The sequence below is a fragment of the Sceloporus occidentalis genome, unplaced genomic scaffold, assembly GCF_023333645.1.
Source record: "Sceloporus occidentalis isolate IW3139 unplaced genomic scaffold, rSceOcc1.0.p SCAF_214, whole genome shotgun sequence".
Classification (NCBI taxonomy): domain Eukaryota; kingdom Metazoa; phylum Chordata; class Lepidosauria; order Squamata; family Phrynosomatidae; genus Sceloporus; species Sceloporus occidentalis.
This window is the reverse complement of record NW_028317194.1, coordinates 313,737-385,825: the sequence shown is the minus strand read 5'-3', so window position 1 is coordinate 385,825 and position 72,089 is coordinate 313,737. Positions and strand designations below refer to the sequence as shown.

The window sequence follows — 72,089 nt, the reverse complement described above, 5'->3', positions numbered from 1 at the left end:
GTCCCAGGATGAAGCTCAAGAGGTCTGGTGATTGATGATAACTCCTCAGGAGATCAAGTTCACCGGAACTCAGCGGCCCCAGGTGATCGTTACAGATGAGGATGGAGACCCCGGTTCTATCGGTCAGCGTTCACTCCGTAGCTCGGTTAGACCCATTAATAAGTATCGCAGGTCCCTAACATATCCCACCAGGCTGTATCTTGTCTAAGGATCCTTGACACTAGACGTAGAAGGGTAATGAGAGCCGTCGTACAAAGCGTCCCGGGGGGGGGGGCGTTCTTCTTCTTCTCATGTTCGCTCGGGGTGCATTTTTTTTTTAACAAGACACCGTCTCTTCCGTTCTAATGTTTCTTCGCTCATGGAAAATGCGCTCTCGCTTTCTTTCCGTGATCGAACGGCAGATTCTATCCTTCCGACAGCGCTGCGCTGACCCACTTTCCGATACCTGCGCCCTGTTTCTGCTGGCGGAAGGTTCCGGCTGGAAACTCTACGACAAAGCGTTCAGAACGCAGCAAGTTCTTCGACTTCGCGGAGAGTTCCGCAAATAACACAATGTAACATTTTATTGCCGATTTCGGTTTGGGTCACTTTTAGGACTAAATAAAGAATTTCAATCAACCTTATGGTTTTGTTTTTTTTTTTCTTAAAATATAATATTTTAAAGGGAAAATGTGCCAAGAAATGCATAGATTGTGTTTATTTATAGTATGTAATATCCTTTAAATTATTTTTAATAAATATTGCATTTTTTATTGGAAAAAAATATATAGTAGTTAGGCTGATACAAATGGGCGATGCGTGATTCGTATTTTTACATTGAAGTAAAAAGCAAATATTTCAAAATAATGGAAAACGAGGTTCATTTGCTGATTGAATGAAAATTAATTTAAGGTCCGTAATGCATAGACAGAATTTCACTCAATAAAAGTTCGAATTCGATACTTGAATGTGGAGAAATACATTCAGAATGTGGAGAAAAAAATGTTTCCAACATAATAATTATTTACTTGAATAATTGACACAATTTTTGATTTGTGGTGGAATTTTTATTTCATTTTTTATATTATTTATTTAGGTTTATTTGTTTTTAAAAAAAATCTATTTTGCAAGAATGAAAGTAATATTTCTTAAAATAATTTTTTTAAAAAGATTCATTTTTTATTGAAAAATAGATTTTTTTTTTTGTAATTTAGTTAATTATTGCAAAGTAGGCAATGCGATTTTTAGAACAACAACCGGCACTGTGTGTATTAAAACTTTTTTTTTTTTTTAAATAGCGACAGTTTTATTTTTTTTGGAAGGGTCACTTTAGATAAATAAATAAAAATATTTTATGAAATGTAACCATTTATCTATTTGAGTGAGAAAGGGACATTGGTGACATTTTGGATGGTAATGCGGAAAGGGTTAATAGGTTTGCATCATCCATAGGAGGGCATGTTTGGCACGTTCCGTCTTCTTTGTACCCCTTTAACGAGGCAGAGATCTCTGTGGTTCGCGGCGCCCGCGGCGGGAGAAGCGTCCGTTTTATTGTATTCTTCCCTAATGGGCGCGCGGATATCTGATCGATAACGTGCACTCGCTTTAATGAATTCGTTTGTGGTTTTACAATTTGTTTTAATAGTTTGGAAATGGAAGCGGTGACGCCTATCCCATGCCTGTTTAAATCCCCCCCTCACTGTATTACCCTCTACCACCTCTGCTGGGAGGCTGTTCCATTTATCTACTACCCTCTCGGCGAGCGTCCTGCCGGCCTCTTATCCGCCCTCCATCCGCCCCGCGTTCAGCCGCTTCTCTGAAACCAGATGATTTGCGAGGAATTAGACGTAATCACAGACGCAAATGCCCGATAGCAGCTGCAATAAGGACAGCGAAAGTATATTGCCCTTCCCTGGTAATTATATTTTCTGGTGTGTGATTATATATATTTTTTTTTTCTCCCCAGTGATCCAAAATCCAAACCGCTTTTGCTCTTGACTTCCAAACCTAAAATCCCTTTTTTTTACAGCCCTTTTCCTTCGCGCATGCTCGTCGGCTTTTAGCTTTTTAAGTTATTCTTAAGAATTAATCTCTGTTTGAATGAATCCAACCCTGTTCTTTCTACCGATCCCTGCAAATTATATATATGGAAATTATGATAGATATATAATAATCAGTAACAATAAATTGGTCAGGGGGAGTCAGGGGGAGTCAGGTGTCTGCTGGGAATTATTATCTAAGCACGATATTTTAAGAATCTTAACCCGTCTCTCGCGGCTTCGTGGGTAATGCATGGGTTAATCGGCAGCGCGTAACGCGGACGAGCCCTGGGAGGACGTGTATTGATATTACCCCAATCTGATGGATCTGTCAGTGGTTGTGCTGCTGAACATCATTTTAATTTCATTTTTTCCTCCCCTTGCATCCTTCGTTGGCCAGAGCTGCCACTTCTGGAGCTTGTCTTCTCTTATTCGTCCTAATTAACCCTTTTAACAAACAATGCCTAGCAAAAGCCCCCCCCCCCCCTATATTTTAAGCTTTTTTAGTAGTCATCATAGTCTCACAAAGAGACGAAGGCTTCAGTGTCCTGGTCCTGGTTATCACGCCTGGAATTTCCCGGCCATTACGAAGCCTTCATAGAATCCTCTCGAATTCTGACCTCCTCCCTGAGCGTATGGCGGAATTGAGCTTTGAATCAGGCGATGAGACGTTCTACCAGGGATGTCTTATCCAAAAAAAATCACTTACAACTTACCTTCTGTATTTAGTACAGGTTCGTAAAGGGGTGGTAAAGCCATCTCAGTATAGGAGGAGTATATAGAAGGGTATAGGAGAAGAACATAGGATAAAGGTAAAGGAGAAGGGTGTAGAAGAATGTAGGAGAACTGTGTAGAAGAATGTAGAAGAAGGGTGTAGGTGAAGAGTGTAGAAGAACACAGGATATTGGCGTAGATGAATGTAGGAGAATGGTGTAGATGAATGTAGGAGAATGGTGTAGATGAATGTAGGAGAATGGTGTAGATGAATGTAGGAGAATGGTGTAGATGAATGTAGGAGAATGGTGTAGATGAATGTAGGAGAATGGTGTAAGAGAAGAATGTAAAGAAAGGGCATAGGACAAGGGTATGGGAGAAAATAAGTTTCAGATACCTTAATGTAATACGATAAGATACAGCAGAGGGACCCTGTCCTCCTATCAATGGGATGCTGGGGCTTAACCCTTCTAAACCTCTCTAAACCAACATGAACGTTAAAATCCATTGCACTCGGGCTCACATCTTACCTTCAGACTCCTAAAGTCCAAGGTGGACCAAGGTTTGACCGATGAGTTGATGAGAAACACAGAGGAAGAATACTAAGCGTCGGTTCCTGCCGCGGGGTTTATAGAATTGCATTTCATTTTTTCCCAGGAAGGGTTAATGAACGTGTAAAATATATAGTTTTTTCTGCACTAACGGAGCCGTTTATTGCTTTAGAAAACTTAATTTCCTTGACTTGTGTTTTTTTTTTGCATGAATCGCCAAGCCTTCTTGATTTGGGTCGAAGCAGATCTTTGCTCGCAGAACCCCCCCTCCAATCTTTCTGGTCCGTTGGGATGAGAATTCCACGCGTGCACATGACACACGCACACACACGCGCACACACACACACGCACACACACACGCACACACACACGCGCACACACACACGCACACACGCACACGCACACACGCGCACACACACACGCGCACACAAACACGCACACACGCACACACACACACGCACAACGCGCACACACACACGCACACACACACACACACACACGCACACACACACACACGCACACACGCACACACACACACGCACACACGCACACACGCACACGCGCACACACACACGCACACACGCACACGCACACACGCGCGCACACACACACACCGCACACGCGCACACACACGCACACACGCGCACGCACACACGCGCACACACACACACGCACACACACACACGCACACGCGCACACGCACACGCGCACACACACACGCACACACACACGTGCACGCACACACACACGCGCACGCACACACACACACGCGCACACACACGCGCACACACACACACACACGCACACACGCACACACACACACGCGCACACACACACGCGCACACACGCACACACGCGCACACGCCTCTGCATCTGACCGATGCCTCGGATACAATACGCATCGCTACGCAGGGAAAGCTTAACAAAGAGTAAAGACCAATCAAACGCTAAGAACAGAAATTGGTCATTAATGGGGAAATATAATAGGATTTGGGAAATAAATGAGAAAAGTCGCCTCGTGTGATGGAGATATATATATATATATGGTTACGTTACTTTAGTTAATAAGGGAGCACGGCCTCTCTCTCTCTCTCTCGCTCTCTCTCTCTCTCTTGCTCTCTCTACCTCTCTCTCGCTCTCTCTCTCTCTCTCTCTTTCTCTTCTCTCTCCTCTCTCTTCTCTCTCTCTTCTCTCTCTTCTCTCTCTCTCTCTCTTTCTCTTCTCTCTCCTCTCTCTTCTCTCTCTCTTCTCTCTCTTCTCTCTCTCCCTCTCTCTCTCTCTCTCTCTCCCTCTCTCTCTCTCGCTCTCTCGCTCTCTCTCTAATTTAACTTCAATCTTATAAAATCGGAACATTCATCCAGTTTGGCAGACGGTCGCTATAGCAACCACAGAATTGTATACATTCGGACTGAGTATCGAGCACACGCTTAGACTTTGAAGAACGTCCCGCTCTCTGGTTTCTAGTTTTAAACCCCAAAATTTAAAAAATAAAGGGAAATGAATGTCTTCCTCCAAATAATTGTGAACTTTACTTTCTCTTTTTGACTTTAAAGCTTCTGTGCTACAAAGTGAATAAAGCGAGAGAGAGAGGAAAGAGAAAGTGAGCGAAGAGAAGGAAGGAGAGAGAGCGATAGAAGAAAGAGGGAGAGAAAGGAATAGCGGGAGAGAAGAAAGAGATGGATAAAAGAGAGCTGGAGGGAGAGAGAGGAAAGAGAAAGCGATTGAAAAGAATGGGAAGATTGGAAAGAGGGAGAGAATGGGGAATAGAGGGAGATGGGAGAGAGATGGAAAAGAGACATAGAGGGAGAGAGAGGAAAGTATTTTTGATGTCACCCCAAACACGCTGGTGGAAATTATTATTATTATCCACTGTTTTATATATAGCACCATCATATTCCGCAGCGCTGTACAATGGGCTTGTCTCTTAAGCTATTAAGTAGATGGTAGATAAGTGGAACAGCCTCCCAGCAGAAGTGGTAGAGTGTAATACATGCATGGGATAGACATACGGCTCCTGAAGACCGTTTTGCGGTCCCTTGCGCTGTCATCGTACGGATTTGAATCGATATCGTCCTTGGTTTTGGGTCTATGTATAAAATTGACTTTGTCTGCCATAAAAGTCTCCACGAGATTGTTTTTTTATGAATGGCGGGAGGCCGGGGTTTATTGATTGACAGAGATAAGAAGAGGCAGTCCTTGGAGGCCCGAGGGAGGCGGTAGCGCCGTTAATAGCCTGAAGCAGACATCCCGTGAAGGTTCTAACGTACGACTTTCTCCTCGTCCGTGATTTGAATTTGTGACGGAAATCCTCGCTTCGCTGCCAACGGAACGTGAAGTATCTTCAGAAAATGATCAGCAAAGATCTGACCCCCCGCAGGGGAGGTGGAAAGACACGACACAGACTAATTACCCAACGCACAATCAATATGATTTACTGCAGCGTCAGCGATTCCAGCCGAGAACCTTAAAGGTTTATTCTGAGCAGAGTCAGGAGATACGCATGGGATAAAGGCACTGTATACAGATATATCCCCCCCCGGCACTGTATACAGATATATCCCCCCCCCCGGCACTGTATACAGATATACCCCCCCCCGGCACTGTATACAGATATACCCCCCCCGGCACTGTATACAGATATACCCCCCCCGGCACTGTATACAGATATACCCCCCCCGGCACTGTATACAGATATACCCCCCCCCGGCACTGTATACAGATATATCCCCCCCCCCGGCAGTGTATACAGATATACCCCCCCCCGGCGCTGTATACAGATATATCCCCCCCCCCGGCACTGTATACAGATATACCCCCCCCCGGCACTGTATACAGATATAACCCCCCCCCCGGCACTGTATACAGATATACCCCCCCCGGCACTGTATACAGATATACCCCCCCCCGGCACTGTATACAGATATATCCCCCCCCGGCAGTATATACAGATATACCCCCCCGGCACTGTATACAGATATATCCCCCCCCCCGGCACTGTATACAGATATACCCCCCCCCGGCACTGTATACAGATATATCCCCCCCCCGGCACTGTATACAGATATACCCCCCCCGGCACTGTATACAGATATATCCCCCCCCCGGCAGTGTATACAGATATATCCCCCCCCCCGGCACTGTATACAGATATATCCCCCCCCCGGCAGTGTATACAGATATATCCCCCCCCCGGCACTGTATACAGATATATCCCCCCCCCGGCAGTGTATACAGATATATCCCCCCCCCGGCACTGTATACAGATATATCCCCCCCCCCGGCAGTGTATACAGATATATCCCCCCCCCGGCAGTGTATACAGATATATCCCCCCCCCGGCACTGTATACAGATATATCCCCCCCCCGGCACTGTATACAGATATATCCCCCCCCCGGCAGTGTATACAGATATATCCCCCCCCCGGCACTGTATACAGATATATCCCCCCCCCCCGGCACTGTATACAGATATATCCCCCCCCCGGCACTGTATACAGATATATCCCCCCCCCCGGCAGTGTATACAGATATATCCCCCCCCCCGGCACTGTATACAGATATATCCCCCCCCCGGCAGTGTATACAGATATATCCCCCCCCCCCGGCACTGTATACAGATATATTCCCCCCCCCGGCAGTGTATACAGATATATCCCCCCCCCCGGCACTGTATACAGATATACCCCCCCCGGCACTGTATACAGATATACCCCCCCCCGGCACTGTATACAGATATACCCCCCCCGGCACTGTATACAGATATACCCCCCCCCCGGCACTGTATACAGATATACCCCCCCCCGGCACTGTATACAGATATATCCCCCCCCCCGGCAGTGTATACAGATATACCCCCCCCCGGCGCTGTATACAGATATATCCCCCCCCCCGGCACTGTATACAGATATACCCCCCCCCCGGCACTGTATACAGATATACCCCCCCCCCCGGCACTGTATACAGATATACCCCCCCCCGGCACTGTATACAGATATACCCCCCCCCGGCACTGTATACAGATATATCCCCCCCCGGCAGTATATACAGATATACCCCCCCCGGCACTGTATACAGATATATCCCCCCCCCCCGGCACTGTATACAGATATACCCCCCCCGGCACTGTATACAGATATAATCCCCCCCCCGGCACTGTATACAGATATACCCCCCCCGGCACTGTATACAGATATACCACCCCCCCCGGCACTGTATACAGATATATCCCCCCCCGGCAGTATATACAGATATACCCCCCCGGCACTGTATACAGATATATCCCCCCCCCCGGCACTGTATACAGATATACCCCCCCCGGCACTGTATACAGATATATCCCCCCCCCGGCACTGTATACAGATATACCCCCCCGGCACTGTATACAGATATATCCCCCCCCCCGGCACTGTATACAGATATACCCCCCCGGCACTGTATACAGATATATCCCCCCCCCGGCACTGTATACAGATATACACCCCCCGGCGCTGTATACAGATATACCCACCCCCGACACTGTATACAGATATATCCCCCCCCGGCACTGTATACAGATACCCCCCCCCCGGCACTGTATAAAGATATATCTCCCCCCCGGCGCTGTATACAGATATACCACCCCCCCCCCAGCACTGTATACAGATATACCCCCCCCCGGCGCTGTATACAGATATACCCCCCCCCCGGCGCTGTATACAGATATACCCCCCCCCCGGCACTGTATACCGATTTATACCCCCCCCCCCGGGGCTGTATACAGTAATATAACCCCCCAGCGCTGTGTCAGACTGGGTGATTAAGACTGAGCCATTCTATTGTTCCCCACAGGCAGTATGATAAGGTGGGGGTTTTAGTAGATCGGGGGTCAGATAACAGAGCGAGAATCATACAAACGGCTGATATGCAGCTGCCTGAAAACGTTATATTACGGGGCAAAAACTACAATTGTTTTTTATTTTTTAAATCATATGTTTTTATGCATTTTTTCCGGGGCAGATCTCTCGGTGTATCAGTGGCCGTTTAGTTGTAATTCCTGTCTTTTTTAATTCTGTGTTTTGAAAACATCTTAACACATGAGAAGAAGGAGCGAAGGAGCCTGTGGGAAGTTACTGTTACATAACGACCGGGGAGAGCCATATGGAGCCGTGATAATAAGTTTACTCAGTAAGTGGGTCAGGATTTATGGCTTCCTCGTGCCTCTGAGCCGCCTTTTATGCCCCGAATCACATGCGGTTCCGACGATTCTATGGTACGGGAAAAAAAAGAAATCAAAGAATCCGGTTGGCATGAAATGGAAGCGTCCTGAGTCTGTGTTCTCATGATAGAAGCGCGAACGTAACGCAGCCAACTGGCACCAAGAAAAACACAAAAGGGACTTTTAAGTTTAATTGTACCGTTTGAATGCAATACCCATTATACAGCACTGCGTGACACGCTCATACGCATACTTATACACATTCTTCCTCTCACACATACACATTCATGCTCTCACACACACATAAACATTCATGCTCTCACACACATATACACATTCATGCTCACACACACTTACACATATACATTCATGCTCACACTCATAAACATTCATGCTAACACACACTTATACACATTCATGCTCTCTCACACACACATACACACTCATGCTCACACACACTTACACATATACATTCATGCACACACACACACACACACACACACACACATTCATGCTCTCACATACACTAAAATACATACTGTTCCTGCTTTTGAATCCTTGGAAAAAGTTGCTAATAGCATTGATCAGGGCCTGTGGTTGGCGATGTGTTTATAAAGAAATGCCACCATCGGGGGAAGTTATGCATGGAACTTTTAAAGGGACCTTATAGCGCAGGTACAGGACGTTCAGCCACACATGAAGAGACGATTAGACGTCTGTGTTCTGAACGCCTCAGCTTGTGGAAGGCGGGAGATGACTGTGAGTTTAACTCTCTTCCCATGTAATAAAGCTTTTAAACCGTTCCTAGTCCGGAGGGATGAATTAGGAATTCAGCGTGATCTCCAGCGAGCTGTTCTGACATGCGCCGCACACTATTAATCTCCAATGCAGAATCAGAGATGAACACAACGAAGGGCACTCACTGCCCGGGCGATAACGCTGATTACCCGGGACCCCCGCGGACCTGACAATGTTCCTGCGCGGTCGGGGGGCTCTATGTCGCACAGCATGAAATTACTTTACAAATTTGGTAATCTTCTAGTTTTCAAACCGGTGATCTGTCTTGGTTGAAAATTCAATTTCCGGAGAACTTACAAGGTCTGAGGTCTGCAAAGACCCAGAAAGATGGACAAAAAGGGTAAAATCATCATTTATTTATTTATTAGGCAGCACTTATTTTTCTGCAAACATTGCATTTTGTTTATGTAAAAAAAAATTGATACTAAAACACCATAACATTGTTCCTAGGATCCACCATGTCCCTGTGTGTGTTAAAAACATATATGTTCATATTTTTTTTCCCTTAAAGCATGGAAAAACAGCTCTCCTGCCCGAGCTGATGTTTATGGAATAAATGTACGAGTGATGATTTTATTCCCGCAATCCCAGGCTCCTTCTGTCCGAATTGAATGAAAAAAAAATTTCTAAATGATCGCTGTATGCGGTTTGGGTAAAATTCCAGAAATCTGACTTTTCTTTCTGCTTTCTCCTTTTTGGACACTAGAGGGCAGCAGCGATTGACTTCTTTATGTATTAAACCCCAGGTATAGAATTAAGAGAAAAAAATATTATTATTATTATTATTATTAATAATTTATATAGCGCCTTCATATCCTGTAGCGTTGTACAATGGTTGAACAGGACATCACAAGTAGTGTACATCATAACAATTTGGACTCATAGAAACAAGCCTTGCTCGAAGAGCTTACGATCTATTCGGATATATTACACAAGAGGTCATTTATTGCATCGTGAATGGAGCCATATTTTATTGCACAAGGATTTTGATAATTTATGAAAAAAAGGCAAAGTATCCACCAATTAATTTTTGATGATTATTGATGAGCGCACGAGCAGATGTATTTAATTAAGGGTACGTTTAAAATGCTGCAGCTACGATCCAAGATGGTTGGCTGCTGGGATCTGGGAGTAGAAGGGGTTACAATTCTGGCACTTTATTATGTAACGGATGAGAGTTACGGTATCGCTGGGGAGCGTTGGACCGCGCTAACAGCCATTACGGGTATCACATGGTGAGCCGCGCAGGCAGCCAGGTATCCCAGACGGGCGGCTGTCAGTTCGCATCCGTCCAAGCGGGGTGAGGTTATTGTAAACGGCCCCCGCTAACCTCCTATCGCCGTCTCGCTCCCGCCGCTCCCGTCTGACAGATTCAATCTATCACTGATTTACTAAATATCCAGCCCGGAGAGGAATGAGCGGATATGTAAATAAATAATAAATAATATTAAGTGACGTCCGCGCGGCTTCAACCAAGAAAGGGGCTGAGGAGACATGACAGAGACCCCGGCTGACCCCCCAAAACTGCCTTCAACCCTTTCCGTGAAACAGCAAACATGACTTTATCGCGCATCATAGAAACACAGACTCGCCCAGCAGATCGGCCCCATCCGGCCCCCGTCTAGTCGCCCGTTCCTTCTGCTGTAACGACTCAAACCTTAATCAGTCATTGGTCTCGTCTTAGATTCAGGAGCCGTATGTCTATCCCATGCATGTTTAATACCCTCACTGTATTACCCTCTACCACTTCTGCTGGGAGGCTGAGATGGGCCGAATGCGTCTTATCTGCCAGCAGATTCAATGTTTCTATCTGAGCCTAAAGAATATTAAGTGAGGTTTGCGCATTTAATAAAAATGTATATCGTTTTATTACCCCAAGAGAAAATTAAGTCTTCGGTTGCAGTTCACCACCTTTTTATTGGGCCAAAAAGTGTGACATCAGCTTTTAGAGCCTCAGCGGTCTCCTCTTTAGGTGGAATACTCGGTGCAGGAATGGTGGTGTTGGATAATCCACGCTCTGTGTGTTTAAATGGGCCAAACAGTTCTGCTGCCGGGAACTGCCTTTCCTCCAGCGAGCGCGTTCAGATATTCTGCCAAACCTTCTTTTATTTGTTTTAATTCTTAACAGAATTCCAATTACAGAACACGATGTGAACCAAACAAACCAAGCAATCAAACCAAACAAATCAAACAAACCAAACAAACCAAACAAACCAAACCAAACAAACAAACCAACCAAACAAACCAAACAAACCAAACCAAACAAACAAACCAACCAAACAAACCAAACAAACCAAACCAACCAAGCAAACCAAACAAACCAAACAAACCAAACAAACCAAACCAAACAAACCAACCAAACAAACCAAACCAACCAAACAAACAAACAAACAAACCAAACAAACAAACCAAACAAACCAAACCAAACAAACCAACCAAACAAACCAAACCAACCAAACAAACAAACAAACAAACAAACCAAACAAACCAAACCAAACAAACCAACCAAACAAACCAAACCAACCAAACAAACAAACAAACAAACAAACCAAACAAACAAACCAAACAAACCAAACCAAACAAACCAAACAAACCAAACAAATCAAACAAACCAAACAAACAAACAAAACAAACCAAACAAACCAACCAAAAAAACAAACCAAACAAACCAAACAAACAAACAAACCAAACAACCCAACCAAACCAAACAAACCAAACAAACAAACCAAAACAAACAAACAAAACAAACAAGTCTGGACCACTGGTATTCCGCAGGACGTATATCTTAAAAAAATGATTTTGAGCCATAAAAATTAATAAAAATATATATTTCAGGCAAAAAAAAATTGATTTCGATGCTTTCCAGGGGATATGGTTTTTTTAATGATATGAAGAGTGATTCAGGAGACGCTTTGGGGCCCCCGGGATTCCGTTTTAAGCCAATAGAGGTTAAAGAGTTCACTGTGTTTAACACAGCGTGGTGGCCCTCGAAGGGTTAACCCCGCAGATTACGGCAAGTTTGGGGTTAAGTGGAGCCCCCCTCTCGTCCTGAGTGTAGTTCCCCTGAGGACACTCTGTGTGTTTCTCTGTCAGTTGAATTCCATGTGAGCTGAAATTCTTTGTCCAGCTGCGTTGGTCTCCTCCCAAACCTCAAGGTCTAGACAAGAATTCGGGATGAGTGCCACGACACCTATCTGAAGCAAACCTGCTACTCACGGCTTTCTTGTGTTTTTCGGCTGTGACGTGCGAAGAAGAGACCTCTGAGGCCTTGTGTCGCCGCATAGCTTGGTCTACAACTGGCCCCTCTCACTTTATGGAGAGTCTAGCAGTGGCAGCTGGCAGGATAGTAATATTTTAGTTACGTTGTATCGCTGATTTGTAACAAGCCACGCCACATACTTGTATCAACATTTCAGGGCAAGAGGTCCACTAAGTTAGAGTGATGATTCAATCATAACAACCAACATGCTTGTGTTTAAAGGGAATGTTTCATGATTATGCTTTTGTACTTATAGTTTGCTGACATGACGTATCCCGCTGTCATTTTATGTGCAAATGCCTGTTTTTATGTTATATACGGCTCTGGAATGCTCATGTGTAGGCGGCCATTTTGTGCCTTTTAGTACCCGCCCACTGCCTCATCCTCTTCATGGGTCTTTTTATTGTATAATTTTATTGTTTATTTAATGGTCTTAAGAGACAAAAACGAGAGCTTTGCCAAAAAGCTTAAATTTCACAAAATTCACTTAAATTGAAGGTCACAGTTGGACCCCCTTTCGAAATCAAAGGCGGGACTGCCCTGGGCCACAGAGTGCATTATCAAACCATATCGTGCCTTTATAGGAAAGATGAATGGCTTAGGGGATCCTACCCCGTCCGTGCCCCGCCCGGCCCCCCCCGGTGGTATCTGAATGTCGTGTTGCCATTGACTTGCCCTGACCAATAGCCACGTATCTTGAAACGGGGGAGCTCAACGACGGAAGAGATTAGAATCGCAAACAGCGGATATAACAAAGACGTCAAACTCCATATCGCTATATAAATCTATGTTTTTAAGTAAACTCCCTGTTTTTTCCGTAGCTCATCGAGCCGAAAGACCAGGATTTTCGCTTTCCTGGTGAATACGACGGGGCATTTATAATTTAGTCTTCTGTATGACTTCAGCTGCCTTCTCAGCTTAGTTTAATGGCTTGTTGGTGTTCATCCATGAAACCACATTTGATATACAACATGATCAGGAACTGTTCGTCTCTGGAAAACCCTTGTTTGGTCTTTAAAGTTCTTTAAACTCCCCGAGGATGTAATGTCGCTGCTTTGGGGGGGGGGCATCAAATATCTGACGGGGAGTTGCGTCCCGTGTTTAATATCATGTCGGGTATGGACGGAATTTTATCGACATAGAGAGAAGTCTTGATCGGAGTTTTGTACTGAAAAGAATAAGAACCTATAACAAAATGAGTAAATTTCTTAAAATCTTAAGACTTTTCTAACAAACCCCTCCCCCATTTTATGCGCTCCATCAAATATACAATAAATATTAAAGATTTTAAAACTGTAAGTAGGGTAACATTTAACGATGTATCATTATGAAGGAAGGCGCTCGAAGAAGCTTAGTTTTGCTGGACTTGGCTTTGGAAGAGGTTCTTCCGGCCAGAAACGAGGCCTGGATTGGATCGTTGTGTCCCTCGGGTTCTAGAACACAATGGACCTTATGGAACTCCAGGAGCTTCATAACAAACGATCCCGCAGAGCGGTCCTCGGGGTTTTTCTCTGGCTGTTAATGAGATGTGCTGAAGGCTTGTGTCTTGACGAGGCGTCTTCTCGCTGACCTTCGCTTTGTCTTTCAGGCAGTTAATGGAGAGAGGGTCGAATGACAGCCGGGACTGTTGTTATCACCGGTGGAATACTAGCGACTGTTATCCTCCTCTGTATCATCGCTGTTCTCTGCTACTGTAGACTACAGGTAAGAGAATACGGATCGTTGCAATACCCGGGGTGGGGTGGGGTGGGGCGCACAATTTGGGTCAACATTGGGTGCAGAAGGTTGTACGCTGGAAAACCAACTAAGGTTCACTGAAGTCCACCCCATTAATTTTTTTAGGGCTCAGAAAAGATCTGAAGGGTCAATATCTGGAATCCTTTAAAATTTAGATTTTTGTTTAACATTTGATTTTTAAAGGACGTTCCATGACTTTTACTTACATATTATTATTATTATTAGATTACCAATCGTATTACGTTAATTCTATTTAAGGTTGAGCTTTCAAAAATTAGAACATGACGTTCTCCAGCCAGCGTGACCTTCTCGGGTGATACATTTTTGTGCTTAGATTGTCCGTAACATTGTATCTCGCACGCATTTTATGTTTTATTACTTGGTTTGCGGTAACAATGTCTCGTTCTTTATCGCCTCAGTATTACTGCTGTAAGAAGGAGGATTCCGAAGAGGATGAGGAGGAACCTGACTTTGCCGTGCATTCGCGCTTCCCCCCGGTGCACTGTAATAGGAATGTAGTCTTGGCCAATGGGCCGTCCATCTACTCCTCTCCTTACAACAAGAAGCACCAGCACTGCCGTAGCGTCTACCAAGGCTGCTCGCACCATGACGCTCCAGCCTTCCTCCTGCACCCGCCCGACGAGGTCCGCAACGGCGGAGAACGCATCACCTACAAGACCATCAGCCAGGAGGAGATCGAGCTGCCCGTCAGCCTCGGCAACCTGCAGGTGCTCAATCCCAACCGGCTGTCCACCATGAGGGAGGCTTTCTCCCGGAGCCGAAGCATAAGCACAGATGTGTAAGGTGTCCACACTGGCCCGCCCCGCAGACCTGAGACATTCCAGCCGCTGCGTTCCTCGGCCCCAAGTACGAGACAGCGCAATATTCAGCACCGTGACTTTTTACGCCCCACCCCCCCATCACATTTTTCCTTTAAAAAAAACAACTTTTTGGGTGTTTTTAGGACAAAAACACTATATCCCTTTCTCCGAAAATGATTTCCTATAATCCTATAATGTCAGAATTGTGCAGTTAAGCAAAAAAACAAAAAACATAAAGAATGCACAGTACTGCTACGTTTGAGTATATATATATATATATTTTCTTCTGAAAGCTCGTGTCTTCTCACTGCTGTATCCGTTCTGAATTAATGGAAAGTGTTTTGAATCTATGAATGTATTTGTATTATATATGGGATATAAGTGTATATCTATACATATATATAAAAAAATAAATCACTATTTAAAAATGTTAGGCGAAAAATAAAAAAAAAATAAAAGGGAAATAAGGATAAAAAGAGAATGGGGGGGGCGGGGTCGACTTTTTGCTCCACAACCGCTGGGTTTTGGATGCCGTGGAGGATTTTTGTATGAATAATTACAAAAAATGTCTTACAGGCTGATAATTATGCTAAATGCGAACTTTAGACACTTAATTTGGGATGAATATTTATGCAAGGGGAACGGGATCATTAAAAATTGGATCAAACCGACCCTCAAAGGGATCCACGTACATTCTACTCACTCTTCCGTACATTCTACTCACCCTTCCGTACATTCTACTCACCCTTCCGTACATTCTACTCACCCTTACATACATTCTACTCACCCTTCCGTACATTCTACTCACCCTTCCGTACATTCTACTCACCCTTACATACATTCTACTCACCCTTCCGTACATTCTACTCAACCTTTAACCTTTATTTGCTGCTAAGACATTATAATTTTCTGTACCTTTCCACCAAATCATCCGAAATCAAACACAACCTTATACATTCCGTTAACACACAAATATTTTTGTAAAAAGGGAAAAAAGTGCTTTATGATCCACAATACGTAAAATAAAAATATAAGCTATAGGCGAATGGCAGAAAATCACCTTTTCCCTGAAATCCCTGAATTTTTCTTGGGGTTTCCTTTAGGTTTTTTGGAAAAATGCTGTAGAAATCCTGAAAATTCTCCATAAGTCAGCATTATAGACTTCCGAGCAAATGTCAAGATTTTAATGAATAATTTGCATACGGGGGGCATCTCAGATGGGCAGAAGCAACGCTGTTAAATTAGGTTAAATTAGGCAAGAAATGTTTAGGGCACAACCATCTCGTAAACAAGAGATCGGAGGAAAATGGCTGTTCCGGGATGACCGTGGGATACATCGTTATCACTCGGCTGGGATGAGTTTCAATATTCAACGAGCCAATGAAGAAAAAACTTTCACATTAAAAATGGTGTTTTACAGTCTTCTGCCCTATTCACTAAATAAAAGGCTGTAGGCTGTATCATCTCAATGCCTAGGTGGTCATCGAGGGGTTTTCATTTGGGTTGTGTCTATTTACCCCAAAACGCCCCAAATCTGGTAGGGCTTTAGGTTAAGCTGCCTGTGCTACTTGGGCTTCCTTCCGGATCCCGGCTCTTAATACCACCATTAACCCCCTAGAGCCACCAGTTATTAATTAAAAAAATCCATTCATTTATGGTCACCAAGAGTTTCGGCTCAGAATTTCGGGAGTTGTTCTAGATGACTTATTCCATTAAATTTTTTTTGTCCATAAAAATTCATATTCATATTTAAACCACAGGGTCGGTTTTACGAGATGTTTTATGTAATTAAAAAAAAAAAAAAAAGTCTATGCATTGGAAAATTGTTTTGCAAAAACCATATCAGCAAAAGATTCTTATTTACTAAAATTTTACGTTCTTTTTAATGGGAAAAAAAAATGAAAAAGAATAGAATTCATTAATTATAGAGCAATATTCAAAGTCACCACAAACAAAATAATTTGTTTCTGGAATTGTTTTTTAAGGTCTAGTCGGGAGACGTCTTCCTGCTACTGGTGTTAAAAAAAATCTGGAGTAATTCAACTTTGTTGTCAGAGAAGTTTAGTTCGTTGATTTCAAACTATGCCGTTTTAAGATACCAAGTGGAACGTGCAGTCGAAATACATTGACTATGTACGAGTGATTGCTCTTTTGTAACTTTCAAAGTAAATGTTGAAATATCTTACTGATTATCTGTTGACTGGGGGAAGTGATTTGCACGCGCACTCTCCACTTCCTGTTGAGTCTTCATCAAGCCCCTGTGCAGGAAGTGCAGCTTTGAGCAGGTGAAGACAATAGCTAAATAGCTAAATTGAACCACGTGCCAAATGTTTCCAGTCCCTTTTGGTGGAAAATGAATATTTAGGGAAAAAAGGAGACTTATTGGGTTTTCCTCAGTTGGGGCGATAATAGTAATATCAATGTAGCTCAGGAACTGAACCGTGACCGTCCTAATTCCCTCTCTGAAGATCCTACACAAAGACCTTGCGATGGTCGTCGGGCTATAATGTGACCGTTACGGCACGAAGAGTGAACTCAGGGTCCAGCTGAAGAAATGTAGAAAAACTTTAATAGAATGATGGTGATTTTTGTTAAAACGTACGATGTATCTGCTGCCGCCGCCTTCTCATTTCACAGAAGTTTCGGAAGAAGTTATGGAGTCCTCTTGAAAGCTGAAAGAACCTAAGTAGAGTTTTATTGTGCAACCTCATTGCCAAGCTTCTAAATGATGAACGTTGCGTAACATCCTCAACCACATAGGGACATAAAGTCAAAGCAACCTATGGATACTTTCTGGGGCATGAGGTTCGTACAAAAACCCCAAGAGCCTGTAGGCCTCGTGCCGTCTGATGGAGAACGAGGGTCATCCTGACAACTTTAACCGGCTCTATAGACAGGAGAGCATCACAGACGGGCTTGGAATGTGAAGACGCGACACAATGTTGCAAGATGTGTTTTTGTAACAATTATCCTTCCGCGTCAGCAACCCAAGGACGTCAGCTCATGCTGTCCACACAAGAACAATCCAGCGAGTGATTCTTTAGTGCCAACGCATCGTACCCCTCCACGACATTTTATGTGGGAATGCTTTCTTCTAAAATGGTCTATTTTGTGTAAAAAAAAATAAAAAAAAATCTGTATATTTCTGGTCAGTTCCAGAAAGACCAAGAACATTTTGCCCGGTCGTAAAGGTTCATCACATTAGAGATTCTGTGTTGCTTTTATTTTATATTTGTTATTATTTTGCTATTCAAATATGGAGCAGATTAGCAGAATCTAGAACCGGAATTGGAATTTGGACCAAGTTACCCCCATAACGCTCAGAGATTAGGGCTTAATGTTAGATAAAGCGACTATATAGCCATGACTGCAAAAAACCCCCCTAAAAACTGAGGTCTGGTGTACCTCTGATACATTTGGTGGGTCATCCAGATCACCTCAGCCCCCCGGTACTCTCGTGAGGAAGGTCTTAGCTCTTCGGGAGTAGACGGTCATTAGAATAGATCCTTCATTGGGAAGGACTCTTTACGGTCAGGAGACTGCGGATACACGTGTATCGGTTATGAAAAAGCCTCAGGAACCATCTAAGAAGCAATAAAAGGGTACCCCTTGTACCCAAATCCTCTATAAATTTACATGGAAACCCAAGAAATTCTTTGAAGTTATTCAAGAAAAAAAAACTGTTTTAAGGCGTACATCACATTTATAGAAATTTAGCATTTTGGTTTAAAAAAATAAAATAATAATAAAAAAATAAAATAAATAATAAAAAAAAAAACATCCCTAGCGGAGCTCCGTATATATTCGCGATGAAGACGATGTAACCCGTTGGCACCCTGAAACTTTGCATTTATCTGCTGCTTCGTATTTTAAATAACATTGAATTTGTACACAAATCTGTTTTGAATTTCACCGAAATATAAAGTATTTGCACTTTTCGTCTGAATGATTTATAGAAGTGAAGTTGTGACCATCGTGATCTGCTCGGGGAAGCCATACCGTTTCACTTTTATTTGTTCTGCACAAACTTTTGTTTTTGAATTTTTTTCTTGTATAAATTGGTTGCAAATTATTATTTTAAAAATGAGTCTATTTCTTTCGCTTCAATCATTAAAAAAATGACATTTGTTAATTTATTGTAAATTATTTCTGTGATCGCTGGGAAAATGATGAGAATTTCTTATAAATAAACAGCAATTTAGAAATCTTTTGGATTCAGGCAAACTTTCTATGTAAAATTTCTATTTAAAATATTGCAAAACTTCTGAAAAACACAACGGTTTTGTCCCAAATTCTGCCGAATATAATACTTTTATAACTAAATTCAATATTAAAACATTATTAATATGAAATAATTTTTTTTAATCATGTGCAATTTTGCATGGATCAGAATTTTACAGGGAATGCTTAATTGTCATGTGACACAGAAACAGGCACTGGTAGGTAATTGATAAAAAACTGAAAAAGCTACTTAAAAAATATTCCTGTTTTACCGGAAAGAATAAAATAAAACGTTATTTAACATGTAATTCATGTTTTTAGTAAACAGAATAATTAATAAAAAAAATAAGGTTACATTTTATTTTATTTCTTTGAAATTGCAAGATTTAGCTTTTTTCACTAATAATAAATGAGAAAAAAAACATAAAAGTCAGGCAGCAGGAAATCATAAATATAAATGTTTTATTACAATATACAAAGAGAATATATGTGTTTAAATGGAATTTTGTTCATTGACAAAAATAGCAAAGGAAATATTATTTTTGCTAAGACATAAATCGAAGGGAGTTTGGTCGATCTGTGACGAAAGTTATGAAAATTAACAAAATCTGTGTCAGAGGATTTCAAGTCTCTCAAAACGCGTCGGTCAGCCCCAAAATCAATCAATTAATGAATCAATTAACTAAAACATAAAATGTGTTTCTCAAAATAATGAGCGATTACATTTTAAGGAATAAAAAAATTAAATGAATTTTTTCAAGGTAAACTTTCATTGGTTTCAAAGTACCATTCATAATTCCATAATTAGATTAATTCACTTTAAAAGATATTTTAAGCAAAATATTTTTTTAACTTTTATAATTCTCTAATATAATTTCAAGAAAATGATGGAGAATTGCCATTTTTTCTAAGAAGTCTTGAAAAATAAATAGAATTTAAATGTTTTTTTTTAAAGGGAGCACCACATTTTCAGGGGAAAAAAGGGCTTCTACGAGACCCGATTTAAAGGAATAACTGAGACCCCCTGCAGTTATCGGGTCTATTGAGCGATTAATCTTATGTACAAAGTACATGCATATGGATTCCTTCTGAAAGTATACACCTTATTATAACAAGTTATACTTAAAAATCTGCAGTTCTACTTTCCGTGGGCGGAATGCGTTGGGTCTGTAATAATAGTACTTAGGATAACTTAAATAATAAAATATATAATGTGATAGTAAGCAGCATGGTTTATGGGTTTATCCTCCTTCGGGGCGTGCAGTTCAAATTTTAGCCCCCCCCCCCCCCCCGGTGCCTCTCACTAGATATTATGTAACCAAGCATCATTACTAAATAGTCCACGCATATAAATCCAATTATCCGCATTTTGTTACTACTCTTGCTGAACGATACAAGGATCTGGAAGGTTTTTGGGAGATTTAGAGGCTACCCTCGAAAAGGAAGAGGCAGTGATGAAAAATGATATACATATTTGTTTCTTGTGACAACCAAATTGGCGCAAAGAAACCCCAAAACTTTCATGGATGGATACAAGTATATATTTGGAGAGTATCGTGTCCTCTAGAAGCATCGGACAGAGCAGAACCCCAGGAAGATGCACAATAGGATTATTACAAATACGTTAAATAATATTGATCTGTGTAAGGGTTTGTGAAGGTTAAAATTCTCCAAAAATTGGAATTTATACATTTATATACATAAATATATAATATATTTATATATAAAATCTATATTCCACTATTCAAGGTGGAAATATAACCTAAATGCCCAAACTTTTGGAGTATCATTAATTTTACGGGGTTGGACGGCATAAACCGCGAACCCCGTCCCAGGAAGACCCTGCGAAGACGAGAAGATGTGACTTGTGTAATGGCCTATTGGTCCGTCCTTAAAGAGTTGGGGGCAGAAGGCCTCCTTCTACTTGGCTTCTACTTGGCTTCCTCGTTGATGTGGAAGCCATTATTCCCGGGTGAATGAAGTAACCGGTGGGGTGCGTTGGGAGCCGGCCATGTGTCGATCCATTCAGACGCTGGGAGGTCAGTAATAACCCCGCTGAGCATTCGTTAGGACGCGACTATATATACGAGTGAGCTTGCGGTTCTTTGGCCACTCTCGGCGTCGAAGTCTTGTGAAATGTGGTTGGTTTCAAGAATTTCCCTGCGAGGGACTGCGGTGTATAGACGGACCATGCATGGTTAGCTTGGTGCTTCTACAGGACGCCAGGGGCTGCTCCGTTGTCTGCCGATTCCATTCCGTAGTCCGATAAACCCCCCCCCCCCGCGCTAGGAATGAGCGCCGCGGCAGGACCGGCAGCACGCTTTACTGTAATACCAATGACTGCAGAGGTTAACCTTGATTGCCAGAGCGCAGTTTGTGCCGGCCTGGTCCTGGCAGCTGTCATCTGGGGAGGAAAAAAGAAAGAAATATTATTACCGAACGGGCTGGACAAAAGCGATTTAATACAATATTAGACGAGGCCAATGACATGAATCAGTAGTTGGTCTCGTCTATCCCATGCATGTTTAATCCCCTCACTGTATTACCCTCTACCACCTCTGCTGGGAGGCTATTCCAACTTATCTTCCACTTGTTCAAAGCGTCTGTTACCTCAGTGTGTAGACGATGGAGGTTCAACTCGGGATAGAAGCCTGTCCCGGCACGGTGTCTTTTGGGGCTTACCTGGGGGGTCTGTAGGGCAAGGCAGTAAGTCACAGGCCTGTTTCACCACCGGCTTCACTAAAGGATCACAACCTCGGACAACATCCGTCCCCTGATAGCACTTGACATCCCGCATCCGCACTCCCACTCCGCACGTCTTGCTGCACTGTATGAGCAAAAGGTCCCGTGTGACTATAAAAAAGCTGCCCATTTACCAAAATTTTGATTTTTAACTGATTTCATGATAACTCACATCACAAAATTAAAAAAAAATATATATATAAACGAACCACAAAAAAATACAAATAAAAAAATGTAACAAACCAAAAAAAAATTTGCATATATAATTTTTTTTACACCCATAAGAAGATTATAATTAGCAATCAGTTGACAGTCAACCCGCTAAGGAACCCATTGGCCTATGGGAGCAGCCAATCACAGAGGTGCATCATGGGACTTATCATGTTCCACGCAGAATTGATATTTTTAAATCTATTCTATTTTTAAATCTATTAGAATTATTTTAAATCTATTATCAAAATTGTATAATAGTTTTAAAACCTAACAACACAAACTACTATTTTTTTTCATCCTCGATTGAATATTTTATGTAATTGTTATTTTATGTAATAAGTCAACTTATTTATTTAATTTAAAGTTTTACTTTAAAATAAATCGTCGATATACAGCCTACGGAACGCTCTCATCTAGTAGCATTCTATGAGCGCCGCATTCCAATCGAACAGGAGGGAACACCATCGCAACCAAGAAGGGGTTAATTAGTCTTATTCCCAAGACAAGCAAGGCACTGTTTGGATTTTGGCACCCGTCGGCCCGCGGACAGCGCTCAAGGCAGGCTGCGGATATGCTGGGAAGCCGTGTCTGGCAGGGATATCCTAAACCTAATCATCTTTTGGCAGCCAACGAGCAGCCTGTCTGGGAGATCCACCGGGACCTTCGTGGAGACTGAACGCGTTCTCACCTAAGGTCAAGCAGCGAGAAGCACGCGCGTCCTCTTACCTCGGACCAAGGGGTGGTGTACCACTTGAAACACGGCCTCTCGAAGCAGGTACCGTCCTCGGCGGGCTTCTTGGCAGCGTCGCAGTCGGAGGCGGTGCGGGTTTTGACTTTCCCGTTGGCAACCTCCATGCACAGGACGACTCGCTGTTTCGTTCCACGGCCGCAGGTCGTGTTACACTGTAGCGAAACATGACGAGAAAACCATATTTCCTCCACGAACGAGGAGAATGTTCTATAAATCTATAAGGCGACCGGGTTCCAAGTCTCGCTAAACGAGAGAGCAAGGGAGACTGAACATTTAATAAATAAGTAGATACGGGGCTAGCTGCCCTACCTTGTTGACCATGAATGACCCAAAAATGTAGACTATCCCTTTTTTTTAATAATTTAAATATTTTCCTTCATTTTTTTTTGTAGGATAGAACTTTTCAAAATATCGAAGTGAGGATTTTCTAGCTCGTTCTGAAATTTTTTAGAATTTGAATTAAAATTGAATCAAATTTAATTATTCTTTGCAGATGCGATCAATGTAACGACCAATGGAATTTACCTGCCAGCTGGGCCATTCCATCGTTAGAATGTTGCGCCTCTTTATATAGATATATTAAAAAAATCCATGATCTCTTACCCTTTCCCAGTCTTGGCTAAGCCACTGTGGGGGGCAATTCTTTTCTCCGCAGGGGTGAATGGCCAGAGGTTTAGCGTCTAGATTGCACTGGGATTCCGGAACGACTCTTCCGTCGCTGGTCTTGCAGTAGACATGTCTGATCATCTTCCCTTGCCCGCAACCTCCGCTGCACTGCGACCACAAGGTGAAAGGTACGTTAAAAATGGCGGCCTGTCCTGTATCGGTATGATCTCAAATACTGCCCCCCCCCTCCCCATCACCAAATTATGACCCTCTCTCCAAACTGCGATTCGCTGCAAGGAACATTCTGTAGAACGATTTAGAAGCTGACTATGACAAGGTCTTTCCTTCCAACGCCCCATGCCAAAGGACTGTGGTCTAACCACCAGAGCGACACAAACACGCACCCCTTCCAAATCTGTTTTCTACCGCCATCGGCACTCATCAATTACCACTAAAAATAGGCAGTCTCCTTAGAAACTGTTGCTAAGCAATGCCCATGAGATACCCGCAGAAGAGGTTTAGATGTTCCTCTTGGAGATAATTGGATTACTTTGCAGATGGTGAAATCCTTTTGTTTTTAAATGGGTTGAAATAATTTTAGCAGAAGTTAAATCCTCCGAAGGGAACGGATGTTGTCTGCCAACTGCCGACGCTCTAAACGCGATTTGGTTAAATGGCAAGCGGGTCTCTCGGGCCCTTGGACTATAAAACGGCATTGTTTGTTAACATCTTAGGTTTAAATTCAACCTTCTAGTCATAGAATCTTCACTGACGTATCCAGACGTATTATTTTGTACTTGTAAAGCTAAACGCACCTTACCGTTCCATGTTATTTTATCATTAAAATGCATAACATTGCATTTATTTACGTGAAACCTCATATCTCAACAGCCATATCTTTCTACCTTATTCTTTTTTAACTCTATCCTCCCTAATGATCTAAGAAGATCGATTTTATGTTTAGAGAACATAAAATGTATCTGACACCAATGATACATTATCAGACCCGATATAAGTCCTTACGGGTCCCCAGTCTGAGGCCGTCCATTGTCGATCACACGCCGGTCCCGTACAGTTCTTTTCTGATGGCGGCTTGGTGTTTGGGTCACACAGCTTCTCGTCCTCCGAGCAGCGCACGTCCCTGGTGATGACGCTTCGCTCGCCGCACTTAGCTGTGCACTGAATGGGAAACAGATAAATCAACGATCCGTTAATATCAAGATACGGCAATTCTTGATAACATTTACGTTCAAAATGTCCTAAGCTGTGGTGGTAACCATACATTATGGTAAGTTATGATGTCATCGAATGGAAACACCATGCCCTTCACCCAATGACCTCACTGAAGAGGAACAATATCGAAACATAGAGTTTAATTGTAGGCAGCCGGCGCTCGGGGATTTATACTTCGATTCTTAGAAGAAACGGCGATTGTCTGGAACGGAGTTCTTCGCGAGGCTCATCTCGTACCTCCAGAAACGCTTTGCCTACCAACTCTACCTATAAGCACAGAACGTCCCCAGACATGAAGTACGGAGGAGAAGACAGCCGGCCGGGCCATGAGTGCCAGCTGCCAAGACATCTGGTTTAAGGTGTGAGTTCATTTTATTTATTCCCCCAACCGCGAGTCTACAAAACGTTCGAAAGGAGAAAAAAAAACGCAAGACAAACAATTTTTTTTTAACGTAAAAAAAAACAAAAAAAACCACCCAGAAGGCGTCGAAGAAAAAAAAAAAAAACGGTATAAAGGAGCTCGGGGCCGCCCCACGGAACTCTGGGAGGGACAATATTGTCTAAGAGACTGACGTCGGCCCTATGTGTGGTGGGATTTATTAGACTGCGGACGGGGCAGAGCCGGCGTTCCTGACTTCTCTTTTATATAATGAGGTCAACGGCTCGACGTAAAAGAAACGAGTGCTTAGAATCCGGTGACCTGAGAAACGTTATTAACCCTTTCATAACTCGCGCCCCCCCCCCCCCCAATATTCTGTTTCAGCAACTCGCTCAAGTGTTTGCCAATAAATAACGGTCCTTAGGAGAACCACGACTTGAGGGAAAAATATCCTGTATGAAGTCACCTGTGATCAAGCAGGGGATCCCGGCTGTGATGTAGCAGGAAGTAAAGCATCAATCAGATATCATTTAATCCGAGGGGAGGAGTCGGTTCCAGACTGAGAACCTGAGATTGGGGTAAAAACCCTTCACCCCGAGACCTTGCTGTTGGGGTAAAAACCCTGAGAATCTGCCCATTCACCCCAATGGTTCAAATTGTTACCTACCCAGAAAATAGCCCTTATTCACAGCAATCACAACATATCACACGACCGTTCACGCTCGCTGAAATCATCTCGAGCCTCGGACACCCCCTTTAATCTCCAGTTTCTGGCACCGTATCGTAAGGCGGCGGCGCGTGTCGGCCACAGACGGCCACGGCAGACAAGCGCGTGACCGGCGCGTTTCTCGAAGACTTCACCAGGATTTGATCGCTCCCGACGCGGCCGTTTCATGCACTGCCAGTTGGCTCTTGAACTTGGACTTGGATCCAAGTACGATTAGCTGCGTTGGCAGAAGTGCCCGGTGGCCGGGGAGAGGCTTCAAAGACCCGTCTCCCAGCGGGACCCCCGCAGCTGCACCATAAACGCGTCAAACGCGAGGGATCACCTGAAGCAAAGAACGCGGCGTCTCCCAACTGAATTCAGTATCGTTACAGCATTAAGAGCTGCTATGATTAGCGGCTTCGCAGATAATGCTTCTTTAGACCTTTCTGTCCAAAAAAATCTAACTCCGTCGGAGTCACCGGAACCCCTTCGTGTCCGATATGATTTCCGGTCACCCCAACGAGGTGTTAAAAAACTCCTATTATTGATTTATCCGCAACTAATATATTTACAGATCCTTAAATCCACCGAATTATTAATAATAGTAATATTTTAATAATAAAATTAATGAATTAATGGCACTTGGTGGTCATCCACAGGAACTGTAAGGGTCTGGCCCTGAGTGAGCTTTGGGGTCAATGAAAAGGTTTTTGGGCAAATTGGCAGATTTTTTTTTTAACCCAGTTTTGGGTGAAAGGGCAGATTCTCAGGGGTTAGGTTTTTTTACCCCTTGGGGTAAAGGGGCAGATTCTTGAATCACACAGTCTGACCCCGACTCCTTCATATTCTCCTCCCATTTAATGATATCTGAGCATCCCGATTGGTGCGTTTCTCCCTCCAACATCACAGCTGGAGTCCCTGCTTGAACACAGGTGATTTCACCCAGAATCTCTCTACCTTCTGACAGGTGACAGTTCCCATGCGGACTTCTTTTCGATTTGATTTGGCTCGCGCTGAGCGTTCCGTTACGTGACGAGTTAGAGTTGACGTAGCGTTACCGTCACCCGCGTACCTCGGACCACTCGGACATCTCCCACTGGGGGCCGCAGGCCGGGTTCCGGCAGATTTTCTTCTCCTCCGGTCGGGTGATATCGGCCGACTCGCACATGTCGCTGTACACGGAGCTGTCGAAGCCCGGGGATATCATCTTCCAGCATCTGACGATACGGAACTGGTAGCCCTCCCCGCAGGTCCGCGAGCACTCGCTCCAGCTGCTGGTCTCCCACCTGCCATTCCAACCATTAAAGGGTTAAAAAGAGCTCTTCGTACATTTGGATGCTGGGTGGAATAGACCCGTTATTGGGAAAAAAGTATAGAAAGTACAATTATTTATTCCTTGCTTTGCTAATTCGTCAACGGCAACGACTTCTAAAACCTACGGCGGTAACAAAGTCAGATCATCGCCACGCCGGTCCAGGCTCAGCAGTTGGTACCATTGGCTGTTGGAAGTCCCTTTTTTTTGTCATTATCTCCGAACGTGTGGGGGGGCACTACGTTTTGGGGTTAGAGTATGAGAATTTTGGGGCTTTTGTGCAACAATGTTTCAAGAAGAAGCAGAATGTTTTCTAAACCTCACAAACTCTTACAAGGACCTCTTATGACCGGGGAACGACCAGCGAACGTTCTAACCGGGAGGGTTCTAATCGCGGCGAGGGTTTATTCAGTCCGGTGGGAACGCGTTGGGAAGGCCGGTTCTAGAGCCGGCAGTGAGCGTTCCGCGCGTCGTACCTTGGCTGGCATTCTCGTCCCGCACAGAACTCGTGCACGGGCTCCGGACGGGTCAAGGCATCGCAGTAGGAATCATCCACTTCCACCCCGTCGTATCGCACGCACATGGCGTAAGTTGACATCACCCCTGGTGCGGAGGGACAAACAGAGGTCAGGGGCAGTGCAGACGAGGGGATGAGAATTCACCGCGCATGGATTTACCGCTTCTGAAGCTAACCTATCACCCAAGGAATTATTTTATTGATGTCACCCTGAGCAGTAGCGCTGTACATTGAAACAAGGACCATGCCTAGTATTAATTACATCAGGAAATGAGTAGGTCAGAAACTGCCGGCAGAGCGGCCCCCATTCGGCCCCCGGCTAGTCTGCCCGTTTCTCCTGCTGTAACGACTCAAACCTTAATCAGTCGTTGGTCTCGTCTTAGATTCAGGAGCCGTATGTCTATCCCATGCATGTTTACCCTCACTGTATTACCCTCTACCACCTCTGCTGGGAGGCTGTTACACTTATCCACCACCCTCTCATTTGGTTAGCTTTGCCCGTATACTGACCCGTGGTACACGTGGCACTGCATGGCTCGTGGGAAGATAGCTTCCACCGGTACATATCAGCTGCGCTCATCCCCTGGACCTTCCTCAGTAATTTCAACCTATTTCTACCGAGAAACACAACAAAAGAGAGAGAGATTAATCCGCGGACATCTCGGCCAAAGAAGCTGCTTAAAACAGGGGTCAGGTGGGCATCTCGCTTTCTTACTTTTTACAATGACTTATTATTACTCGTACGATGATAAATATATATATATATACGTGGACACATATGGAAGTATCAGTTTATGGTGTGGAATTTTAAAGTTTTAGGTTTTTTGGGGGGAGGGGGGGACGTAGGGTTACTTTGTATTTTAAAAACCTACCTGTCCTGATCCCCTGGTAGAATGCCCAGCCTGGTTAGAAGCAGAGCTTCAACTGTCTAGAAATAGAGAGAATGGGATAAAAATACCCAAAGTAGAAACAGTTCAGAATATAACAAAATGGCTTTTTTTCCCCCCAATTTTTTTTTCTCTCAAGGACTCAATCAAACAGGCTATAAAGTGTCTCCTGATAATTTAGCGGGTGGATTCCACGCGCCGTAGACAGATGATCATGAATGATGTAGAAGGACCTAAGTGGGTTGGTGGATTGGCGCGCTCACTTTGGCTACTTCTTACCAACTCAATCAAAAGCTTACAAGGACCTTTCTTTTTAATTCCCACGATGCAACCTTTTGTTTACAGAGTTGTCTTGTAAATATATATATACTGGGGCATACTGGCAAATGAACGGCCATTTTGAATTGAGGGGTGGAAAGAAAAAAGCGACTGGATCATACCGAGAACGTACACAATCGAAATGAGAAGCCCAACCAGCCATCTGGCTCCAAAGGGTTAGATAAAGACGGTTTATAATATCATCTTAAAAGCATGCAGAAGGTCAGGTTTGATATTTCTGCTTGAGCACAGGTGAGTGGGTCACTATGACTGAGCCAGGGGCATACCCCCCCCAAAATGGTATTACGTAACCCCCCAAAAAAGACAGACTCATACGGCCCTCTTCTCACCACCACAAAGACATACAGGTAACATTATTCCAGACTAAAAAACAATGGCCGGCTCCAAGCAAAGAGGTCTACCAGAGTGAAAAATGTCTACTTAATCACAATGACTGGCCATTTGGATCGTTCCCTCCGCGTTAAGATCCAACAGAGCCATGGATTGCTCCTCATTGTCTTCTTCTAATATATCACAAATTATGTCTCCCAGCTACTGTGACTTGGACATATGAGGGTCTTTCTATTGCTTCCAAACGTAATATCAATAAGAGAAGAACCCATGAGGACATTAGAAGCCTTGCCTTGAGCTCGTTGACATGATGAACAGCCTAATTGTGAAGAGAAGATTAGCGAGTGGGAGGTAAGGTCCACCTACACCTATCCGTATCTAATGGGAGTTGGATGGAATTCCAATGTCATAAGTCTGGACCTACGCTTGTTTTAGGAGAATTTGCCTCTCAACTATGGATTTTAGCTGCCAATTTAGGGTTAAGTGGTAAAAAAGGAGTGGCCTGCTATTCCCCATTTGAGCCATTAACTTGATTTGTGAGGAACAATGGCCAGGGGGGATGACGCTGACCTTTCTTGTTCGACATCAAGGAAACCAATCAATAGCCATTCACCAATGAGTCTTGAGTGATCAATTCATCTAGTCAAGGTCTATAGTAATAGAGCTAACCTCATTTCTAAGCAGCAGAAGCTCTCTTGTAACCTCTTTTGTTTCGACTTGACCTGTGAGATCGCTCACTTTAGGCTTCCTGGAAGGCTCGGTGGCAAGTGATGTGAAAGCGTTTCAGTGATAAATTTAATCATTTTGTTTCTTAACGAAGTACGCAACATTGGGTTCTGTGAACCACTAAGCTGCACGTTTGGTAACAAATCATGGGGTCTCGGTCTTACGCATATCGTTATTAAGAGAAGATGCCCAAAACATCCAACTGGCCCATCTTTAAAGACCAGGGGTGAGAGAAAGGAGTGCATTCTCATTGACACATTGTTGCATATAACGCCTCCTTGCAACTCGGTGAGTAAATGTTTCTAGTAAAACATTTTGGGGCCAGATACCATAAATTTGGTGCTATATCTGGGACCACTTTAGGTGACTCTACCGGTGCTGGAGGAAAGTTGAATGGACTGGTTTCCAAATGGGATCTTTGGACCTTCAACGACGGAACCTAGAGGAACAGTTTATGGACATTTTCATATTCATCATTTAATTCCATGCCGCGCCATAACCAATCAGTATGGATAGCCGTGAACGTACAGCCGTCGGTTATCTGACCTGCCCGGCAGATTTCCGTCATCTTAGACCTAAGGAGTACGGATCTCTCTCTGATTCAGATCAGAAAAGTAGCGATCGTTAGGGTTATTTCATTAATTGAATGAACTGTAAAGGGACTTAAAATCATTTAAAAATGATAATATCAATAATTATTTTCATATATGTCGAGTCCTAATTTTGTTCCATTAACCCTGTGTAACGTAGGGCTACCTACATTTGTTTCAGCAGAATTTTAAGGAAGAATATTTACTGTGTGTCAAGGGGGCTCATCATACATAATTAAGAGTGTTCCGAAAAAAAAATCAATAAATGCATTAAAATACATGTATTTTAGAAATATTGTCTTTTAATCTCTCCTATCGAAATGGTGTTTAATTTTTATTTTTTATGATTCGGGGTGGGTTTTGTGCTCTCTTGTATGTATTCCCAGTATTTTACAATAAAACCTATTCTTCCAGTTTTTGGGGCCGATCCTGCAGAGCATTTACTGGAGCTGTCAAAGCCAAAAAGGAGGAAAAAAAAAAGAGAGAAAAATCCTAAACAGTTTGGCAGGCGGCCGCGGCCGGGATTCAGCTGTTGTTTTGGCTGCCGGAGGCAAGAAGATATATATATTTTTTTTTTTTTAATTTTTTTTTTAAAGTAAAGTCTAATCCCGTGTGCTGCGGGGATTAGAAGCGAACTGCACCTGGGTTTAGTGAAGCGAGATTAGAACACGCAAATCGCTTCTCTCAATTAGTGCAGGGCTATTTCTAGGAATTTCAAGAAACTTTATTAATAATTATCTTAATTTAAAGAAAAAGAAAAAAATTACTTTTTAAATGAAAAAATATATATATTTTTTTCCTGCTGTCCCTTGTAACGGCTACTTATAAATATTTGCAGTACCCTTAAATAGTTAAAATTACACGAAGGCATCAAAATAAATCAGTTAAACTTTTTAAAGCTGCTGACGCGTTTCACAGACATGTCAAGTGGGCAAAAAAAAATGAAGTGGCTGGGGGAAGGGCATTACCCAGACTATTTAAATGACTTCGTGGCCTATTTCTATTGGTGTAACAGAGTGGGGAATTTAGAAGAAGAATAATGGGGGTTTATTTACCCCGTTTAATTTATAAAGCCGTTTCCTGCTGTTTCTATACACATTATCGGGGCTTTTAGGGCTGTAGAACCCTGTAATTTCTCCCATAGAATACAAAGAATTATATAAAACCTACTTTTTAGGTAATAGAATCTAGAGATATTATTTATTATTAATTATTCAGTCTATATGTCAATAAATAAATTTTTGTCTAGAAATGTCCATCTGCAAGGGCCCAACATTGATATCAGAATAACTATGATAGGGTATAACCAAAAAGAACCAAATTTCTCAATATATCTAACTTTGCAACATACATCGAGGGCGGCCAACCTTCTAGAGAAGTCGTTGGCCCTCAGGTTTGATAACCTAGAAAGCTACACGTGACACCAATGTTTCGCGCCATAATTATACCTCCCCATTGGGTCATCCATGGGACCTGGAAGTTAGGACTGGTAAAGATTTGTCACCAACCTGGCTTTCTGTGTCTTGTTCGAAGACGAATTTCCATTGGAAATGGTGGAGTTGTTCAGTTGAGTCTCCGCCGACGTGTTGATGCTCAGCTCCAGGTAGGTGATATTGAGGTCAAAAGGCGCGCTGTCCTCATTTTCTTCGTAATCGACGTAGAAATTGTCCAGGTTCGGCTCTACAGAGTTCACGGGTTCCACTTGGGAAAAGAGGATGCGTCTTGTTAGATTAAGAAGGGCCTCTCTGGAGTCTGAGCTCTTTCCAGCCAACTGGTTGAAGATGGCGTTCTCGGAGAAGAATTCTTTAGAGTTGAATTTGGGCACAGAGTCTTGCTCGCCCATGATGTAAGCCGTCCTGTTGGTGTTTAAATCTAAAATAAACCAGAAACCAACATACGCTTGAGTGCTGTGAAATTTGCAGAAATAAATTCAAAATGGCCGTAAAAAAAAGGACTATACTAAAGGAGAAGGATGAGTATCCCCTCACTTGTGATAGAATGTTCCTTCTTCATCTAAAGTCATGGTTGACCCATAGCTTCCCCACCTTTTTTTTTTAAGGTGTCCAATGTTTTCAGCAAAAAAAAGAAAGTCTGTCCAAATTCTGACACACTCTCTAAACAGGGGCCTGTCCAAAATTCTCCAAAAAGGGCCAGTCCTACTTGGAAGGAGTAACAATGGCAAACTCATTGAAAGGCTCAGAGCAAGGTAAAGAGGTAAGAGAGAACGGGAAGGAATAAAAGAGCGAGAGGGAAGGAGAGTTAGGCGGGGAGAGAGTAAGCCCGTATGTATGCATGAAAGTATCTATGTGTTAGCATGAGTGTGTATGTGTAAGTATGTGTTAGAGGGAGTATGTGTTAAGATGATTGAGTAAATGTATGTAATGTAAGAGAGTCAGTATGTGTTAGTGTGTGTTAGTGTAAGTATGACTGTGTTAAGTGTAAGTATGTGTGTGCACATGTGTAAGAGAGAGTGTGTGTGTAAATATGTATACCAGTGTGTATGTTAGTTATCGAGGAGGGACATAGGGCCAATAGGGCCACTTGGCTTTGGCTGCCTCCTCAGCTCAGAAGTTGCCAGCCCTTCCTTGCGTGACCCGTAATGGTCACGTTTTCCCTTCCATTATATCAAGTTAAGTAACAATATGGAGCACTTGGCCCTAAGGAACCAAATAGGTTTGAGCCGTTACTATCCAGCCCTGATCACAAGGGATTTATATCATAATCTTCAATACCACGTCGGACAGTACCTTTGCTTGGTTTGCCTTTGGCTTTCTTCTCACACTCCATAGAACAATGTCCATCATAAACTTCATTTGTCTCTTGGCCACCGACAGAGGGCAGTTTTTCTGTCGATCCCTGCCGTGTATTTCCTCCTCCTCCTCCTCTTCCTTTCGGATTGTTGCTGTAGTAGCTGACGTTCCGAGCCATGAAATCATCCTCAAATTCTTTACTTTCCTCGCTCTCAGAGTCCGGGAACGTGTAGTAAATCGGCTGAGTAAGCCTGGAGTGCGGCCTCTGAAGAAGGGTGTACTGGAAAGTGATGGAAGGATTCTTCCCATTCTGGTTCCAAACCTACACAAGGACAGCAAAGAAATATTGGCTCAAAATAACAGTTTTTGGATATTAATATATATAAGAATAATATATAAGAAACACAATAAGGCACGGATACTTTCCCCAAGTCCGTCTACAACCACAGACAATATGTCCCGATGCGCATGTAACTTTACCATGATGTTTAAGCCTTGGTTGGTTGGCCCCTGAGCCACTATATATTCGATGCCAGTCTCGTATACATCCATCGGCCGCCGGTATTTAAAAACGGTGCCTGCAATGTTGTAGTTTTTTGGGCTGTCGACCTTGAAATTTCCGTTGAAGTAGAAGTATCCGGCTTCGTCTGCAACAGCTTAACATAAACATGGCGCATGTCGGTTAGTCCACCGATAAAAAGTCTTACTCCTCAACAGATTCGTACCAATTTAAACTTGACAATTTTGTTAATTTGTATAAATGTCTGAAACCAAGGAGGGTCCCCAACTAAACAAAGCAGGGAGCTCAGGATTTTCATTTGAATTTAGTTTTTCTCACTCGCTTACTCTCTGCCACCCTCTGTCTCGTTCTCTCACTCTATGTCTCACCGCTCTCTTTTTCTTCTTGTTCTCCGTTAGTTGTCCTTCATATCCGTGTTCCCCGCTTCTTCATTTTTCTTTAATCTCCGGTGATCCGCTTCTTCCGGTGACCCGGACCTCCTGGACCACATCAGGTTGTCCCCGTGGTGCACGCCAAGGCTCGTCCCTGATGCAGGAGATCCAGGAGGCCAGGGCAGCACAGCTGATCACCGGGAGAAGCTGATCACCGGGAGAAGCTGATCACTGGAGAAGAATAAGGAATGAAGAAGCAGAGAACATGAAGAAGGAAGAGATGAAGCTGAGAACAAGAGCTGCGGAGACTCGGAAACAGTTAGCGGAGAAGGCAAGGAGACAATGAAAGAACGATAGACAGCACGGCAGAGCAGAAGTGACAATGAAATTTGAAGTAACCTTCCGAATTTCATCTGAAGCAAAAGTGCAAGGATACGGAAAATGTGTCCAAATCGTTTTTGGTCCTGGTGCCCAAATCTACTTTTGATGTAAAAGTAACAGGATATTGAATTAAGAAAAAATGATCTTTATGAAAAGGGGCATGAAAAAAATATTTGTGAATTTGTGTTTTTTTCATAATGTTCTTTTAAAACAAGGTATCTTAATGACAAGTAAAGCAGCTTTAAATGTGTTAAAATATAAAAAGAACCCACCTTCAACAATGAAAGTAACACCATTGAATAATAAACATTGTACGCATATTCATAATAACCACGCGCATGGTCGTACGGAACTCACCTAAGACGTCTGCGGATTTCTTGCGCTCCACTATTTGAATATCCCTTGCTCCAGCGGGGATGTGCGTCACTAACGAGTAGCCTAAAAGATACAATGTATCACTCAATGCGCGTTGGGAACAAGGATAAAGAGCCATGGTTGTTATAAATTAAGGCAAAGGTAGCCATCGGAACGATGGTCATTCATCCGTTCCCGAGTCCCAAAAGAGACAGCCCAACTAGAACAAATTCTAATTTCAATTTTCATTCCTTCGCTCGTTTCTCTGAGACGTTGCGTGTTATGGTAGGCACCCGAGAAAGCCAAGCCCGGCTTAATAAAATAAACATTTACTACGGCTGAATACTTGGCAGAGCTAGAATCCCATTGACGTTGAAGATCCCGAAGCTCAAATAGTTGAGAAGACGTTAATTTTACACCTCCGCTAATGATGAAATCTACAAGGTTCCAGAGCCTGGAAGAAAGAGTGGGATTGTGTCCCGGCTGGGTCTACAGGACAGAAGGATTGCAATTGATAACCTTGAGCCAGTTACCAAGATGGGAGGCTCCCTTTCTGTAATTCCCAGTGACGTGGATACAGCTGCTTCCGTCTCCCTGGCAGACGCCGCATTTATCCAGAGTATGGGTGGAAAACAAGACTCCGTCACATCCAATCGGCTGGGGAGAAAGAAACGGTAAAACGCAATGGACCAGCGGATATTGCGTCGGTTTTAAGCCTCTGAAAAGGGTCTGGCAAGAATTTTTGTTCTGTAACGTTTCAACAAACCTCACATTTTCCAGACACACAAACCCCTCGGTAGTCACTGTACTTGCAAGACGTCCCGTCGCGAGCTTGGACCATCAATTGTCTCTGACCGTCGGTGGTGGTGCACTGAAGATCGCAGGGTTTGCTGGAGATGTGCACGTAATCATCTAAGATGCGACATATTCCAGTTAGCCCGTTCAATGGCAGCACACGTATTTGTTTATGATGCTAAATGCTACAATGTATCCAACTCTGATCTAACCTATGTGCAAAGGTAGAGGAGACTTTGTGTTCTTGAGTTGCAATGGGCATGAGACTCGAAATTTGGGGCAAACTCATGGCTATTGAGTTAACGTCAAAACCGACCCAAGGTTTACCAACCAGAGGGATCGTCCAAACAACTTTGCATTGAATTTAGAAGAGTCAAGCCACCTTGAGAGCCATCCAAAGGGACTTACTGGAGACCCAAGTCTACCATCCCACCGATTAGTGAATAAACCCAAAGTTGAGTTGGTGGTAGTTGGTTCTTCTCGATTTGGGATACAAATACATCATTCCGAAAGAACCCATGGATTCTCTTTTTAGGTTTTATTTCCTATCTCTGATATTTCTTTACTGATTTAGAACCCACTGGTAGTAAGTATACTCACCGGGATACAAAGGCTTCCATTGATAGGTCTTTCCATTGTACACGTGGGAATTAAACGATGTGCACTGCTCCTCGCGGAAACTCCTTCCATTTGTCGGGCATTCCTAAAAAAAAAAAAATATTTAAGCATTTATCAAACAGCAGCTTCTAAAGGTCACACAGATCAAATCAATGTTTGCCAACCAGACGGAATTAGAATAATTTATGGAAATAAATCAGAGGAAATGCATAATTCGCAAGTTTTATGTATTATATACATTTGTATCATTGGAATTAACTTCATACAAATGTATCCTCTCAATGGCTCCTGTCCAACTGAACGTTAACCCTTGTCTTTCCATGCCATTCATGCTATTACCTGAACTTTGCAAAGCTGGTATCTTTTTGAGGTTCCGGTGCAGGTTTTATTTCCAAGAACGCTGAGCGATTTCCTCCTGGAAGCGTCAAATTCAGCAGTTTTCAGATAAAAAAAAGAAATCAATTTCCCCCAATTTTCATATATCTATATTTTTTTTTATAAAAAAAAGTCACTCACCTTTGTCTAAGGCAATGCCTCTCTTGAGACTTGACTCCACCACCACAGGTCCGAGTACAAGCTGTCCACTTTGTCCATTCTCCCCACCAGAATGTGGTGGCGCTGGCTCCTTCTTCTAGACTGTTCGACGTCTGAGCATTGTCCTGGGGATCCAGATGAAGAGAACAAACTGGTATACTTTATGGATCTTGCTTAAATTTTAAATGTCGGTAATAGATGATCAGCAAAGGCACCCCTGCAGTCTATAAACCTAAACAATGCCTTCAGAGATACCCCAACCTCACAGGGGTTTCAGAATGTATAGGCAGTTAATCAATTGGAACAATTGCGTTTAAGACAAAGTTCCATATTCCAACAAACAGACACATTGTATCAAAATCAACAATCAAAGAGAACCTCACGTTATGTTCTTTACCGTGACCAAGGCTGGATTTTCCATGGGATAAACTTTGCATTCCCTTCGTGGTCCTTTTTTTTTCAAAGGCAGGAGAATAAAAACACTAAAATATTCGTGGTAATAACGCCACCGTTGCAACTAACGTTATAGAAGCCAAGCGCCATAATTAAATTTTTCTCTAATTTTCTTTTTTTTTCTTTCTCATCATAAACTTTGTAGGGTTGTGGAAATTTCCAGCCCTGGAAATACCTTCTACTGGACGAATTTAACAATTCCTCTTGGGTGACGTATGGAGCTTTCCAAACCTCGTAAGTGTTTGTCTACTGTATTTAGCTTGGACATGTCTGTATTTATGAAAGAAACTAAGAATTGGCTTCTGCAGCCCAGCTGATTTTCTTTGAGCACCTGTCACACAGTAAGTATTCCGAATTACAATGAAAAAGCAAACCATTTCCATGTTTTTCAAAGCCCTTCTTTTTTTTCTATACAGGATCCTATTAATATTAATAAAAATCTCCGATGAGACATAGACTCACCTGGGCTAGGACACATGTGAGATTAAGCATTAAAATAAGAAATATCCATTGGGTTCTCGTGGCTTTTCTCATAAACAGGTGTGATTCTGGATCATCCATGGTAGTATTCATCTCCGAAAGGCTCTAGAAAAGAATGTTACAAGCAGATATTGAGAAACATTGTATCAAAAAACAGGAAAAACATGGCGGACACCACTACACTTGATTCTCAATATGCTAAAAAATCAAAAGAGAAGCGTGTATGTTACCATCAATGTCTAAAGGATCCTAAAAGACCCTAACAGGGTTGGTCCAACTCAACCTGACCAACGTTGACTTGAAGGCCATCCAGATAATGCCGCTTCTTTCTGCTCTTACTTTACATTGAGTGTAGGCATCTAGCAGTGATATAAGCAGTCAGGATCTCAAGAGACCTCAAGTTCTTAAGTAATGTTTGTTACTTTTGGTTATTTTTTAACATATTGAGGCTTGTATGATACGATCAATGTCTAAAATATGCTGTTGGTGTTGGCCCAACTCAACCTGACCAATGTTGACTTGAAGGCCATCCAAATTATGCCTCTTCTTTTTTTATTCTCCTACTTTATATTGAATGTAGGCATCTAGCAGTGATATAACCAGTCAGGATCTGAAGAGACCTCGAGTTCTTACGTAATGTTTGTTGCTTTTGTTTTTTTGTGTATTTCTGGGCTTCGGTTCACCATGACGGTAGGAGATCCTGTCTGGAACACCTTGTACATGTGGCAGACGTGTTAATAAAGCAAGCAAATTACTTGTGAACTTTTAAGAGCTCAATAACCCCACATGTGCAGAAATCTGTTTCTTTGGCATCGAAAACCCCCATTCTGGAGGTGAAAAATCCAAGGGTCACGAGAAACAAAACCTACACCCTTCTTGTTCTCTTAAAAATATTGAACGAACAGTCTCGGGAACCTAATTCTACTTATTTTGGCTCTGTTATCGCTTTCAAAATACAACCCACCACACACATTATATTAATTTCATCTGCAATAAAGGTTTTATGGTTTAGGGTTAAGAACTTAGATCACACAAGTATCTCCTTCCCTTCTTTTCCATTCAAATTTGGAACCATGCAAAGTTTAATGTGCTTTTTCCCCAGATCTTAAAAATAATGTTTCCTTGGATTTTATATGGAGATTGTTTAATTGATGCAATTCTAATGGCTACGTTGTATACCCTTGGGATACCCCATTGGAGCCAGTCATAGATGGAATAGAGTGACGTCATCTGAACGCTATAACCGTCTTGGAAACAGGAAACCCATTCGAGATTTCATAAAGATTTGAAAAGAAAAAAGTGTCCGAGAAACCAAATACAAACAAACATCGAAAAGAACTGCAGTCTTTTCTTTTCAGCCAGAAATCATCAAGACCCCATTGAGGTCCTCTCATGGTGACAGCTTCCATGATTCCCATGTTGGGTTGCAGACAGATATACTGTATCTCCACCAGGGCCACCATCAGAAATCTTGGAGCCCCGTACAAAACGACATGACCTCCCTTCCCAATCCCACCCAAAGCTCCTCTCACCACTATGTCCATTGCTCACAATGACCCCAAAGCATGCCATGGAACCACCCAACCTCAAAGTCCAGCCACTCGACCCCAATCCCTGGAAGGAGGCTTCTGAGCCCCGGTGGGAATAAGTCGCCCTCTGCTCTTGCAATCAAGCCAAGAATTTTTGCACAGAGTGTTATTTAATTAGCAAAAGTGGTGATTTTGGGGACATTTTGGTTATAACGGATCCCGGCCTCCGAGTAAGGTCTGCAAACATCTGGTGTCCACCGTTTTAGGCAGCGGCACCTCTGCTCCTCCCGGCACCGCTGGACGTTTAAAGGCTTCTAAGCGATTGTTTGAGAAGCACACTAATTCATTGATGAACTCCAGCCCGGAGCTCTTGGCCGGCTGCGCCGCGGACAGGTGTCTCAGTGTCTAACTACACTTGGTTTTCATTAAGTCTTCCAGACATATCTGGTGTCAGGCCAAGAAACACTGCTTACCGCAACATCTTACATGAACTTTTTAAAAGGCAGAGAACAGCGCAGGAACAGCCACGGTTTTAGGAGCTGGCAGGGGGGAAAAAAAGACCTTCTCGGTACTGAAGGAATCGCACACACGACCTTTAATCACATGAATCTAATAAAATAATACTTTTATACATTATTACTTCAGTTATCACTTTTTAAACTCCTTGTATTATGCCATGGGGACAAGAGTCAGCAGGGATTCAATTAATTTGTGATGAAGATCTACCTGGTAGCTGTCAGGATTTGCCCCTGAATCCCAGGGTTTTTACCCCCAAAAAAGGGTCATGGGTAGCTTCATGCAATAGTTTCAGGGTCTCTGGGTGAATGGGTAAATTCTAAGGGTTTTTACCCCAATCTCAGGGTCTGGTGGTGAATAATCAAGGTTTTACCCTAGTCCCATGGTGTTGGGGTAAATGGGCAGATTCTCAGATTTTTTTTTACCCCAGTCTCAGGGTCCTGGACGGAATGGGCAGATTCCCTGAACACTTACTTGTGATACAAAAACAATCACTAATAGCTTATTGCCATAGCAACAAAAATCCTTTTAAGCTTTTCTGCAGAATAAATAACTGATCTACTAAACTTTATTTTCTTAAAATTCTAGAGAATTTTTTATGTTTTAAGCACCTTTATAACGACCTTTCAGACCTCTCTCGGTGGTCCTTGTCATGACATACCCCATAAAAGCCCTAAACAACATAACGGAGCACCTTAAAGTGTTTTTTTTTAATGAAATCATCTATAGATCATCTTCACCTGCCCGAACTCCCGTCCATTGAGATAAGAATGTTCAACAAGGTCCTTTGATGGAACCCATATGTTATGTATGAAGACGTCCTGCTCGGTGAGACGTCTCGTACGTTGGAGATGTTTATCACGGAATGTTGTGTCTACGCAGGTATTTAAGTTTAAAGTATTCCGTATGAATTGCTCTCTGCCAATAAATCAATTAAGATCAGATGAAAACTTAGCGTCTTTGATCTCTGGATTGATAACCAGCAGAGGAAGTTCATGGTGGTTGACTTCCAAGCTGGTGAGGGTTACTAACTAGCGTCTATACGTTATCGGTCAGTGTTCCTCTTCAAGTATCTCTAAATGAATCCTCCATGGGCGTAAGGAAATACTTAGGTTGTGACTGATAAGTGCCATGAATCTACAAAAAATACCGTCGCGGGTTTGGGATGACTATATAGATATGGACAACGTCCCTCAGAGCTGGAGGCATCTACAGGGGTTCCACGGAAATACAAATATAAAACGTTCAACATCCATAAAGTTACGGTAAAAGTTCTGCTCAACGGACGGAACCGAAATGTACAACAATTATGCAAAATCTAGAAAGAAAGAAAAAACTCTGTGTCTGCCTAGAAAAAAATTTTACGTAGTAGGTAAGCGTTCATTGCAAATCTTGGAATAAAAACTTAAACCGGCACGGGAAAAAAAGCACATAAAATTTTGAGTTCTAACAAAAAAAATAAGACTGTCGGAGTTGTCTAATTATAAAAACGTACAAAAGAAGGTATTTATAATGATTTTTGATCCCCTGTTATAATTGTGTCTTTTTTTATTACATTTTCATGAAACGCAATCACACCCATTTCTAGATCTCTCCAGATTTACTCTCGATGACATCGTAACCGTAGCTGATTGTGTGGACATCTAACATTGCGGCTGATCCGGTTTCATTTAAAAAAAAGTTATTTTTCACTCGAGAAATGTCAGCATCGGAAGAAACGCATGACACGTCGAAATTTGCTAGCTGTGTAAAGATATTTAGCCTGGTCGCGTTGTCTAAGGTGGACAACTGGACCCACCGGAGTTCTCCAACACTGGATTCATTTATGGATGCTCTATTAAAGTCAAACTCATTAAAAAGTTATTACCAACCAAGACTAGTCTTACATTCTATGAAATATGTTGCTAACTTGTGTGTACTGACGATAGATTGACGTTCTGTTTCAAGTTCCTATAAGTTCTCCAGAATTGACCTTCGCTGATTGACCTCCAGAGCTATATCTCTTGGTGGCACCTGCACCTATAGGGTTAAATCGAGGAGGTATGATACTTCCTTCAAGAGTTTTGGTTTTACGGTGAAGTTGGAAAAGATTAAATGACATGATAGGTAATAACCTCAACTAAGGTAGACGTTTATTGATGGAATCCCATGTATCAGGTAAGACCATCAAGCCAAACATGAGCCCAGACTACGCTTCAACGGATATAAATTACCCCAACGATCCAAACATTCTGGATCTCATCTGGAAAGACTCATGAACCTGCTATCTTAAACGCCGTGCTCTCGTACAATGACCTCGGGGTCAAGGAGTTCCTTCCGCAAAACCATTTTACTGTTACTGTATCAAATAAACTTGGACAAGGAAAAAAAAAAAGATGGTTTCTGGACCAAATACCCACCGGCCATGATGTTCCTGGGCAGTTGCAGTAAAGGGTTAAGCTTAAAGAAGGTTTTTTTGAGAAGAGTGATTCTAGTGCAAAGTTCTAAAAGTGGTCTTATCACCATAGCAACTAGGAGAATGGTTCACTCAGTAGGAATGATTGCTATGGTGATAAGAGAACTTTTCAAACTCTGTACTAGAATAATTCTTTGAAGTAACCCTTCGGAGTCTCCTGTTGTTAGTGAGACTCATCAGGGGTGAGGAAAGGAAGGTTAATGTTACTGAGAAATATATACCGCATTTAAAAAGACATTGTATCTTAAAAGTAACGGTGGCTCCTTCGGAGGAAGATTTGGTTACATTTAAGGTTTTGTGGCTTTTTTTTTGGCATCCTGTGGAAGCCCAGCGTATAAACCCCTCGTGGCCAACCTAACAGAGACCGTAATGTCGAATGTATCAACCCCCTGTGTGCGGCCGAGGAACACTCATCATACATCATACATGACGTTCTGTTACATATTAGATACATTGAGAAATAGATACCCCATAGAGAAGCGGAGGCTCTTACCTGATGGGGAGGAGGCGCAGGTGACGCTTGCTGTTCCAGGTCAACGGTGGGGAGAGGGTGGCAACCAGGTGACTGCTTGGGTTAATGGCACTGGATGGGCAGGTGGCGGCCGTGCGTAGACACTGATACATATATAATATATATATATATCTATAGCTATGTGTAGAGGATGAGGCAAGGTGACATTAACACACACCCAGGGCTGCTTCTGGGGACTGCCACGCTAGAGGTGTGCTAGCCCGCACGCCGGCTCTATAAAGGGTTAATATTGCCATATAATGACAGTCCTTATTCCTTCTGTTTACCTGCCTGCCTGTCCTTGAGTCTGTCTGCCTGTCCTTGAGTCTGTCTGCCTGTCTCTGAGTCTGTCTGTCTGTTCCTGACCCTGTCTGACCCTGTGTCTGTTCTTGGCGCTGTCTGTCTCGTCCTATGTCTTCCTGATTGTGTTTCTCACCTTGACACCTTGTGTGTTCTATGGCTGTCTATCTTTGCCTGTCTGTCCCTTTAACTGTCTGTCCATGTATCTGCCTGTCCCTATCTGCCTGTCCCTGTGTCTGTCTGTCTCGGTGTCTGCCTGTCCCTGTGTCTGTCTGTCTCGGTGTCTGCCTGTCCCTGTGTCTGTCTGTCTCGGTGTCTGCCTGTCCCTGTGTCTGTCTGTCTCGGTGTCTGCCTGTCCCTGTGTCTGTCTGTCTCGGTGTCTGCCTGTCCCTGTGTCTGTCTGTCTCGGTGTCTGTCTGTCCCTGTGTCTGTCTGTCTCGGTGTCTGTCTGTCCCTGTGTCTGTCTGTCTCGGTGTCTGCCTGTCCCTGTGTCTGTCTGTCCCTGTGTCTGTCTGTCTCGGTGTCTGCCTGTCCCTGTGTCTGTCTGTCCCTGTGTCTGTCTGTCTCGGTGTCTGCCTGTCCCTGTGTCTGTCTGTCCCTGTGTCTGTCTGTCTCGGTGTCTGCCTGTCCCTGTGTCTGTCTCCTCTGACTCCCAGTCCCCGCTCCGCTGTAGGTTTTATAGCTGCTGTCAGACAGACTGTCAGGAATTCACACTTAGACCTCACTCTCCTGTCTTTTCCTCCTCCTCCTCCACTTCTTCACTCATTTTCTCTGGATTATATCGCCCTCCCTCCCTCTCTCTCCCCTGTTCTTCACTCTCCACCCACAGCCCCCTTTACCTCCTCACTACAAACCCCTGCCCCTTCTCACCGCTCCCAGTCCCTGCGCCGGTCCCTTTATTCCTTATTATCTCTCTGTTTAAGTCTGTCTTACTGTCTGGCTTCAAACCAAATCTAAACACGAGCTTTAACCACTTAGCCGACCGGTAGCTGGCGGCAATAGCGGCTCTTTGCTTTCCAGGACTCTCAGGAGAAGGTGACCGTGCGCTCACCGCGAGCTTAAAATCTTCCCGAAACACTTAAAGCAGGGGATTGGGGACGTTAACCCCGTAATGTCATCTCCTCTCCCAATCATTTTTAAAATAATGGCGCGTATTCAACAGGACGTACAGTTTCCAGGGTCGTTTCCCGGCATATATAATGTGTGTCGGCCAGGTACTCTGCACGTGATACAGGTGTGAGCTCGACTCCATGCCCCTCGTGACTCTGGGTCCCCATACACTCGAGGGGTTTGCTTATTGCCTCTTGTGGCTTTAACTGGGATTCTGGCAACAAAATATGAATTTGGACCTGTACTGTAAGCTCTTTGGCCTAGCAGCATCCCTATGGTCTCTGGTACCCTATGCAGAATATGTCTCTGGCGTCACCTTCTGGCATACACAGGTTGGCTGATATAACAAACAACTCCATGACGGTGCCGCCAAGTGGGACTCTTGTCTCTCGTTTGGTAGAACCAGTGGTTGGCTGGCACCTTCTTGCCTGGGGGGGGACAGGTAATGCCAAGTGGCCCCCTCGGCCCTTTGCACCCCCCAGTAACTCACGTACACACTCACATTTACACAAACTTACACTCATGTTAACACACTTACACATAATTACACACACTAACACACACACTCATGCTAACACATAGTCCTTTTCACACACTTACACATTCATGCTAACGCACACATACACATTCATGCTAATGCACACATACACATTCATGCTAACGCACACATACACATTCATGCTAACGCACACATACACATTCATGCTAACGCACACATACACATTCATGCTAACGCACACGTACTTACACATACACATTCATGCTAACGCACACATACACATTCATGCTAACGCACACGTACTTACACATACACATTCATGCTAACGCACACATACACATTCATGCTAACGCACACATACTTACACATACACACAATTATTGACATGCACTTAAAACAGGTTTGCTTTACCTTCATCAGTATTAAAGTTAAACTTGGATTTGTGTCTTTTCCGCTTTTTAACGTGACTTTGTAACTCAAATGACCTCAAATCACATCAAAAACTCAAGGAATTAGTAATGTTAATGCCCACAATAAGACATTTTAATTTGTCCAGTTAAAAGTAAATTAAAGTTGTTGTCCCACTTGCGCTGCTTAATTTAACTTTTTACGACTAAACGTACGCTTAGAAACATCCTCCCCTGAAATCATTGGTCAATCAAGTAAAATGTTGCCTCATTCATATTATTTTCCGGGAACGCTTAATTGTCACGTGACACGAATGCAGGGACTGATAGGATGTTGCCATAGGAACTGAAAAACATTGTTTTAAAGAGATTAAGAAGGTTCGCTCAATCCCAGCTTTACAGAAGATAAGACTCCAGCCTTCAGAATGCGACGTTCTGCGGGAATTTTTATTAAGTAATTTATTTTACACAGAATATAATAAAAATGTTTTGTTACCCAGATCGGCCCCCATCCGGCCCCCGTCTAGTCGCCCGTTTCTCCTGCTGTAAAGACTCAAACCTCAATCAGTCGTTGGTCCCGTCTTAGATTCAGGAGCCGAATGTCTATCTTCACGATGGGCTATTAAGGGGTTAATATCTCAACAGTCTCAGAAAAGTTCCCAGGTATGCCGAGGGGTAACAGAACCAACGCCATGTAAGACCGGAACCCCGTGGGGTATTTGCCGATTTCAGGGTAGAAGGTGGATATTTTATGCAGAGAAAAGTTACTGCAAAGGAAAAGAATAAAAGCGCAGGATCCGGCGTCCGCGCCAAAGCAGGTAGCAGAGCTTACTCGGCCCTGGACAGCAGGGGGCGCCAAAAGGACAAAAGGGAAAGCCGGGCACATAGAGTATGTTGGTACAAATCAACTCATTCAGAAACCCAGAACTTGCCGGCAGGTCGGCCCCCGGCGGCCCCCGTCTAGTCGCCCGTTTCTCCTGCTGTAAAGACTCGAACCTTAATCAGTCGTTGGTCTCGTCTTAGATTCAGGAGCCGTATGTCTATCCCATGCATGTTTAATACCCTCACTGTATTACCCTCTACCACCTCCGCTGGGAGGCTGTTCCACTTAAAAAATCAGGAGATAAAAGAACAAATGTTACAGTTCTTTTGACTGTTTTTTGGCTACAGTATAACCATGCAGGTCCGTCAACTCACCCTCATCCCAGAGCAGGTGGTTTTTGGACATGGAGGACCCAGGGCCCATATTAGAGCTTCCCATCAGGGCAGTCCCGCCAAACTGCACCCCCCCTCCGTGCTCCAATCCTTCCTAGCGGGAGCCAGGATATGACATCATTTTAAAGACACGCGGTACTAGGCGGAAGTAGACTATGGCCCTCTATAATCTTAAAGGACCAATGGGGGGGGGGGGGTCAGCGATCTCCCGATCTACAGGGGGCCCGATAACCCAAGAGGCTGATTGGCTCACTGTTATGCAGCAAAGGGGCTGCCGTCCGTCTGCCGTAGCCAAGGGCCGCATGTCTATAAGTTAATGAAAATAATGATGATCACTGAATCCCAGTTTATCTGGAGAATCAACCGGTATCCGCTCTGGAGAAAAAAATAAAAAACACAAAATATACAAAAAAAAATACTTATAAAGCCCTTATTGTTGCCAAAAACTCTGGGTTCCATCATCAAAAACAATGGTGAATCCCGCGCTATCTAACAGAAAATTAAAGGTTTGGGGTATTTTGCAGAAAAATTTGGAATACGCGTCGGCAGGATGCAGCTGCGAGCTCCTTGTGGATTTTAACGAAGCTTTTTTTTTTTTTTCCTTAAGAATAAAAAGCATATTATTCTCACTTTCAGTCACTCCTTGGGCGACGTCTTCAAAAGCAACACCAGACAAAATACAAGAAAAAAATAAAAAAATCGCAATGAAATCGAGTATTAATATTCGGGGGATTTTTTTTTCTCAGTAATTTCTCAAACGTTGAAAAGTTTGGGATATTTAACTAGAATATAAAAAATTTCAAATTAAGGCATTAAATTTGAAGGACCCAAAAAAATATATATATCACATTTATGTTAATAAATATTCTAATATTTCTATGATTTCTTATATATATTAATTTATAATAAATGTTATAATATATATATATGGTTTTTTTTTTAACTGGCCCAGTTGTTATTTTTAAAATTTAGCAGACCATACAGTAGCTTGAATAATAATAATAATAATTATTATAACAAAAATAAATATAATAATAATATAAATAATACTAACAATAAATATAATAATAATATAAATAATACTAACAATAAATATAATAATAATATAAATAATACTAACAATAAATATAATAATAATAATAATAATAATAGAAATAATAATAATATTCACATTTGTCAACTTTGCCATTCAAAATAGTGGAAAATCCGGCAAAAAAATGTAGAGAAAAAAATCTTATGAAATTCGGGATGCTAAAAGATGACCCTTTTGGTGCTTCCTCCATTTTTCTGATCTGGTGGGACAGCCAATGTTTTATTAGGTTATTTGAGATTGATGTTTTTTACAAAAAAAGCATTTTTCCCCCCTGAGAACATGAAAATCTGACAGTCGGCAGACAAAACATTTAGCGCATGCCTTTAGAGGGTGGTAGATAAGTGGAACAGCCTCCCAGCAGAAGTGGTAGAGGGTAATACAGTGAGGGGATTAAACATGCGTGGGATAGGCATACGGCTCCTGAATCTAAGACGAGACCAACGACTGATTAAGGTTTGAGTCGTTACCGCGGGGATCGTTTCGTTTTCACGAGAGAAACATCCACATTCCATCCGAGTCCCTGGAATCAGACGCCGCTTTACACGGGAGCCGCGCCAGCAGACGAGTGCGCAACCAGAACGCCAATCCAAGCGCGTCCGCGGAGAGCAGACACCGGCAGATACACGGACCGCTATCCTCGGCGGACGCTCAGCGGGCAGACGGGGAAACCAAATACCATGGACAGGTTTCAAGGTTATTGCGGTCAGAAAGAATTTAACCCCTTAGAGAGACGAACAACCTCTGGTGTCCCAGCTACTGTACAGGGGGGCCCACGAGACATTACCTGACATGACGAGACAGCGTTGCTGTCAGTCATGTGATATTTTGGGCGAGGTTTCCCGGCTCAAACACTGCACTGAGCTGATGCTTTATGGCAATGCTAACGAAGTCCGTTCCTCCATAGACTTCCATTAGTGAGAGAGTCCTGCTGGCTGATCAAGACTGAGTCATTCTATCGTCCCCCACAGGCAGTATGATAAGGAGTCGGGGTTTTTAGTAGATCGGGGATCAGATAACAGAGCGAGAACGGCTGATATGCAGCTGCCTGAAAACATTATATTATGGGGCAAAAAACTACAACTGGGGTAAAAAAGAAAACAGTGTGATATTTCTGAAAATGTATTTTTATCTGATATTTAAACATTTGGTGTGTGGGGGGGTCCCCTTGAGATGCTGGTTTAAAAGATGTTACTGTTATTCGTAGAAAGAACAAAATTGGGGAAGGGACAGACTTGAATGCCTGACCAGTGCAGGTGGTATTTGGTATTTACAGGGCACGTGTGTTATACCCGAGTATGGCTGCAGCTGCTGGAAGCCATGTTTGGATCCGTGAGTTCATGACTCCTTCATGACATCATACACCAGCTGCCGGTCCCTCCAGGTCACTTTCTTTCATGTCCTTTCTTCTTCACACTACGTTTGGCCAAGAAGCCCGTTGTCACCGTCTTGCTGTATATTCATACAAACACGCGTGTGGACATATATGTCATATGTTATGTTTTAAGGTCCTTGCGTCCATATAAAATATGACGTCAGCCATCGATGCGATAGAACCGCTTGGGTTTCTAATCACTAAGGTCAACCTAAGATTCTACGTCTTGCAGGAGCCGTATGTCTATCCCATGCATGTTTAATCCCCTCACTGTATTACCCTCTACCACCTCTGCTGGGAGGCTGCTCCACTTATCTACCACCCTCTCAGTAAAGTAAAACTTCCTTCCATTCCATTTGGTGGATTTGGTGGCTCGCCTAAGAAATCTCGCTGTTATTTTGGGGTGTATTCCTGCATATGATGGATCCGTCGTGTCATTAGGGGTCCACAGCTGGACGGCCCATATATAGGAGACAATGTATCGCAGCCCTTACTTTGAAGGTTCTAACCGTGTAATCGCGCGGGGGGGGGGGGCTTTCTGTGCCCTGCAGCCGTTCACTCGTCTCTCCCTCCTAATTATGGAGAGCTTCGGGGGGGGGGGGACTCCAAGGCTGTATTTTCACGTGTCAGAGGAGTCTGGACAGCTGTCCCCCGACACGGAGACCGTGGAGCCCTCGCTCAGCTGTTCAGTGACTTCTGTGGGATGGAGAAGAACAGAAAGGTGGAGCTCTGGAGCCCAGCTGCTCGCTGCAGAGAAAAGAGACTCGGATTGCGGATACTTATATATTTTTTTGAATGTGGAAACCTACAATGCGCCGGCAGATCGGCCCCATTCGGCCCCCATCTAGTCGCCCGTTTCTGCTGCTGTAAAGACTCAAACCGTAATCAGTCGTTGGTCTCGTCTTAGGTTCAGGAGCCGTATGTCTATCCCATGCGTGTTTAATACCCTCACTGTATTACCCTCTACCACTTCTGCTGGGACGCTGTTCCACGTGTCTACCACTTCTGCTGGAATTATAGAATTGTTTCATTGAGGAATAAACTAGAAATCATAAACCCGGACAGGACTATTGAGTGTAAAGAAGTGTTTAGGAAAAATATCCTGTGTTCTAAAGCATTGTATAGACTGTTTGGGGGGTCTTTTGCGGGACAATGAATTAGTTGATTTCAGATTTCAGACAGGTCAATAATTTGAATTCTGCTTTTCCTGGAACACAGGAGTGATGGGAGTGATAAAGGGCCATTGGAGCACAGGAGTGATGGGAGTGATAAAGGGCCATTGGAGCACAGGAGTGATGGGAGTGATAAAGGGACATTGGAGCACAGGAGTAATGGGAGTGATAAAGGGCCATTGGAGCACAGGAGTGATGGGAGTGATAAAGGGCCATTGGAGCACAGGAGTGATGGGAGTGATAAAGGTCCATTGGAGCACAGGAGTGATGGGAGTGATAAAGGGCCATTGGAGCACAGGAGTGATGGGAGTGATAAAGGGCCATTGGAGCACAGGAGTGATGGGAGTGATAAAGGGCCATTGGAACACAGGAGTGATGGGAGTGATAAAGGGCCATTGGAACACAGGAGTGATGGGAGTGATAAAGGGCCGTTGGAACACAGGAGTGATGGGAGTGATAAAGGGCCATTGGAACACAGGAGTGATGGGAGTGATAAAGGGCCATTGGAACACAGAAGTGATGGGAGTGATAAAGGTCCGTTGGAACACAGGAGTGATGGGGGTGATAGGAGTGATGGGAGTGATAAAGGAAGAGAGAGAAAGCTGTGATTACAGGGAGCGTGTGAATACATGCGGTATATTCTTGTACATGTTCGAGGTGGACCCCTTTTAAAAAAAAAACTCAAGAGAGAATCCCGGAGAGTTCTGTGCGAGGCTGTTGGTGGGAAACGCGTCATTTAAAGTGAAATCAGAATCCAAGAAGCAGAGATCAGGAGAATCTGCGAGTTTTAGATTATAACTCCGTCTGGAGAAACTGGCGTTCCGACCACTCCGAGACATCCCAACGGAGTCCATGTTTCTTCCTTTTACTTAACGATACTTTGGAGGGGGGGGCAGATGTGGCAAACGCTCTAAAAACAGACCGGGCAGCTGGCCGGGAGAAGAAACAACTGCCCCTCAAAGAAGCAGAGAGGCATCGCAATCATTTCCAATCAAGCTGGCGTTCCGGTGGCTTCTCAATTATGATAAGACGGCGAGCGCGTGCCTCTAAAATACCTCGGCGATAAGTCACGCTGCCGGCGGGCCGTTCCATAACCACAGGGCGGCTCAGAAATGTCTCCGTCACTCAATTCATTCGTTTAAGTGTCCAATTAAAGTTTGGGGGATAAATGCAAAGGAAACTCAGATTTTCCTGTTTTCTTTCTTCTCCTTGATCTGCCCTCATCAGTGACATATTTACCCCGGGACCCCCCGGCCCACCCCGTCCTCGACCATCATCTTCTCTGTGGAGCGCCAGGATATGATGTCATATTCTGCTGCTCCGTGACTTAGAGGCGCAAAGATCCATCAGCGGGACCGCCCACCGACATAAGCGGGACCACCCACCAGCCTTAGTGGGACCACTGACGTAACTGAGACCTCCTACCGATGTAAGCAGGACCACCCATCGTCGTCAGCGGCAACACCCACCAACGTCAGTGGGACCCGAGAATGAAGGGCTCTTGGTTGTTGGAGCCTGAAAGTCCCCTGGTATGGCGATCTCCACTCAACCGTTTAGTGGACCTGTCACCCTACGTGTGGGCGTAGCCCTTATAAAGGCTGCTGGAACCAATCAGAAACAATCAGCGACTTACATTGTAGAGATCGGACGTGGAAGGTTACGGTGCCGCTTTGAATGTTGTCCCCCTGAGTCAGGGAAAGATATTTGGGGATCGGTAAATGACTGCGCTGAAGTGAATTTCCTCACTAATCCCCGTGGGTTCCAAATATTTCGGGATTGTATAAATGATGCGGACGAGATGTTCCCAACTGACGGGACGCGTTTCAAATAGCCCAACTGGGACACTTTTGTTTTAGGGGAGTGTGGCCAGGGGGGCTTTCTTAGACTTGTTTCTATACACATTATCGGGGCTTTTAGGGCCGTAGAACCCTGCATCCCCTCATACCCAGCAAACATTCCGACCTCCTAGAAAAGAGGGGCATCAGGGGAGGAGAGAGGGGGGCATCAGGGGATCTTTTAAATGGGGTGTTATGGGTGTGTGAGCACCATTACAAAGCAGAGGGGGTTAGGTACTGCTGATCAGCGCTGATCAGCATCATTATCAATTTAACATAATAATAATAATAATATTAATAATAATAATAATAATAATAATAATAAAATAATAAATTAGAAAAAAGGGTATTAAAAGGGTTACAGTAACAGACCATGCCACGTAGAAAGGGTTAACAGCCATTTAACAAATGAATCAGCTGTCGTGTCAGCAGAAGACCCTTTAGCAGCACCTGTTGCCCCAGAACGTATGGCTCTGTTGGGCATTTAACTTTTTAAAGCTCCTCTCGGACCAGCTGCGTGTCAGTCGGATTGCGTTTGAAGCGGGACACACATCGCCAAGAGACCAGCCTCGCCGGATTCATTTTCTTTATTCGAGGACACGGCGGTCTCAAACCATGGGCTCCATAGTGGCGAAGCTGCTTCTACCAACCATCAGCAGCCTGGCTCTCCTGCCAACCATCAGCATAGCGGCCAAAAGGAAGTTTCACATGGAAGCCATGGTTTATTTTTTCACCATGTTCTTCATTGCGGTAAGCCGTTCCTTCCTAAAATCAACAAAAATTATCCATAAAATTGTGTTACTTTCGTAATGAGCTGGCCCTTTAAATTTTAACCCCTCAGTAGCCCATCAAAAAAAAGATTATTTTGCAAAGAGTCTTAATTTCTGTGTTTTACATACATTCATTAAAGAGGGTTCCCAAATTCCTGTGCACCGGGTAAAGGGTTAACCATTGCTAATAGTTTTTGTTAACGCCGTATCTTCAGATGCTACTAAAAAAATTATTTAAAAAAAACCCAGAATGATGATCTAAATTTACCCGCTTGTTATTATTGATTACAAAGGCAGCAGTCATTGGCAGGTCGCTACAATAGAATCTTTTTAACGAGTTATTAAAGGGTTAAAATTGCCAAATTGATCAACCAAGTCCCTGTTTTTCATTCTGCACCTAACAGGAAATAAATAAATAAATATAGCCAAGCATTTACACAATTTGAAGAATATTTGGTCAAATTTGTGTAATTTTTTTTTTTTTTAAATCACTTTATGGTACAGAATTTTTTTTTAAAATCTCAGTTGAAACAGTCATTTATTAGCAGGAATCGGGAAGTTTTATTGGATGATTTAAGTCACTATATCCAGACATCTTCTGAATAACAGATCTGGAATTGTCACCAAAACCTTCTCAAACTCCCAAAGGCTGAAGCAGAATGTGGCAAACGACTCCATATATTTCTAAAAAAGTTGACTTTGTTTGATAATTTATTACAAGGTGCATCCAAAATGTACCCATTACTTCTCGCAGGAGAATCTGGGTTTAATGGGGTTGCTTTCTGGTGAAAAAAAAGCAAAAAAAGAACTGAATGAAAAACTTGTAGGATTCATTCATAGACTCGTGTCATTCCGCGCGGTGGCAGAGCCCTTGGGACGCTGACGTGGAGGCAACAGTTGTTGGAGAATCTGTTTACAAAGTGTCTTCCGAGTGAAGCCGTGTCGCTGGCCTGTCAGCTGCAGGTCCCCGAACAAACCATGATGGATGTGTTCAAGGGATTCCTTAGAACTCACAACAAATGTTGCTACATTGTGACTGTTGGAAGTATGTTCGGTCTTCAGCGCCGACGCTCTAATTCCTTCTTCTGTTCCGTTAGATCTACCATGCCTGTGAAGGTCCGGGACTGTCCGTGTTATGTTTCATGAGATACGACCTTCTGGAATACTTCAGTATCTACGGGACTGCGCTCTCCATGTGGGTGTCGTTGTTAGGTAGGTCCCGAGTCTTGGCTGACGATGGCATCTCAACAAAGAATTATTATCTTCAGACAAAGAGTTTGTTTTGTTTCAGGGCAAATCATCAGGTAAATGGGCCGACGAGTCGAGTTTCGTGTAATTGAAACAATATTTGCTTCTCCAACAGCTCTGGGAGATTTTGATGAACCTAAGAGGTCCACTTTGGTCATGTTTGGCGTTCTCACCATCGCCGTGAGGATATATCAGGATCGTTGGGGTTACGGTGTATATTCGGGTCCTATTGGAACAGCCGTTCTAATGATTACTGTGAAATGGGTAGGTAGCTCAGAAGGCATGAGATGGAGAAAAAAAAACTTTTACGCATGAACACTAAGAACAAAAAACCTCATTTATTATCAATCCCAAATGAAAGATACAAAGTATCAGGAGGGCAGGTAGGTTTATGATGTTGGCTTCTAGACCATGGTTCTAGTCAATCAAAAACAAGCAGGTAATAGGTGCTTGGACCATATGAAGTCATCATTATCTTGGATCTATACAAAATGTATCATTGTTTGATGGTCAGGTTGGAAGCCAATTAGCTACAAGTCTAGTCTTTGATGTCTTCTTTCAGCTTACGAAGATGAAAGAGAAGAAAGGCCTCTACCCGGAAAAAAGTGTTTACACCCAACAGATCGGTCCAGGGTTCTGCTTCGGAGCTTTAGCCTTAATGTTACGCTTTTTCTTTGAGGTAAGTACGCACTTCGTGCATGTAAAGAGAAAGTGTGGAAGGAAATAGACCGAATCAGTGACCGGCGTAGGGTGAGAAACTATGCTTCTATCCAACTATTACAAAGGGTTCTTTTTTCTCCTTGTAGGAATGGGATTATACCTACGTGCACAGCTTCTACCATTGTTCGCTGGCCATGTCCTTTGTCCTACTGCTCCCCAAGGTCAACAAAAAGGCAGGGAATGGAGGGAACCCGGCCAAAATAGACTGGTCAACTCTTGGCTGCTGCGTGTAACGGGGGATTCCAGACAGTCAACGGCAAGCGGAACCTGGAACCTCCCATTCCATATCCCGATGATTCCAGAACACATGACCTAGAACTGGCTGTTTGCATCCTACAGATAAATCAGCTAGTTCCTTATGTTCCTTATGTGTTTCCTTACACTCTCTTTACCCCCGAGCCTGCGGGTTCTACAACTTTGGCTGCCTATTGCCACTTTATACATAGGTTTGCAGAAAAAGGACGCTAAATGGTTACATTAGGGAGAGGTTATTTAGCTTGGGAGCTGCCTTATGCCTGACCCAGAGAATTGCCCCCAAGCCCCCCCTCCATGATGGCTGTGCTCGCTGCGGAAAGCCATGATATGATGTCATATCCGGGCATTCCGTGAATTAAAGACGCACGGCTCGGCATGGCCTCCATAGTATTAATGGTTGGGGAGATCGGAGAGCTCCCTTGTAACTGGCACGTTGAGCAGCGGCACACCAGGCAGCCTGGTCCCCCAAGACTGCAATCTGCCCCCTAGTGTTAAGGCGGTGGGATTGCCGCCTCCTTGGACTTGCTTTATGATGTATTTATGATGTAATTTATTTGTTTCTATTTGCGTAGAAGACGTGCAGGAATTACCTAAGCCTCTCTGTTATGGCGATTATACGGTATACCTCTCTCATGCCGGAAACTATTCCTGGCGGACAGATTATGGCGTAAGGTCCTATATCTGTCTATGTAAGAATTATGTTATAAAAAAAATAATACGTTTTGTAGAGTTTAAATTTTATATGTTTTTGGATTTTTTTTTAGCTAAGCATTTAAAGAAAATGTACAGAGAGATCTGTGAGGGTTTGATTATTTGTGCACTGTTTAATAAATAAAATAAATAAATAAAATTCTACAAAATCTGGCATCTTCCTAAAAAAAAAATATTGTCATTCTGTGTTCAACCCAAGATATAATTCCCAAAAATAATTCTGCAGCCAGATCCTAAATAAGCGGAAATTTCAGTGGTGTTTAATAGACGCTGAATTTTAATTAATGAAATACAGTTAATTAATTAATTAATAATTATTTTTAGTGAAAAATCATGAAAAATTAAATCCAACGCTCCGGAGCTAAAGCACTCTTAGGCCAGGTGAAAAAGAAGGTAGCATCTTCATAAAGAACTATCGTGAGTTACAAATATTTTTTTTAGGAAGGATTTTTTTGTTATCCTGGGAAAGGAAGACTGATTTTCAGGGTTTTTACCCCAATCTCAGGGTCTCAAAGTGAATGGGCAGAGGGACACAGAGTCTGGAGCCGACTCTCTGCTCTGATTTAATGATATCTGAGCATCCAGATGCTTTTCTCCCTGCTATATCACAGCTGGAATCCCTGCTTGAATACAGGTGACTTCATTCAGAATATCCTGACAAGTCATGTTTTCCATGAGGACCATTATTAGAACCATTTAGTTGCCACCATTAGTGAAACCCTGCAAAGGAATATTTGTGTTGGGCCAATAAAGTCTACCCGGACGTCTACCTTGAAAAGCCAGACCTTCTCTCCCTGGAACTCTCCGGCGAGGGCAGCGGCCCCAAAACTCCCTCCGCGGGATCAGCTTAGTGAAGCTAATAAAGAAAGTGTGGGGGGAGAAAACAGGTGACAGAATCCGTCAGAGCTCGAAAAATGCTTCTAATGCCTTAAAAAGTGGCTTGACAGGGGCTGTCAGGAAGTGGAAGGGTTGGGTACGGCTGAGGCACACCATGCACCTGCCATCCTTCCACCGTGTTACTCAACAAATTTATTGGTCTATTGAATACTAATAAAAAAGAGTCATTACTGGCAGGGCTGTCTGAAGCCACGTCTACCTCAGGATCAGTGTGTTCGGAATTCAGTGCAGCCGGCAGCAAGCGGGAAACAGGGAACCAGGTGCGGAGAAGACCATCGAACGGAAGGAGAGCGAGCTTTTCTTTTAGCCAAAAGCAGATTAAAGAGACATTGAGAACTCCTTGGTTTTTAAAAGTGTTCTTATTTAGTTTGACCGGTCCAGCATTGTGCCCCAAATCCCTATGCCCCTCTTTCGTCCCCTGTGCCCCCCTTTCCTCTTGTGTGCCCCTCTTTCCTCTCGTGTGCCCCTTTTTTCTCCCACTTTCCTCTTCTACCCTGTGCCCCTCTCCCCTCTACCATGACCTTCTTTCCCCAAAATGCTCCAAACAGGACACAGTAAATAAATAATAATAAATAATAAATAAAGTCACATAAAAAGTCCTGTCCCCAGGCATGTCTCAAACTACACCACCTATGAATTAGCAGTCACTATAAATGAAGTTAAATTGCCCTTTCCTGGAGGGACATGCAGAAGAGGGCTTTTTGTGCTTATACACATTTTCTGAAACATACAATATTTACATTTCATTTCTGTTTCTAAATTTCGTATGGGTGTCGATCATGAGAAACCTTGACCGAGCAGTTATCACAACGACGAAACAGTTTTGTCAAGGGATGTAACTTAAAATTGGTTGTCCACATTGGCCTCCTATGCTTTTACATGCTTGTCGGAGGATCGATACCCAGACATTTCTTATTTGGGGTGATGGACAACAGACCACGAAGTCCAGGCAGTGGTGTATTCTCGCCTAGGTTGACTGGAACTAGGGTGGCAGTTCCAGCTGCACAACAGACGTCCGATTGTCCTACTGGGCGATCAAGCTCCCCGGACACTACTTCTCCTTGGGCCGGTTGAAGATATCAGAGATCTTCTTTGTAACCAGCCAATATACCACAGAGCACTGTGTCCAGGCAGCACAGCCTCCATAGTGACCTTACTCCATGCCCCCCATGCAGAGCACTGGGTTAGGACATCATAACCCAGCGCTCAGCCTGATAGACGGCACCGGCAGAGCCCAGCCAACATACGCCTCTGACTACAGGCATAAGGAGAAGGGTCTCAACTGATAGTGTGGGGGTCCCAGTACCACCATACCACTTGTCTCAGAGAAAGTTGACCTTGGTTAATAATTCTAGATGAGTCTGATTGAATACATAAGCAGGCTCCATATCCAGTGGTGCTACCCAACTGACCAATACCTATGGATGTACGAAAGGCCTCCTATAAATTTTCATCTGGCTCCTAATTCTACATAGATCTGTCCTGCCAGGAACCCCAACAGATGACATTAATATTACTATTTCCATCAAGACGGGTTCTTGGTTCCAATAAATGAATCCAAACTGGATGAAGGCGCCAACGTGGAATCAGGTTAGTGCACCTACTAAGTCCAGATGATCCAGCCTAACAGCCTGGCCGGTGAGCCGACGTGAATACGCAGATGATCCTGCTGTGTTTCTCAAGATTTATGACTTCGTACGACAAAGGAAATGTATTATTTACAGCCTAACCTGCAACTAGACCACCGCACCCTCAGAATTTGGCATGCAAGGCAAATGCCCAGACTGTTGTACAAATCGGGGGCCTGCCAAATGGAATGGAATTAAATCATATGCCATTCTGCGATCGCAGCCCGGCACATAAACCAGGAGTACGTCTGGATGCCTAAAGCCGTACTGGTAATACTGATGGCTGAGAGGACGTCTAGAACCCTGCAGAGATACAATGTAACTGTGTCTAACAATGCCACACAGTGATAGTCGCAGACTCCTATTACTCTCTTTACCGTGTATTCATTCTCACTCTCTCCATTCATTCTTTACTCATAGTTGAAGCCTGAAGGAGGAAGTCGATGAAGGGCTGAAGGAGGAAACAGATGAAGGAGGAGGTAGATTAAGGCCTAAATGAAGACTAAGATGAAGGCCTCATGAAGTAGTAGAAAAAGGCCTGAAGGAGAAGGTAGATGAATGTCTGAAGGAAGAGGTAGATGAACGCCTGAAGGAGGAGGTAGATGAATGCCTGAAGGAGTAGATGGGTGAAGGGCTGAAGGAGGAGGTAGATGAAGGCCTGAAGGAGTAGGTGGGTGAAGGGCTGAAGGAGGAGGTAGATGAAGGCCTTAAGGAAGATGACGGAGAGAGATGTTGGACCTATATAAAAGAAGAGTGAAAGGCAAATGACTGGGCATGCCGTGACAAAGTAATAGAGCTGGAATCATGGTGGAACAGGGGTTAAGCAAAAAAGTTATTTTCTCTGGATTTGGATCTGCTGCCCGTCCATGTGAGAAGATATTGTGGACCATTGCGGGGAAATTGCGGAAGGGCAGTTGGAAAATGGAACTTTGTTGTCAGACTATGATAAAACGTAGTGGGTGAATGGCTCTAACAACCCAGGAAAATAATTTCCAAGACTTATGAGAGAAGTCGGCGAGGGGGAAAGGAAGAAAACAGAAGAGACACAAAAAATGAAGAGGGGGCACAAGAATTCAGGAACTGAGTAGGAAGAAGAGACTCATCATGAATGGTAGACCAGAGACGAGTGGGTACGATACAGGATCAGAGGAGGTTCAAGGAAGACATGGGTTAAAACCATATGGAGAATTCTACTTTCTGCTAGTTTTAGGTATTCTGAGACATCCGTAACATAAATCATACGCACAGGAGAACAGGAAAGAGAGGCAGGGTGGGAGAGGAACGTTCAAATACTTCAGGAGACTCTGTATGGGAGGGAAACGTAGAGAGAATTAACCATGAATGGGAAAATATTTTAGAGAGATGTCGGGGGGGGGGGGGGTGGATGATTTTAGAAGGAAGCCAAGAATTAAACAAGGGTTTATTCACCAAGAGTTGAGTCGGAATAGACACCCTTAAAAACCAAACACGCTCTCTTGTTCAGAACTTGGCCCGAGTATTGGTCATTGCCAATATTCTTCGTTTAGATATTTTTGAATGGGGGGGCCAACAAAAATGGGGGCCAAGACAGGTGCCATAGATGATGATTAATTTGCTTGCAGTACACCAGTACTGTCATTTAGCCAATAGGGAGCCAGGAAGTAACTCTCGCAAAAAAGAAAAAAAAAAAAAAAAAAAAGTGGCCACAATCTAGCTGTTTGGTCGCTGTGAGATTACAAGTTTCATGGTTCACTGGCTCAAGAGGATCATTGGAAATAAAGTGCAACAAAGCAAGAACCTCCCACAGCATGACAGAAGAGAAGCAAATTTTGTTTTGTATTTTAGGGGAAAAAATTAAACTGAACATTTTAAAAAAAAAGTTTTTGTTGATTTTTTCCAGTAAATTTTTGTAATGTTTTTGTTGAATTCTTCCATGAAAAAAATTGGAATGTTTTTGTGGATTTTTTATGAACATTTTTGAATGTTCGTTTTGAGCTTTTCCATGAAATTTCTGGAATGTTTTTGTTGATTTTTCCGTGAAATTTTTAAATGTTTTTTTTTTTAAATTATTATTATTTTTTAAAATTCCATGAAATTTTTTAAGGTTTTTTTTTGTTGATTTCTTCCATGAAATTTCTTTAAATGTTTTTTTTTGTTAATTTCATTTATGAAAATGTTTGAATGTTTTGGTTTAGAAGAATATCTCCCCAAAAATAGTATTTAAAAATAAAACCTTAAATATTATATAAAATTTATATCATAACCTTGTATAAAACAGAATTCTCTACCCTATAAGGCAAAATATTAAAGGTGAGTAGACAGTCGCACCGCGTCCCCCTATAAGTCTAGATAATCCAGAAAAGGACGGTAAAAAGAATTATTAACATTTTTAGTAGAGCAGACAATACAGTCTGTTGTAACCCCCCCCCGTTCTCCCCCTTTTTTTTAACGCTGCTGAGTGCCGTGCCTGGAGGGACACTTTAAACATTGCCAGAAATCTTGATGTTTTCAATAAAGTAGGTGTTTTTGTCTACGTTAAAGTCTGGAGTGCTGACCTTTGTCAAGTCTGCTACTGAAATTTCCTGCCTCTCTGTTTTTCTCCACTTCTGTAAGATGATCTGAAACCCTAAACCTTTATTGCTTCTGTTAAATGGTCTATGCAGCTCCCCAGCCTGCCCTATACCAAGTCTTATGAGGTCCCTGGTATATCGCTTATCCCAGTCAAAATAAAAAAAAAAATGTAAAAAAAAATTTAAAAAAATAAAAATTTTAAAAAATTAACCGTTTTGGGACCAGAACCGGCCTTACGCACCCCGGGCTGCGCTCCCTCCGTCCTATCCAGAGAAGCTGGGTTGATGCGTTTTGCAAATGTTTTCTTAAGGTATGCTTGCGGTCTGCTAAATTTTCCTTATGTAAAGGCAACGAGGCATGGCGAAAGTTGGAATATACAATTGTGTGCCCTGTCTACTTTTTTTTTTTTTTTTTTTTGGAGCGCCAACGATTCTAGACTCGAATTGTATCGAAATCAGACGTAGAGCCGCTAACCTGAAAAACCCTTATTCCACGTAGGGCCACAAAAACTCTACATATTGATACAATATTGGTTATTATTGATGTATATATTTTAGATTAATTTTTTTAGTAACTCTCAGGTGTAAAGGATGGTTGAAGAAACAATTTTTTTTTTAAAATGGATTTTTGGGTCAAAATATAAAATTATTGGATTTTGCTCTCGTTAGAGTTTATTTGATGCTCACGGTTGGCGGCTTCAGACTCGATTTTGTGTAATCCAAAAAAACTGCTTTCCTATACGAGACTATGAATTAAAAAAAGGTAAAAACCTTTACCTTTGTTTGTTACCCTTTTTTATTATTTGTTTTCTTTCTGAAACATTTGGAGATTCTCTGCAAGAGGTTTACCAGTGGGATGAAGGGATCATCAGACCCTGGACTCAATATAACTTCTAAAAAATTGTTCTGTTTTACCCCAGTTGTAGTTTTTGCCCCATACTATAATGTTTTCAGCCATTTGTATGATTCTCGCTCTGTTATCTGACCCCCAATCTACTAAACACCCCGACTCCTTATCATACTGCCTGTGGGAACCAATAGAATGGCTCAGTCTTAATCACCCAGATGGGCTCTCTGACTAATGAAAGTCTATGGAGGAACGGACTTTATTAGCATTGCCATAAAGCATCAGCTCAGTGTGGTGTTTGAGTAGAGGAAGTTACTGACTGGGGTTATTACTGTATACAGCGCTGGGGGGTTATATTACTGTATACAGCGCTGGGGGTTATATTACTGTATACAGCGCTGGGGGTTATATTACTGTATACAGCGCTGGGGGGTTATATTACTGTATACAGCGCTGGGGGTTATATTACTGTATACAGCGCTGGGGGGTTATATTACTGTATACAGTGCTGGGGGTTATATTACTGTATACAGCGCTGGGGGGTTATATTACTGTATACAGCGCTGGGGGGTTATATTACTGTATACAGCGCTGGGGGTTATATTACTGTATACAGTGTTTCCCGGAGCCGATTCGTCCGATGAAGCCGGTTTGCTGCCTCCCTGCCTCGTTCCAAGAGCTCTTTTTAATTTCGAGTGTAAATGTCTATTACAGACGGCTGTTGGGTGTTAGGAATGCGCCCAGGAGAGCGTTGGACACGAGCGCCTGGGCACCGCATTCGGAACGCGTGCTTCTCCTGCGCCCAGATATTTAACCCTTTCATGGCACCCAAAAAACCCACAAGCTGTATTCTAGCTATCTAAGTATCATGGGTAAGATATGGAAGATTCTAACTTCGGCCACATTTCTATATTACTCTTCTAAACCCCAGTTTTGGGGTAAAATGATAAAATAAAGGAAGCCCTTTTTATTCAAAAATATGCATATTAAATCAGGCTTATTAAGAAAGCCCCCAGTTGCACTATATATATATATATATATATATATATATATATATGTATGTATGTATGTATATATATATATATATATCTAACGTCTGCCTATGGGCGCTGAGTTCCACGTTCCTGCCAGCAGGGGGCGCCGGGGGGGATCGTTCAGCTATCTCAGTCCTAAAAACCCTCGGCCGGCCGGGGCTCAGGGGTTAGGAGAATCCTGATAGTTCTTTCTATTAAAGGCCGCTGTTTCAGGCGCCTGCAACATCTTCTGTCTTTTCAGCAGGCAGTGGATTTCAAGCTTTACCACCCTCACCGCAGAGCAATGTCCTTCTCCTTCAGCTGGAATCACCTCTGTCTTTAATGTAAAGATTTGGCTTCTTGAAGGATGAAGAGTCGCCCTGAGATGACAATATTATTATTGTCATTAGTAATTATTTTTATTTTCATTATAATTTATTATTATTATTATATTTTTATTATATTTATTATTATTATTATTTTTATTATAATTTATTATTATTATTATATTTTTGTTATATTTATTATTATTATTATTATTATTATTATGTTTATTATAATTTATTATTATTATATTTTTATTATATTTATTATTATTATTATTATTATTATTTTTATTATTCATTTACTTATTTCTGATGCAATTGATACAATTTTTTTATCTTGTACAAAACAGACAGACAGACCCCGGTCACCTTAAACCGAGACAATTGTGATTTTGAAGGAAAACGCAGTCAAAATACCCTGAGCAGGAAACCAAAGGAATTTTATCGGAGACAATAATTTCTAGTTAACCCTTGGGAGGATTTCATGGTTTGTGGAATCCTCGTTAAGACGGGGAAGTTTAAGGCTAAAGAGAGAGTTTTCAGCCTTTGTGGGCTACCAGCAGCCAGTTTTCCGGTATAATGCCCTGCTGCTTCTATACACATTATCGGGGCTTTTAGGGCTGTGGAACCCTGCGATCCCCTCATACCCAGCAAACATTCTGACCTCCTAGAAAAGAGGGGCATCAGGGGAGGAAAGAGGGGCATCGGGGGAGGAAAGAGGGGAACACGGGAGGAAGAGGGTCACAGGGGAGGAAAGAAGGACATCAAGCGAAGAGAGAGGGGCAAAAGGGAGGAAAGAGGGAAACAGAGGAGGAAAGAGGGGGATCAAATGAGGAAAGAGGGGGCATCAGGGGAGTAAAGTGGGACACAGAAGAGGAAAGAGTTTTTTACATGGTTATTGTCAGCCATCAATCCAATGCTTCATTTTGTTTATTCCAGTAAGGGTTAAATCCTTCCATAATGTCTAATTTTAGACCCCCCCCCCATTAAAAATGTCCAGAAATCGGTAGCCATAAAAATATGGGATAAACTTATCGGCCGCGTTGTGTTTACGGTAAAGCCGCGCATGTGGTTTCCGTTAGCAGCGTTCCTGTTTCTGATAGGTGGCTGGATTTTGCTAAATCGGATTTCCAATTACGATAAACCGCAGCTCAGGGGAGGAAAAACGCATTGGCATGAAATGGTTAAGACAGTATAATTACCAAAAAAGAAAAAAATATTTGGCGTGTTTCAGTGATTTTTTTTTTTTTTTAAGTGATTGATTATCCTATCAGGAACTTGGCAGCCCCACCCCAGACCCCATTCCTCATCCGATCCCTTCCAGGGGCTGCACACGGACCTGTCGGAGTTAATCCGCGCTGAAATAAAACACGCTTTGGGTGTCTTTCAGACGTTAATTGGATTTGGATATTTCTAATGCCAAACCGGGGTCTGCTCTGTCTCGGAATGAGTGCGCGATTGTTACCGGCAAGCACACGGACCATCGGGGCTGCTTAGAAATTCACATGTATTTATTTACCCCTCGCTTCCAGGGGAAAGGGCAATTATGTGGGGTCCGCAGCGCTGCACTGACTACAAGACACCGAGCTAAAAATGTAACTGCGCACAAAACGTGTTTCAGCAGCAGCAGCAGCAGCGTAACAAAACATCCCCGGACCCCCAACCTCCTTCTACACACAGTAACACACACTCATACTCACACACAGTAACATACACACACTCATACTCACACACAGTAACATACACACACTCATACTCACACACAGTAACATACACACACTCATACTCACACACAGTAACATACACACACTCATACTCACACACAGTAACATACACACACTCATGCTCACACACAGTAACATACACACACTCATACTCACACACAGTAACATACACACACTCATACTCACACACAGTAACATACACACACTCATACTCACACACAGTAACATACACACACTCATGCTCACACACAGTAACATACGCACACTCATACTCACACACAGTAACATACACACACTCATACTCACACACAGTAACATACACACACACATACTCACACACAGTAACATACACACACTCATACTCACACACAGTAACATACGCACACTCATACTCACACACAGTAACATACACACACTCATACTCACACACAGTAACATACACACACACATACTCACACACAGTAACATACACACACACATACTCACACACTTCCATTCCCTCACGTCCTCTCACACTGTCTGTTGGCAGCTATTGGTGTAACTGAGTGGGGCATTTAGAAGAAGAATAATGGGGTTTATTTTCCCCGTTTAATTTATAAAGCCGTTTCCTGCTGTTTCTATACACATTATCGGGGCTTTTAGGGGCTGTAGAACCCTGCAATCCCCTCATACCCAGCAAACATTCAGACCTCCTAGAAAAGAGGGGGGAGAGAGGGGGCATCAGGGTAACAGAAAGGAGGATTGGGGAAAAGGGGCATCAGCAGTTTTGGAATTTGGGGACCAAAAAAGGACTGGCTAAACAAGGACACTTGGTACGAATTCTCAGTGAGTTAATTGAGAAGATGTTTTTTGCGGGTCACTATTTGGTTTAATAACCGAATGCTTTCCGTGTTCGCGGGTGTCTTGCGTCGCGTTCCTCCTCCCCGCACTCCAGGCTGTACACAGACCCAGCGCAGGAAGGGTTAATGCGCTCCTTTGCCGGCCGCGGGGAGAATAAACAGGGAGACGTTCCATAAAAAGACCGAGGAGTCTGAGGATTCCCTTATAAGGGGAAGCTCGCCGAGCAGACCCCCGACACCCAGACAGAGCGGAGCGAGACGGCCGAGACGTCCGGACAGACCCAGGCCGATGGCTCAGAGACAGCTGTATACATTATACATTATCCCCACGCCGGGGCCGCCACAGGACAGCACAGTCACATGTCCCCGGATAATGCACGCTCCAAGCAGCAAAGGATTCTGGGTACCGATGGTCTAATTTGCATAAAGATTGTAAGCTCTAAAGTGCTATGAGGTGCATTGCTTGTTTATGTCCTGTTCATACATTGTACAGCGCCGCGGAGTATGACAGCGATATATAAATCAATAATAATAACACACATTGTACAGCGCTGCGGAGTATGACGGCTATATATAAATAATAATAACACATTGTACAGCGCTTTGGAGTATGACGGCGATATATAAATAATAATAACACACATTGTACAGCGCTGCGGAGTATGACGGCGATATATAAATAATAATAACACATTGTACAGCGCTTTGGAGTATGACGGCGATATATAAATAATAATAACACACATTGTACAGCGCTGCGGAGTATGACGGCGATATATAAATAATAATAACACACATTGTACAGCGCTGCGGAGTATGACGGAGATATATAAATAATAACACATTGTACAGCGCTGTGGAGTATGACGGCGATATATAAATAATAATAACACACATTGTACAGCGCTGCGGAGTATGACGGCGATATATAAATAATAATAACACACATTGTACAGCGCTGTGGAGTATGACGGCGATATATAAATAATAATAACACACATTGTACAGCGCTGCGGAGTATGACGGCGATATATAATAATAATAATAACACATTGTACAGCGCTGCGGAGTATGACGGCGATATATAAATCAATAAATAATAAATTAGATAAAAAGGCCAACTTCTCCTGGGGTGTCAGGTCCAGGGGGGTGCTGTTCCCCGGCTACAAAACTAGGGGGCAGGTCAGTGGGGCGGTTACAAGGAAGATCTATGATCCCCCCGAGGTGGTGACGGTGACCGTGGTGGGTGGGGCCTCGGGCCCGCTCCCGCCCCTACCAGGGAACATCCTGGCTCCAGCTTCCCACGACACCTCCCACTTCGGGATAGGGGTGGGCAGTCCCCACCGACATTGAATGCAACGCTATCCATAAATGCCTAAAAATGAAATGTGGTAGGAGGGGAAGTGGGCGGGGAGTGGGGCGTGTCAGAACGACAACCCCGAGATTCTCTGCGGTGACCCCAAGGACCCAGAGAAACAACGCTTCACTCATCGTTTCATAATTAAAATAACTCCAAAATGTGCATTTTGGGTATTTTAATCGAGAGAGTGGTAGGTAAGTGGAACAGACTTCCAGCAGAAGTGGTAATCCAGTGAGGGTATAAAACACGCATGGGATAGACATACGGCTCCTGAATCTAAGATGAGACCAACGACTGATTAAGGTTTGAGTCTTTACAGCGGGAGAAACGGGCGACTAGACGGGGGCCGAATGGGGCCGATCTGTTTCGCTGAGTTTTTCCTCCCCTGTTGCGCGCTTTTGTCTGACTTTGTGAGTCGTCTGAAGGTTTGCAGACCCTGCGCTCTCCGTGCAGCCGCTGTCCGTGGTCAGTAGGGGGCGTCCCACGCGTTTCGCTTCGCAGCTGAAGGAAAATCGATCCCAGCGCTGAATGTTTTTACCGTAATTGAACGGCCAGGAGGGTAATCGGGAGAAGCTGTTTAGCTCCTGTTGGCCGGGATACTCGGGGAAGCCGGCGGTTAAATTACCCCCGTCATCTTTTACCGGTAATCAGAAGCATCACGCCCCCCCCCCGGGGGTCTCTCTTCCTGATTGTCGCGGTAAATGTTGCTTCGGAGTTAATCCGGGCTGACATGGAGAGACAGGGAGACAAAACAAACCCAGGGAGGGTGACGGCGGGGAGGAGGAGGAGCGGGGCTGGGACTGTAATAAGAAAATAACGACTCCTTCTGTACGGTCAGAGCCCCCCACTGGCAATCAAAGAGTTACTGGTTGCCGTGTGGTTTCTGGGGGAGATGAGATATTTTTTCTCTAACTGAGAGGGGGTAGATAAGTGGAACAGCCTCCCAGCAGAAGTGGTAGAGGGTAATACAGTGGGAGAGTTTATACATGGGATAAGAGACGTTTAGTGCATCTCGGTGACCCCTTATCCAGCGGCTGGAAGATCCTAATCCTTCCTCGGTTCTCAGTGCTTTAATTATCCAGGATACTCTTATGTCTCTCCCACGGAGCAAGATTCACCTCTACCACCTCTGCTGGAAGACTGTTTCATGCATCCACCCTACTTTTTAAAAATCTCCTCCATGCCATAGCCTTATTTGGACTAATTATCCGCTCTCCCAAAACTGCTGCTACAGGAACTCATTTAGGGAGCTTGAGCCTAAAATGCTCGCCGCGGCCCTAAGAAATAGCTTCACCCCCAACATTAATCCTTCTCTGCCCATTAAAGGGTTAATAAGTATAAACACGCAAACAACTCTCTCCATCACAACCTCCCACATTAACCTCTTCAATGCCAAGGATCCCTATCGTAGTGTCCGTGCTGTGGTTAGAAATGGGTTAAGGTTATCTTAAGCCAAATGATGAATGCATACTGGTGACAATCGGCATAGTCCTATTATTATTATTATTATTATTATTATTACTATTATTATTATTATTATTATTACTATTATTATTACTATTATTATTATTATTATTATTATTATTATTACTATTATTATTATTATTATTATTATTACTATTATTATTATCATCATTATTATTATTATTATTATTATTGTTATTATTACTATTATTATTATTATTATATTATTACTATTATTATTATTATTACTATTATTATTATTATTACTATTATTATCATTATTATTATTATTATTATATTATTACTATTATTATTCTTGTTATTATTATTACTATTATTATTATTATTATTACTATTATTATTATTACTATTATTATTATTATCATTATTATTATTATTATTATTGTTGTTGTTGTTATGAAAATTATTTTTATTGTTAATATTTTTATTGTTATTATTGTAAATATTATTATTCTTGTTGTTATCATTCTTCTTCTTCTTCTTCTTCTTCTTATTATTATTATTATTATTATTATATTGTAGTTATTATTATTGTTATCATGAATATTATTATTGTTGTTATTCTTCTTCTTATTATTATTGTTATTAATGTTGTTATTATTGTAGTTATTATTATTGTTGTTATTCTTTTTATTATTAGTGTTATTACTTGCAATTCAGGAGCCGTATGTCTATCCCATGCATGTTTAAATTCCCTCACTGTATTACCCTCTACCACTTCTGCTGGGAGGCTGTACCACTTATCTACCACCCTCTCACTGAGTGAATTCATTGAGCCCCCAGGTTAAACCTGGTGAAATCCCTATCTGATGAGCTACTCGACTCTCTGACACTATCATCCAAAGCATCCAAACCCCAATTTGGGGCGTCCATTGCAGAAGACGACTTCGCTGTGCGAGAAGACACAATTTTAACGGTTGAACAGCCCTCATTGGGGACCAAACCACCGCGCAGTGATGTCATACATTAGCCACCAAGTGATGTCATAGATTAGCCATGGAAATGTTTCGATATGTATCAGATGTCCGGTTTCTAGCAGGAACCCACCCAGAACTGTTGGCCAGCGGCCCCGGATGATCAGAATTATTATTTATGGGTCAAGGGCCACGTCTACGAGGTTAGACTTTTTTGTAGGCACCGTTCTGTAGCCAATCTGTTCCTCATTAGGAGGGGCAGACGGCCCAGGAAAAAAGTCTGAGGGGCCGTAATCTCCTTTCCAGTTGGTATCCATGTGCGTATCCAGCTCTGAGGTATGCGGAGAGTACGTTTATTACAATGTCCTTAAACATTTTCCATCCCAAGACGTAAGGTAGACCCCCCCGCCCCCCCCAGCCCCAACATACACAAGGCGCTCAATGGCCGCATTTTAATGTCACAGAAGAGTTATTTCGCTGTCCGTTAAGCTGTCTGGCTTTCGCTCCAGTATGCCGGGTACTTCGGTTTATTTTACTAAGGTCTTTCTTGGAAGTGATGATGATGTTAACAGCACAAAAGCCGTAATTGGCCCATATTAAGTCAAGGAAGCGATGTGTTTTTGTAAAGCCGCGGCGAAAGGTGCCCGGAGAGCGAGAGCGAGAGAGATAGATGGAGAACGAGAGAGAGAGGGAGAACGAGAGAGAGAGGGAGAACGAGAGAGAGAGAAAGGGAGAAAGATAGAGAGAGGGAGAGAGAAAGAGAGAGATAGAAAGGTAGCGAGAGGTAGAGAGGGAGAGGGGGAGAGAGAGAGAGAGAGAGAGAGAGGGTGAAAGAGATAAAGAGAGAGAGAGACAGAGATGGGTAGAAAGAGGTAGAGGGAGAAAGAGAGAGGGAGAGATAGAGAGAGGGAGAGGGAGAGGGGGAGAGAGAGGGTAGAGGGAGAGGGAGAGAGAGAGAGGGAGAGAGAGAGGGTAGAGGGAGAGGGAGAGAGAGAGGGTGTCTCTGGGATATTGGTGGTTACAGAGTGTTCCAGGCACCCACTGTCCAGCTGCTCGGATGGGGTAGCAGGTGAGAGGCGGGGGAGGAGATGTCTCTTCTGAGCTGAACAAAAACCCCACATTGGTTATTGATAGTTATTCAGTGCCTATCAGTTTCTTGATGCCCCTTTTTCCTCCCCTGATGCCCCTCTCCCCCCCGATGCCCCTCCCCCCCCGATGCCCCCCTTTTCTAGGAGGTCAGAATGTTTGCTGGGTATGAGGGGATTGCAGGGTTCTACGGCCCTAAAAGCCCCGATAATGTGTATAGAAACAGCAGGAAACGGCTTTATAAACTAAACGGGGTAAATAAACCCCATTATTCTTCTTCTAAATGCCCCACTCAGTTACACCAATAGGGCATAAAGGCATATTAAAACCCCAGCCATGTCTCTAACCCCACCCCCTTGCCCCTTGCGTAATTGGGGGGGTAAGACAACAATAATGTATCACCTTGCGAAAGGGTTAATTTTCCAAAGAAAGGGTAACATCCCCAGCGCAGAAGTCTTTATACATTTATATAGCACCATCATATTCTGCAGCGCAGTACATAATAACGATGTATCTTTGAAGAAGCGGACACAACAGGTCAAGGAGACAAACGCTGAACGAGTGATTACGAGACAAACGGACGCTGCCGGCGGCTGCAAGCAAATGAGATGACGGTGGGGGGGGGGGGTGGAGAAGCCAGGAAGAAGAGACCGCAAGCCGGTGACGGAGAGAGAGAACAGACAGGTCTCTGGAAGCACAAAAGAGATGACGCAGGTTGGGAGCAGCCCCCAGGGCACAGCCGTACCCCCCCCCATCCTCCTTAGGAAGAGGTCCGGAGCTCTAAGCATCAGACTGGTGTTTATACTGGTAACGTTATCACAGCTCCCCAACGAGGAGCGGAGTATCAGATGTTTGTTCTTACTGAATGAGAAGATGTTAGATAAGTGGAACAACCTCCCAGCAGAGGTGGTAGAGGGTAATACAGTGAGGGTGTTAAACATGCATGGGATAGACATACGGCTCCTGAATCTAAGACGAGACCAACGACCGATTAAGGTTAATTAAGATTAAGATATTCTGCGGTATATAGTGGAGAAACGCAACAATTAATGGTGATAAACTCAATTAAATTGATCATAAAGGCTCCAATATTTTGTATATATTTTTATGTTTTTTTTAAATATATTTTTTTAAGGTTTTGCTCATATAGAGCATCAGAGGATGATCACATGTTTAAGGTGACATCACGGCGCAGTATTCCTGACGAGTGGGTGATAAAGATAAATAGAGAAAGGAAAGAAAAGAGAGAGATGGGCGAAGAAAGGGAAAAAAGGGAAAAAAAAGAGAAGGGCAGTGATGGATATCAGGGTGCAGGAGAAACGAATAACAATGAGAAGGTCAGGGTGGGGGGGGAGAGAAGAGCAGTGATAGGGCCAGGGTGGGATCAAGACAGTGTGATCAGGTGAAAAGGAGAAAGGAGCAGACAGGGTAGGACGGCTGGAGGAGGAGAGAGAAGGGCAGGAGAAATAGAGGGGGATAGGGTGAGGTTTCAGCTCTGAAGTTTTACATTTGGGACAGAACCTTTAATGCTCTAATCAAGATGACGCCCTTCTCCGGAGGGCAGGTGTCCCATTTACGAGACCCCCAGCCTGCATTTGATCCAAATCCAGAACCCTGTCCCTAAAGTGGAGCAACTAACGCACTATACAGGGTTATCGAGCACTTATTGTAACATTGAGTATTGCGCTAGGTTGTTTATTATATACTCCCAAAATTGCCCCTGTTGGTCGTTGGTCTCGTCTTACATTCAGGAGCCAACTACCTATCCCATGCACGTTTAAATTCCCTCACTGTATTACCTT

At 43.2% G+C, this 72,089-nt stretch overlaps 3 protein-coding genes across 3 annotated transcripts; 2 read left to right on the top strand and 1 right to left on the bottom strand.

Moving 5' to 3' along the window:
- Positions 1 to 14,146: 14,146 nt before the first annotated feature.
- LOC149277427 (protein FAM163B) lies at positions 14,147 to 15,075 on the top strand. Its single transcript, XM_089502938.1, has 2 exons — positions 14,147 to 14,239; positions 14,692 to 15,075. Exons 1-2 carry the CDS (start codon positions 14,147 to 14,149, stop codon positions 15,073 to 15,075), a joined length of 477 nt encoding a protein of 158 aa, XP_089359064.1.
- Positions 15,076 to 21,599: 6,524 nt separating this feature from the next.
- LOC149277426 (ADAMTS-like protein 2) lies at positions 21,600 to 41,596 on the bottom strand. Its single transcript, XM_089502881.1, has 19 exons — positions 41,551 to 41,596; positions 37,884 to 37,888; positions 36,951 to 37,093; positions 36,774 to 36,849; positions 36,417 to 36,519; positions 35,788 to 35,933; positions 35,555 to 35,678; positions 35,025 to 35,105; positions 33,876 to 34,051; positions 33,393 to 33,717; positions 32,154 to 32,517; positions 28,284 to 28,387; positions 27,733 to 27,859; positions 27,017 to 27,230; positions 24,650 to 24,805; positions 23,624 to 23,794; positions 22,996 to 23,172; positions 21,997 to 22,141; positions 21,600 to 21,718 (listed from the first exon to the last, which is right to left on the bottom strand). The coding sequence occupies exons 1-19, from the start codon at positions 41,594 to 41,596 to the stop codon at positions 21,600 to 21,602; spliced, it is 2,802 nt and encodes a 933-aa protein (XP_089359007.1).
- A 10,934-nt stretch (positions 41,597 to 52,530) lies between these two features.
- LOC149277425 (protein myomaker-like) lies at positions 52,531 to 54,886 on the top strand. The gene is made up of 5 exons (XM_089502933.1): positions 52,531 to 52,665; positions 53,783 to 53,897; positions 54,049 to 54,197; positions 54,496 to 54,612; positions 54,740 to 54,886. Exons 1-5 carry the CDS (start codon positions 52,531 to 52,533, stop codon positions 54,884 to 54,886), a joined length of 663 nt encoding a protein of 220 aa, XP_089359059.1.
- The last annotated feature ends 17,203 nt before the right edge of the window (positions 54,887 to 72,089 follow it).

Bases quoted from the DNA above. Each gene is read 5' to 3' on its own strand.
- LOC149277427 (XM_089502938.1), top strand. From the start codon at position 14,147: ATGACAGCCGGGACTGTTGTTATCACCGGTGGAATACTAGCGACTGTT. The intron at 14,240-14,691 runs GTAAGAGAATAC...TTATCGCCTCAG, and splicing joins TCTGCTACTGTAGACTACAG to TATTACTGCTGTAAGAAGGA.
- LOC149277426 (XM_089502881.1), bottom strand. From the start codon at position 41,596: ATGTTAGATGTCCACACAATCAGCTACGGTTACGATGTCATCGAGA. The intron at 35,934-36,416 runs GTGAGTATACTT...GTCGCATCTTAG, and splicing joins ATGGAAGCCTTTGTATCCCG to ATGATTACGTGCACATCTCC. The intron at 33,718-33,875 runs GTAAAGTTACAT...GTCCTTGTGTAG, and splicing joins ACCAAGGCTTAAACATCATG to GTTTGGAACCAGAATGGGAA.
- LOC149277425 (XM_089502933.1), top strand. From the start codon at position 52,531: ATGGGCTCCATAGTGGCGAAGCTGCTTCTACCAACCATCAGCAGCCTG. The intron at 52,666-53,782 runs GTAAGCCGTTCC...CTGTTCCGTTAG, and splicing joins TCACCATGTTCTTCATTGCG to ATCTACCATGCCTGTGAAGG. The intron at 54,198-54,495 runs GTAGGTAGCTCA...GTCTTCTTTCAG, and splicing joins TAATGATTACTGTGAAATGG to CTTACGAAGATGAAAGAGAA.